We start from the raw sequence: 72,089 nt of genomic DNA on the forward strand, positions 1-72,089 counted from the left end.
ATCGACATATAACCATAATTCTAAATTCAATATTTCCATACCAACAATTTACAGAATCTAATTTCTCATGTACACCCTTCATTAATTACAACATCATCACATCACTCCCATAGCATTACAATCATTATATCACAATTATCATTATTCAATCTCAATTTCAACAATAAGTGCCATTCACCAACAATAATATTCAAAACCTAATATCATCATCATTATTTATCACCACTCATCACAATTATATTCAACATCACTATTCATCATATATTCCTCATAATTCATATATCACACATTCAAAGACTCCATATCATTCTCTTCATCATCAAATATAAATTCACTTATAACTAATCATGCACCAATATCATTCAAACCTATCTTAGAGTCAACTAGCCTAAGTGTCTAGAAACATTACATATTACATAAATAAAACTGAAACCATACCTTGATCGATTTTCAATATACACCAAGCACTGAGACGAAGCCACTAAGCTCGATCTAAAAGCCTCAAACTAACTCCAACAAACACCAAAACTTAATCTAACATCATACAACATACCAACATCAAACATAGGGTTCACAAAAATAACTAAACACAAGAGTTTAGTGAGACCTTACCTTACCCACAAGATTAGGTAAAACCCAACAATATTCCCATGCTAGATCAATGATAGCAATGGCTGTGGTTAGGAAAGGTCGTCCAAGGATGACACAGTCATCCTCATGCTCTCCTATGTCTAAGACTATGAAGTTTGCAGGGATGTAGTGGTTTTCAACTTTAACTAAGACATCCTCCACTAAGCCATATGGCTTCTTCATAGTCTTGTCTGCCATCTCTAAAGAGATGTGTGCAGCTTGTACCTTAAGGATTCCCGACTTCTCTATTACAGAGAGTGGCATGAGGTTAATACTTGACTCTAGGTCACACAGAGCCTTCTTAAAGGTTATAGTGACTTTGGTGTAAGGAATCAGAAAGCATCCAGGATCTAAAAGCTTTTGAGGTAGCTCTTGCTGAACCAAAGCATGGAGTTCTTTGGTAAGTAGTGGAGGTTCTTCCTCCAGAGGCTTTGTACCAAATAGTTTGGCATTCAACTTCATTAGAGTTTCTAGGAAATGAGCAACTTGCTATTCTCTAGTGTCTTCATCCTCATCTGAGGATGGGTAGTCATCAGAACTCTTACACTGCAGGAGTGCACTCAAAGGAACCTCGATTGTCTTTATGGTTTCCTTTAGTTCTGGGATAGAGGGTTCTTGAGTGGGCTTTAGGCACTCAAAGGGTGTGCTAGCATTCAACGGCAGCTTTGTTAGCTTATTGGGCATTGAACGCCCTAGCTATCCACCCTGACTGGCGTTAAACGCCAGTCTCTCTAGCATTTTGGATGTTGAATACCCAGCAGGGATGTCCTTGCTGGCGTTCAACGCCAGCTTCCCTGGGCTGGTAGGCGTTGAACGCCCAGTGAGTGGTTCCTCACTGGCGTTCAGTGCTAGAATGGCTGCCTGGTTGGGCGTTGAACGCCTAGTAAGGGGTTCCTCACTGGTGTTCAGTGCTAGAAAGCCTACCTATTTGGGCATTGAATGCCCAGCCAATGCTCCTTGGCTGGTGTTCAACGCCAGCTTTTCTGCCAGGATGGGCGTTGAACGCCCAGTGAGGGATTCCTCACTGGCGTTTAACACCAGGCTTGCTGCCATTATGGGCGTTGAACACCCAGTGAAGGCTTCTTCAATGGCGTTTAATGCCTTCCCATTCTCCTCTAATTCGGCCTTAACCTCCATGGTTATGGCCTTGCACTCTTCTCTAGAATTAACCTCAGTATTACAGGGGAGAGTGTCAGGAGGGATTTTAGGGATCCTCTTACTCAGTTGACCAACTTGTACCTCTAAATTTCTAATGGAGGACCTTGTTTCATTAATGAAACTATCAGTGGTCTTTGTGAGGCTGGAGACTAGAGTGGCTAAGTTAGAAAGGCTCTGTTTAGAGGTCTCCATATTCCCTTGAGAAGATGGCAATGGTGGTCTGTTATTGAACCTATTCTGGTTCCTACCACCTTGATTGTTATAGAAACCTTGCTGAGGTTTCTGTTGATCTTTCCATGAGAGGTTAGGATGATTCCTCCATGAAGAGTTGTAAGTGTTTCCATAAGGTTCTCCCATGTAATTTACCTCCTCCATGGTGGGTTGATCAGGATCATAAGCTTCTTCTTCAAGAGAAGCTTCCTGATTACTGCCAGCTGCAGTTTGCATCCCAATCAGATGTTGAGAGATCATGTTGTCCTGTTGGGTCGAGATCTTATTCTGAGCCAGAATGGCATTCAGAGTCTCAACTTCATGAACTCCTTTCTTCTGAGAGGTTCCATGGTTTACAGAATTACTCTCAGAAGTGTACATAAACTGGTTGTTAGCAACCATTTCAATGAGTTCTCTTGCTTCTGTAGGTATTTTCTTCAAGTAGAGGGATCTACCTACAGATCTGTCCAACAAAATTTTGAACATTTCAGACAAACCATCATAGAACACACCTATAATGGACCATTTTGAGAGCATGTCAGGAGGACATCTCCAAATCAGTTGCATGTATCTTTTCCAAGCTTCATAGAGGGATTCACCTTCTCTTTGTCTGAAGGTTTAAACTTCCACTCTAATCTTGCTCATCTTTTGAGGAGGAAACAACTTAGCCAGAAAAGTATTAACAAGCTTTTCCCAAAAGTCAAGACTCTCTCTAGGTTGGGCATCCAACCAGAACTTAGCTCTGTCTCTTAAGGCAAAGGGAAAGAGCATCAGTTTGTAGATTTTAGGATTAACTCCATTAGTCTTTACAGTATCACAGATCTGTAAGAATTCTGCTAATAACTGATGTGGATCATCCAATGGAAGTCTATGGAATTTGCAGTTCTACTGTAGAAGAGAGACTAACTGAGGCTTAAGCTCAAAATTGTTAGTTCCAATGGTAGGTACAACAATACTTCTTCCATAAAAGTCAGAGGTAGGCATGGAGTAATCACCAAGGACCTTTCTAGGCTCCTCTTGAGGTTCGGCCATGTCCTATGTTTCTTGTTCAAAACTTTCTGAAAGTTCTCTTCCAGAGTGTTGTGCTTTAACTTATTGTAAACGCCTACTTAGAGTTCTTTCAGGTTCAGGGTTAAGATGAAAGAGAGGTTCTTTCTCTTTGTTCTTGGTCATAAACAAGAAGAAAAGAAAAAAGAAGAAAAGAAGAAGACTCTCTATACCAATAGGCAAGAAGCTCCTCCTTAGAGTCAAAATAGAAGAAAGAAGAAGAAGAAGAAAGAAGAGAAGTAAAAGAAGTAAAAGAAGTAAAAGAAGAATGCTTTGAAAATAGTGGATAGAGTAAAATAAAAGAAGATAGAAGATGAGAGAGGGTGAAGAGAGTTGAATAATATAGATGTGAGAAGAAGGGCCGTATAAATAAAATAAGTAAGTAAGAATTAAAATATTTTTTATTTTTATTTTATTTATTTAATTATTTTTGAAAATCAGTTAATTAATTTAAAAGGAATTTAAAATTTAAATGTTAAATTTTCGAAATAGAGGAGGGAAGAGAAGAAGAAGTTTTCGAAAATTAAGAGAGATGAGAGTTAGTTAGGTAGTTTTGAAAAAGAAGAGAGAGAAGAAGGAGATATTTTTTTTCGAAAATTGAGGAAGAGATGAGTTAGTTAGGAAGTTTTGAAAAAGAAGAGAGAGAAGATAAGATATTAATTAAGAAAAGATTTTTAATTTAAAAATAAAATAGAAGATAACATAAGAAAAGATTTGAAATTAAAATTTGAAACTAGAAAAAGATAAGATTTTAAAAATTAAAATTTGAAAAAGATAACATAAGATTTTTGAATTTTGAAAAAGATATGATAAGATTTTGAAAAAGATAAGATTTTTGAAAAAGATATGATTTTTATTTTTGAAAATTTTGATTTTTGAAAACTTGACAACTAAGATAAGATAAGATAAAATTTTAAAATTGAAATCTAAATTTTTTTTGAAAAATTTCGAAAATTATGCTTAAAATTAGTTAGAAAAGATATTTTTTATTTTTTGAATTTTATGATGAAAGAGAAAAATACAAAAAAGACACAAGACTTAAAATTTTTAGATCTATCACCCTTGTTTTTGGAAAATTTTTGGAGGGAAACACCAAGGGACACCAAACTTAAAAATTTTAAGATCAAAATACATACAAGACTCAAGAATACTTTCAATACTAACTAAGAACACTTGGAACAAAATTTAAAGGCTCAAAGAACACAAGAACATAAAACGAACACCCAACTTAAAATTTTTAGAGAGTTACAAGGAAATTTCGAAAAACATAAAGAAAAATAACAAGAAAACACCAAACTTAAAGACTTGACACAAAATTTAACTAAAGAAAATATTTTTAAAAACTTTTTTAGAAAATAGGACTCAAAGAAAACGCAAGACACAACAAGAACATCAACACTGTGACTCAAACAAAGAAAAAGACAAATATTTCTTGTAAAAGGTTTAGGAGGAAGAAAACAGAAGAATTAAAAGATTCAAACCAAGAACATAGATTAAACAAAGAGAAGAAAAATATTTTTGAAAAAGTTTTTAGAATTTTTTTCGAAAATTTTGAAGAAGAAAACAAAAATAAAAGGCTCAATTAAAATAATGTAAAATAAACTACCTGATCGAGGGAGCAAGACAATCTGTCGGTTTTTCCAAACTCGAATATTCCTCGGCAACGTCGCCAAAAACTTAGTGCGCGTGTACGCAAACCCCACACTCTTCGTACAGCAGCAGTACCAGTAAGTGCACTGGGCCGTCCAAGTAATACCTGAGCGAGTCAGGGTCTATCCCACGTGGATTATGGTTTGAAGCAAGCAATAGTTATCTTGCAGGTCTTAGTCAGGCGGAATCAGAAGGTTGTTGGAATAGTTGTCAAATTTGCATTAAAAGGAGTATTGGAATAGAAATCAGTAAAATGGTTATAATTAAGGATAGAGTTGAGATTTGAAGTTGCTTTGCCTTTCTGAATTAACTCTGGTACTACTGTCTTCTTTGCTTATGAATGATCTTCTTCTATGGCAGGCTGTAAGTAATCAAAGCCATTGCCCATGGTCATTGATCTCCTCTGCTACAGAATAAACGCCATTGCCCATAATCATTCAATTTGACGAAGGGTGAAGCTCTAGCAAGTCATTCTCTTGGCGATCCTACTCAAAATGCCACAGACAAGGTCGAATCTTCCGGATCAGAGAACGCTGCTTCTTTGGATTCTAGCCTATACCACAGAGACCCTAATCTCCTCAGAAATCAGCTGAAACTGGTGTCTTGAGAAGTCCCCAACGAAGTCGTGGATTAACCGTCTGAGAGATGTATAAGCATAGCTATTGGCTCGTGCTTTCTTTCCATGTATTCACACGAACCCAAGTAGACGCGGGTGTTTGTCAGGCATGTTCATCTTAATGTGATGAATATAGCTAATTTGTCAGATCATCCTATTCACCACGATGAAGATCCGATATACATCTTAGAAATAAATCAAACACTGATCGAAGAAGAAACAATAATACTTTTATTAATTCATAGGAATCAGCAGGGCTCCTCCCTTTAACCTAGGAGATTTAAAAACTCATACTGAAGGTAAAAATGTGTATATCGTAAAAAGGAATTGAAGAAAGTGATTTCCGGTTCGAATTACATAAACATAATCCCTTAAATACTAAACAGATGACTAGTAAGGGTAAAATATTGTATTTAGTGCTAAAATCCACTTCTAGGGCCTACTTGGTGAGTGTTTGGGTTGAGCTTTGATGAGATCCGTATGCTATGAGGTCTCTTGGGTGTGGAATGCCAGCTAGGGAGTCCTCTTTGGGCATTTGTATATTGGTCTCTGCTCTTTGGGCGTAGGACGCCTGGAAGGGGGCAGGAAGCTGGCGTTGGACGCTAGTTTTGGGCCTTCTAATCCGAAGCAAAGTATAAACTATTATATATTTTTGGAAAGCTCTGGAATCCAGCTTTCGATAGCCATTGAGAGCGCTCCATTTGGACTTCTGTAGTTCCAGAAAAGCTTTTTCAAATGCAGGCAGGTCAGATTTGGACACCATATGCAGTGCTTTCTCTGTCTCTGAATCAGACTTCTTCTCCAGCTCCTCAATTTTAGCCAGAAATTACCTGAAATTGTCCATAAATACAAAAACTCATAGTAGAATCTTAAAATGTAATTTTAACACTAAAATCTATAAAAACTTAATAAAAGCTAAATAAAAACTACTAAAAACTATATGAAAGCGATGCCAAAAGCATATAAAATATCCGCTCATCAACAGAACAACAAAGTTCCAATCTGTATAACTTCCAAGCTACAATTTCTATTCACCTAAAATAAATTGAAAATTTTTTGTATGCGAGTCTAGTTGGATTTTCCAAAATTTGAGGGCAATCAGATCAATGGTGTGAGCTGTGTAATTTTAGAAGGAACCAGGTATGCTAGTACATAAACTAGAGTTTTGTATAGTTTGGCATTTTTGTGAACCTCTAAACTAATCACATGTTGATCTCATTTGAATGAAACTAGTTAAAATGGAAGTTGGGCATCCCTAATTATTAGCCAGCAAGTTTCAGGCTTTAAGCATCGTTGGTTGATTTTATATAAAATTTTGAAGGAGATGTAATTTTTTGGTTCCTTGATTCTCTTCTTTATGTAGGATGGTAGCTTGCCAAATTCATATAAAATCACATAAAAGTCAGAATGAGTTGGGACAAAAATCAATATAAATTTCGTCCTCTCTAGTATAGCTACACAAAAGATTGGAATCAAAAGAGCTCTTTACAAATTTTGAAAAATTTTGTAAAAATACAATTGTGATAGAATTTATAAATAAAAGTCTGATTTGGGATTATTAATTACATTTATAGCATTAACCTAAATTTTGAATAACTTGAAATGTCTTGAGAAGTATTTGATTTTCAATCTAAAAGTACGAGGAGATATAACATTTGAAGTCCAATCGTTGTAGCTAAAGAATAATTTGGGATTGTTGGTACAATTAGAGAAGTAAGGACTTAGTTATGGATGTTGTGTGTCTATGGAATTTTACGAGATTTACTTATACATAATATCCCTAAAAGAGGATTTTAATTAGTTATTGTTTTGTCGTTAAGATGATTCTGTAGTTATACTCTCGTAGCCCAATGTAGGGGTGTACATGGGCCGGGCCACACCGGGTTTTGCCTGACCCAGACCCGGCCCGAAATATAGACTGGGCCTAATTTTTAGACCCTAACCCGACCCTAGACCCGATGAAACCTATGCATCTTCGGGCCGGGTGAAAATCGGGTAAAAAACCGGGTGAAAACCGGGTCTTTAGCATATAAAATTCAGCCAACCATTATCTAAAATTAAAACATAACCACAATCAATACTAATATTGTCTCATAACACTAAATAGTTAAGTCACAAACAAATAACACAAAACATTACACACAAGTCTTGTTCTTCCTAAACATAGAACTTCTTTGTAACACAACATTAACCACAGAAGAATAGTCATCCATCAATTGCTATTAATGTTGTCAACTTGTTCCTTGTGATGTGGATGCATTAGTAAAACCTACAAAATACAAAATACAAAATATATAAAATTATTCATTTTTATATAAGAGATTATTAATTCAAATAATTAAGTCACAATAAAAAAAAATTATAAATGTACCTTCAACAATCTTCTGACTACTATCAAATTGATCAAACTCTTGATCTCCAACTTCTTGTTTCGAAGGGCACAACCAACTTTGAGTGCATATCAAAGCTTCGGCCATTAATGGTGACAAAGAGCTGCGGAAGACATCAAGCACACGTCCACCAGTGCTAAAGCATGATTCAGAAGCAACGGTTGAGACCGGAATACCTAAGACGTCACGTGCTAAGAGAGAAAGAACTCTGTATTTTGAAGCATTCACTTTCCACCAAGCCAATATATCAAAATTCTCATCTTCTACAGTATCTTTGGCCAGATATCTCTCCACATCTGACTTGCTATCTGCATTAGCCTTCTCTCTTTTTTGCTTTTTCCACATATTCACTCTATTTTCAGAAACTCCCTTAGCACCAGTTGAGACTTTAGTATTATCATCCAAGACATCTCTAGATGAACTTCCACCATCCTCCCTTCCTTTATCATCTACAACCTCCTTTTCATAAAACTTATATAAAGTCTCTAATGTTAATTTAACAAAACCAGTCATATTAGTAGACACTTCCTTGTCATAAACATCCTCCAAACACCAACAGAGATAATCTAATTTATAACGAGGATCCAATACAACAGCAACAAGTAACAACGGATTAAATTTGTCAACAGGTCCCCAATATTTATGATATTTAGTCTTCATAGAACATGCCATAGACCCTAATAATTCAGAATGACTTTGGCTCCAAGATGTTAATTGAGAAGCAATAGATGCAATTTCATGAAAACATTTGTTTGATGTAACATGCAAAGAAGAAGAGAAACTCAAAGTTATTTCATAAAAGATTCTCAAAAACTCAATGAATAATCTAGCATGTTGCCAATCAAGTGTTGTAGGTGGACCAACTTTCCTTTTTCCCCCACTATCCTCTCCAAACCATCTAAGAAAATCAGGTTCTTGATCAAAAAGTCTATCAAAAGCTTTTTCAAATTTCTCAGCATGTTCCAACATTAGATAGGTAGAATTCCACCTAGTTGGAACATCCAAGCATACAAGACTTTTAGATTCAATCAACTCAGCCTCAATGCAGTCTTTAAATTTTTTAGTCCGTTGAGGAGAGGACCTAACATACCTGACAGCATTTCTAATGCTTTCAATTGAAGTTTGTTTCTCCTTAATTCCTTCATTCACTATCAAATTCAGAACATGAGCGCAACATCTCACATGCATATACTTTCCTCCACACACCAACCCACCTCTTGCACCTAATTTCCTTTGAAGGTAAGTGATAGCTTGGTGGACGAAATTGTGATCACATCAATGTAGTATTCTTTGTGGTTGTATGGAATCATTATTATGGCACTTATGTGTGGACACAACTCTGTTCAACTAACCAGCAAGTGTACTGGGTCGTCCAAGTAATACCTTACGTGAGTAAGGGTCGATCCCACAGAGATTGTTGGTATGAAGCAAGCTATGGTCATCTTGAAAATCCCAGTCAGGAGGATAAAATTATGGAATTTAGAAAATCAAATATGATTAATAAAAATAAACAGAAAATAAAATAGGATAGAGATACTTATGTAAATTAATAGTGGGAATTTCAGATAAGTGTATGGAGATGCTGTGCTCCTCTTGAATCTCTACTTTCCTATTACATTCATCCAATCCTTCTTACTCCTTTCCATGGTAAGCTGTATGTAGGGCATCACCGTTGTCAGTGGCTACATCCCATCCTCTCAGTGAAAACGTTCCTATGCTCTGTCACAGCACGGCTAATCAGCTGTTGGTTCTCGATCATGTTGGAATAGGATCCATTGATCCTTTTGCGCTTGTCATCACGCCCAGCAATCGCGAGTTTGAAGCTCGTCACAGTCATTCAATCCCAGAATCCTACTCGGAATACCACAGACAAGGTTTAGACTTTCCGGATCCTCATGAATGCCGCCATCTATCTAGCTTATACCACGAAGATTCTGTTGGGGAATCTAAGAGATATGCGCCCGGCCTAGAGTAGAACGGAAGTGGTTGTCAATCACGCGCGTTCATAGGTGAGAATGATGATGAGTGTCACGGATCATCACATTCATCAAAGTTAAGTGTAACGTATATCTTGGAATAAGAATAAAAGAGAATTGAATAGAAAGTAAGAGTAATTGTATTGAAACTTGAGGTACAACAGAGCTCCACACCCTTAATCTATGGTGTGCAGAAACTCCACCGTTGAAAATACATAAGTGAAAGGTTCAGGCATGGCCGAATGGCCAGCCCCCAAAACATGATCACCAGATTCAAAATACAATCCAGGATGCAATTATGATAGTAAAAAGTTCTATTTATAATAAACTAGCTCCTAGGGTTTACATGAGTAAGTAATTGATGCATAAATCCACTTCCGGGGCCCACTTGGTGTATGTTTGGGCTGAGCTTGATCTATCCACGAGCTGAGACTTTTATTGGAGTTGAACTCCAAGTTATGACGTGTTTTGGGCGTTCAACTCCGGATCATGACGTTTTTCTGGCGTTTAACTCCAGACAGCAGCATGTACTTGGCGTTCAACACCAAGTTACATCGTCAAATTCCGAATAAAGTATGGATTATTATATATTGCTGGAAAGCTCTGGATGTCTACTTTTCAACACCGTTGAGAGCGCGCCATTTGAAGTTCTGTAGCTCCAGAAAATCCATTTTGAGTGCAGGGAGGTCAGATTCCAACAGCATCAGCAGTCCTTTTTGTCAGCCTTTTTCAGAGTTTTGCTCAAGTCCCTCAATTTCAGCCAGAAATTACCTGAAATCATAGAAAAACACACAAACTCTTAGTAAAGTCCAGAAATGTGAATTTAACATAAAAACTAATGAAAACATCCCTAAAAGTAGCTTGAACTTACTAAAAACTACCTAAAAACAATGCCAAAAAGCGTATAAATTATCCGCTCATCACAACACCAAACTTAAATTGTTGCTTGTCCCCAAGCAACTGAAAATAAAATAGGATAAAAAGAAGAGAATATACTATAAATTCCAGAATATCAATGAATATTAATTATAATTAGATGAGCGGGACTTGTAGCTTTTTGCTTCTGAACAGTTTTGGCATCTCACTTTTTCCTTTGAAGTTTTGAATGATTGGCTTCTCTAGGAACTTAGAATTTCGGATAGTGTTATTGACTTTCCTAGTTAAGCATGTTGATTCTTGAACACAGCTACTTATGAGTCTTGTCCGTGGCCCTAAGCACTTTGTTTTCCAGTATTACCACCGGATACATAAATGTCACAGACACATAACTGGGTGAACCTTTTCAGATTGTGACTCAGCTTTGCTAGAGTCCCCAGTTAGAGGTGTCCAGAGCTCTTAAGCACACTCTTTTTGCTTTGGATCACGACTTTAACCACTCAGTCTCAAGTTTTTCACTTGGACCTTCATGACACAAGCACATGGTTAGGGACAGCTTGATTTAGCCGCTTAGGCCTGGATTTAATTTCCTTGGGCCCTCCTATCCATTGATGCTCAAAGCCTTGGATCCTTTTTACCCTTGCCTTTTGTTTTTAAGGGCTATTGGCTTTTTCTGCTTGCTTTTTCTTTTTCTTTCTATTTTTTTCGCCACTTTTTTTCTTTTTTTTTTCGCAAGCTTCTTCTTTTTCACTGCTTTTTCTTGCTTCAAGAATCAATTTCATGATTTTTCAGATCATCAATAACATTTCTCTTTGTTCATCATTCTTTCAAGAGCCAACAATTTTAACATTCATAAACAACAAGATCAAAAATATGCACTGTTCAAGCATTCATTCAGAAAACAAAAGTATTGTCACCACATTAATATAATTAAACTAAATTCAAGGATAAATTCGAAATTCATGTACTTCTTGTTCTTTTGAATTAAAACATTTTTCTTTTAAGAGAGGTGAAGGATTCATGGAATTATTCATAATCTTTAAGGCATAGTTACTACATACTAATGATCATGAAGTAGAGACACAAGTATAGATAAACATATAACATAAAAAAAATGAAAAGCAGAAGAAAAATTTAAGAACAAGGAATGAGTCCCCCTTAGTGAGGGTGGCGCCTTCTTGAAGGACCATTGATGTCCTTGAGCTCTACTATGTCTCTGAATTGTTGTAATTTAGTTTCTCTTAGTTTCCTTTTTAGAGTCCTTTCAGGTTCAGGATCAAATTTAACAAGAGTGCCTTTATCCTTGTTCCTGCTCATATGAAAGAGAAGAAAACAATAAAAGAAAGAGGAATCCTCTATGTCACAGTATAGAGATTCCTTTATGTTAGTAGAAAAAGAAAGGGGGGGGGGAAGAATGAAGAAAAAATGAATAGTCTGTATAAAGAGTAAGGATAGGAGATGTGAAGAGAAGTGTTAGTAATTAAATAATTAAAATAGAAGAAGAAAAGAGAAAGAGAATTTCAAAAATAATTTTGAAAAAGGGGTTAGTATTTTCGAAAATTAAAGATAAAATATAATTAAAATTAAAACATGAAACAATTAGTTAATTAAAAAGAATTTTTGAAAAAGGGGTGAGATATTTTCGAAAATTAGAGAGGGAAAAGTAGTTAGGTGGTTTTGAAAAAGATAAGAAACAAACAAAAAGTTAGTTAGTTGATTGAAAAAGATTTGAAATCAAAATTGAAAAGATAAGAAGGTAAGAGGTTTAGATAAGATATTTTGAAATCAAATTTTGAAAAAGATAAAATTTTTTTAAAAAAAATATGATAAAAAGATAAGATAAAAAATTTTAATAAAAAGATATTTTGAAAAAGATTTAATTTTTAAAATGACTTAACTAACAAGAAACTACAAGATAAGATTCTAGAAACTAAAGATTGAACCTTTCTTAACAAGAAAGTAACAAACTTCAAATTTTTGAATCAATCACATTAATTGTTAGCATATTTTTGAAAAAATGATAGAAAGAAAAAAAAAGATTTTGAAAATATTTTGAAAAATAATTTTGAAATTTTTGAGAAATATAAAAAAATGAGAAAGATATGATTTTTGAAAAAGATTTTGAAAAGATAAGATTTTTAAAATTGAAAATTTGACTTGACTTGTAAGAAACAACTAATTTTGAAAATTTTTGACTAAGTCAACTCAAATTTTCGAAAATTATGAGAAAAATAAGGAAAAGATATATTTTTGATTTTTGAATTTTTTAATTATGAGAGAGAAAAACACAAAAATGACCCAAAACATGAAAATTTTGGTTCAAAACACAAGATGCATGCAAGAACACTATGAATGTCAAGATGAACACCAAGAACACTTTGAAGATCATGATGAACATCAAAAACATAATTTTGAAAAATTTTTGATGCAAAGAAAACATGCAAGACACCAAACTTAGAAATCTTTAATGCATGGACTCTAACAAACGAAAAATGCATATGAAAAACAACAAACAACACAAAACAAGAAATCATCAAGATCAAACAAGAAGACTTGTCAAGAACAACTTGAAGATCATGAAGAACACTATGAATGCATGGAATTTTGAAAAATGCAAGAAAATTTTTTTAAAGCATGCAATTGACACCAAACTTAAAAATTGACTCAAGACTCAAACAAGAAACACAAAATATTTTTGGTTTTTTATGATTTTATGATTTTTTAGTATTTTTATTATTTTTTTTCGAAAATTATATTAAAAAAACGAAAATAATAAAAAAATATTTTTGAAAGATTTTAGAAAACTTTTTGAAAAGAAAATTACCTAATCTGAGCAACAAGATGAACCGTCAGTTGTCCATACTCGAACAATCCCCGGCAACGGCGCCAAAAACTTGGTGGACGAAATTGTGATCACATCAATGTAGTATTCTTTGTTGTTGTATGGAATCATTATTATGGCACTTATGTGTGGACACAACTCCGTTCAACTAACCAGCAAGTGTACTGGGTCGTCCAAGTAATACCTTACGTGAGTAAGGGTCGATCCCACAGAGATTGTTGGTATGAAGCAAGCTATGGTCATCTTGAAAATCCCAGTCAGGAGGATAAAATTATGGAATTTAGAAAATCAAATATGATTAATAAAAATAAACAGAAAACAAAATAGGATAGATATACTTATGTAAATTAATAGTGGGAATTTCAGATAAGTGTATGGAGATGCTGTGCTCCTCTTGAATCTCTACTTTCCTATTACATTCATCCAATCCTTCTTACTCCTTTCCATGGTAAGCTGTATGTAGGGCATCACCGTTGTCAGTGGCTACATCCCATCCTCTCAGTGAAAACGTTCCTATGCTCTGTCACAGCACGGCTAATCAGCTGTTGGTTCTCGATCATGTTAGAATATGATCCATTGATCCTTTTACGCTTGTCATCACGCCCAGCAATCGCAAGTTTGAAGCTCGTCACAGTCATTCAATCCCAGAATCCTACTCGGAATACCACAGACAAGGTTTAGACTTTCCGGATCCTCATGAATGCCGCCATCTATCTAGCTTATACCACGAAGATTCTGTTGGGGAATCTAAGAGATATGCGCTCGGCGTAGAGTGAAACGGAAGTGGTTGTCAATCACGCGCGTTCATAGGTGAGAATGATGATGAGTGTCACGGATCATCACATTCATCAAAGTTAAGTGTAACGTATATCTTGGAATAAGAATAAAAGAGAATTGAATAGAAAGTAAGAGTAATTGTATTGAAACTTGAGGTACAGCAGAGCTCCACACCCTTAATCTATGGTGTGCAGAAACTCCACCGTTGAAAATACATAAGTGAAAGGTTCAGGCATGGCCGAATGGCCAGCCCCCAAAACGTGATCACCAGATTCAAAATACAATCCAGGATGCAATTATGATAGTAAAAAGTTCTATTTATAATAAACTAGCTCCTAGGGTTTACATGAGTAAGTAATTGATGCATAAATCCACTTCCGGGGCCCACTTGGTGTATGTTTGGACTGAGCTTGATCTATCCACGAGCTGAGGCTTTTATTGGAGTTGAACTCCAAGTTATGACGTGTTTTGGGCGTTCAACTCCGGATCATGACGTTTTTCTGGCGTTTAACTCCAGACAGCAGCATGTACTTGGCGTTCAACGCCAAGTTACGTCGTCAAATTCCGAATAAAGTATGGACTATTATATATTGCTGGAAAGCTCTGGATGTCTATTTTCCAACGCCATTGAGAGTGCGCCATTTGGAATTCTGTAGCTCTAGAAAATCCATTTTGAGTGTAGGGAGGTCAGATTCCAACAGCATCAGCAGTCCTTTTTGTCAGCCTTTTTCAGAGTTTTGCTCAAGTCCCTTAATTTCAGCCAGAAATTACCTGAAATCACAGAAAAACACACAAACTCATAGTAAAGTCCAGAAATGTGAATTTAATATAAAAACTAATGAAAACATCCCTAAAAGTAGCTTGAACTTACTAAAAACTACCTAAAAACAATGCCAAAAAGCATATAAATTATCCGCTCATCATAGCTCCATCATTCGAAGTTGCATTATCCACTGTGATTGTGAAGACTTTTTCAATTCCCCACTCTCTCAAGCATTTCTCAATTTCTCTTCCTGCTGTATCACCCTTGTGGTTCTCAATCTGGCAAAAATTTATAATTCTCTTTTGCAACTTCCATTCTTCATCAACGAAATGTGCAGTCAAGCTCATATAACTATAATTCTGATTTGATGTCCAACAATCTGTTGTCAAGCAAACCCGAGCACATGACTTTGCCAACCATTCTTTCAGCTTTTTCTTCTCATCTAAATAAAGTTGAAAGCAATCTCTTGAGACCGTCACCCTAGATGGGACTGTAAATCTTGGCTCAAATCGATTTAACATTTTGCGAAACCCAATCCCCTCAACAACTTTAAACGGTATTTCATCAAGGACAACGAACTCAGCTACAGACTTCTTACAATCTTCCAAGCTATAACTCTTAAAAGCTTTGCATAGTTCCTCTTCTTCATCAATTTTAGGCATATAACCATGAAGTGTCCCTTGCTTCCCCACTTTAGTAAATATCCACTTATGAGCACTCTTCAAGTGCTTATTTAGAGAATTCGTGCCATGTTTAGTAGGGTGACAACTGTATTTTTTCTGGCAATGATGACATTTAGCCTGATGCTGTCCCTTTGTCTCAGTCAACGGAAGTACAGTGAAATGCTGCCAAACATATGATTTTTTCCCCTTACGCACAACTTCTAGATCTTTGTTTTCTTCATCTACTTGTGGTGCATTACTAGCAGGAGTAGGAGCACCAGGATTTTCAGCTTCAATAGTAGAAGTAGGAATAACAACATTTTCAGCTTCAGTTTCTATTGTTTTGTCCTCTTCGATGGTTGGTGGAGGAACACAATTGTCTCCTCCTCCCATTGTTTGTACCTTAAGGTAAAAAATCATATGCATCTTCATTAGAGGTTAATAGTAACTTGACATATTCAATTAAATTCATATATAAAAGTTTTGAAAACAAGACAAATACACATAGTGAACACATAATTTTTCAGTCAACCAATACATTATTTGTTTGTATCCAATAACAGGAAGAATAAAACACTAATAATAGGAAGAAAAAAAAACACTAACAGAAATTATTAAAAGGGATGATTAATTTTAGTCCTTTTGAAATTTTGAATAGAATTGATTTGGTTCGATTCAGAAACTCCATCTATTCAAGTTGAATTGATTCATATTTTAGAAGTCAAATATAACCTGATATGGAAAACCTCTATATTTACATGACTAAAGTTGAAACAATGTCAAAATCAACTCAGTTCCAAATATGGTCAATTTACTGCTTTTGGTCCACTGAGTTGAATTCCATAGTTCAATTTACTATGTATGCCATCTTCATAGAGATTATTTCTTCTAAAATTCATATATTGCTGAAACTACTCTTGCTCTTGCTTAGTCCAATTTAAATTCTAAACTCTGATTAATTCACTCTCACTTATTTGCATCTACTTGCTTGCCTTCAACTGTCGTTGCTATCAAGTTATATTCTAGTATGATGTTGAATTGCCAAGTTATTTGTGAATTGTAAATTATTATAACCAAGTTCCTAATCCAAATCAATACACAAAATCAGAACAAAACACTAATAAGAAGAACAAAACACTAACATGAAGTCAGGAATTATATTAACCAAATTCCTAATCTAAATCAATACACAAAATCAGAACAAAACACTAATAAGAACTAAGAAGAACAAAACACTAATAGGAAGTTAAGTAATCAGTAAAAAATTAGTAAAAAAACACTAACAGAAATTATTATAACCAAGTTTCTAATCCAAATCAATACACAAAATCAAAACAAAACACTAATAAGAAGAACAAAACACTAACAGGAACTCAGGAATTATATTAACCAAATTCCTAATCTAAATCAATACACAAAATCAGAATAAAACACTAATAAGAACTAAGAAGAACAAAACACTAATAGGAAGTTAAGTAATCAGTAAAAAATTAGTAAAAAACACTAACAGAAATTATTATAACCAAGTTCCTAATCCAAATCAATACACAAAATTAAAACAAAACACTAATAAGAAGAACAAAACACTAACAGGAACTCAGGAATTATATTAACCAAACTCCTAATCTAAATCAATACACAAAATCAGAACAAAACACTAATAAGAACTAAGAAGAACAAAACACTAATAGGAAGTCAAGTAATCAGTAAAAAATTAGTAAAAAAACACTAACAGAAATTATATTAACCAAATTCCTAATCCAAATCAATACAAAAAATCAGAACAAAACACTAATAAGAAGAACAAAACACTAACAGAAACTCAGGAATTATATTAACCAAATCCCTAATCCAAATCAATACACAAAATCAGAACAAAACACTAATAGGAAGAACAAAACACTAATAGGAAGTCAAGTAATCAGTAAAAAATTAGTAAACACAGAACAACTAATAACAGAATCACTATTCACTAAACACATCAGTAATCAACAACAATTCAGAACAAAAATCAGCTAAATACACATTAACACCCACACTTAATCAGAGTTCTAATAATGAAAATCAACACCCACATCCTAAATTCACAAATTCTGTTTCAAAGACCCTAATTCTTAATCAGAATATTAATGAAATAATAAAATTAATTAATAAAATTAATTACTTACCTGAGAAAAAGACCTGAGAAGAAGACGGGAGAAGAGAGCGGAGCAGAAGGAGCAGGACTAGCAGAGCAGAGCAACAACGGGGCAGTATTAGAGAAGAACTTCACATCACCGAGAAGCAGGGCAGCACCGTAGGTCGTCACCGTCGTCAGTCGAACGAAGACCTTCGCCGGTAACTGGGGTGGAACAAGGAAGGTTGAGAAGAGACGAGAACGAGAGGAGTGGGCGACTGCCTGGTGCGTGGCTGCGTGCTGCGAGACTAGGAATGGCCCATGTAGAGAGAAGATGAGGTCAGGGGTCACCAGATCAGCTTGTGCCGTGGGGAGTGGAGACTGCCGGTGCCGGAGTGGGGAGTGGGGACTGGGAACTGGGGGTGTGGGAGTGAGCCTCAGTCGCTGAGCTCTGAGGGAGGCAGTGAATGGAAAATAGAATGGAGTGACTGAAATCTGAATGTGCCCTAGCCCCCTATCCCTAATTTCAAATCTGTAATGTGTGTGTTTTGTATTATTGTATATATGGCCGGGCCACCGGGCCGGGTCCGGGTGACCTGAGCCATGGCCCGGTCCCGGCTTCATATCCTTTCTTGGTTTCATTGTTTTTCCCCGGGTCCTCCCCGAGTCACTTCGGGTCAGACCCTTTGCCATCCAAAATCCTTCGGGCCCGGGCCGGGTCTTCGGGCCAGACCGGGCCGTGTACACCCCTAGCCCAATGTATTGTCTTAAACTAGGACTTTGTATGAACACACTTCTGAGGTATATGCCCATTGGAGTCAGCATAAAAAAATAAAAATATAATATTATGAGTTCCGACAAAACTACATTCCACTAGTTCTGTGTATGTGACCTTCGAGTATTGCCATGGAAAGAGAACAGGACCAGTCCCCTACGTTGGAACATCAAAGAACTTCACAATGGATGACGCTGATAACTGCAACAAAAATGGGTGCCAAGTAAAACCACCAGAGCAAACTAAGAAACTTGAAGCAGTCTCCAACATAGAAATCATACCAGCCCTTAGCATTGGTGTACGGAATTGCAATCACACCTTTGCAACTCTGCACAACTAACCAACAAGTGCACTGGGTTGTCCAGTAATAATTCCTTACGCGAGTAAGGGTCGATCCCATGGAGATCGCCGGCTTGAAGCAAGCTATGGTTATCCTGTAACTCTTAGTTAGGAGATTAGTGATAAAAATGATTTCGTTTGTAAAATGTAAAAGATCATAAAATGAATGATACTTGTTATCCAGTAATGGAGAACAGGTTGAGGTTTCGGAGATGCTCTGTCGTCTGAATCTCTACTTTCCTACTGTCTTCTTCTCCAAACACACGTTCATAAATTTGAGAATGATGATGAGTGTCTGATGAGCGGATAATTTATACGCTTTTTGGCATTGTTTTTAGGTAGTTTTTAGTATGATCTAGTTACTTTTAGGGATGTTTTTATTAGTTTTTATGCTAAATTCACATTTCTAGAATTTACTATAAGTTTTTGTGTTTTTCTGTGATTTCAGGTATTTTCTGGCTAAAATTGAGGGACCTGAGCAAAACTCTGATAGGAGGCTGACAAAGGACTGCTGATGCTGTTGGAATCTAACCTCCCTGCTTTCGAAATGGATTTTTTGGAGCTACAGAACTTCAAATGGCGTGCTCTCAATGGCGTTGGAAAGCAGACAGCCAGAGCTTTCCAGAAATATATAATAGTTCATACTTTATTCGAGATTTGATGACGTAAACTAGTGCTCAACGCCAGTTCCATGCTGCATTCTGGAGTCAAACGCTAGAAACACGTCACGAACCAGAGTTGAACGCCCAAAACACGTGACAACTTGGCGTTCAACTCCAAGAGAAGCCTCCGCTCGTGGATAGATCAAGCTCAGCCCAAACATACACCAAGTGGGCCCCGGAAGTGGATTTATGCATCAATTACTTACTTCTGTAAACCCTAGTAGCTAGTCTGTATAAATAGGACTTTTTACTATCATATTAGACATCCTGGATTGTATTTTTGAACCTGTGATCACGTTTTGGGGGCTGGCCTCTCGGCCATGCCTGGATCTTCATCACTTATGTAGTTTCAACGGTGGAGTTTCAACACACCATAGTTTAAGGGTGTGGAGCTCTGCTGTACCTCGAGTTTTAATGCAAGTACTTCTATTTTTTATTCAATTCGACTTATTCTTGTTCTAAGATATTCGTTGCACTTCAACTTGATGAATGTGATGATCCGTGACATTCATCATCATTCTCACCTTTGAACGCGCGTGACTGACAACCACTTCCGTTCTACCTTAGACCGGGCGCATATCTCTTGGATTCCTTAATCAGAATCTTCGTGGTATAAGCTAGAATTGATGGCGGCATTCAAGAGAATTCGGAAAGTCTAAACCTTGTCTGTGGTATTCCAGTAGGATTCGAGGATTGAATGACTGTGACGAGCTTCAAACTCCTGAAGGCTGGGCGTTAGTGACAGACGCAAAAGAATCACTGGATTCTATTCCAACCTGATTGAGAATCGAAAGATGATTAGCCATGCTGTGACAGAGCATTTGGAACATTTTCACTGAGAGGATAGACGGTAGCCATTGACAACGGTGATCCCCCTACATACAGCTTGTCATAGAAAGGAATAAGAAGGATTGGATGAAAGCAGTAGGAAAGCAGAGATTCAGAAAGAACAAGCACCTCCACACGTTTATCTGAAATTCCCACTATTAATTTACATAAGTATCTCTATCTTTACTTTATGTTTTATTTATGTTTATCTATCCATTAATATTGTAGCCCATATGAGTCAACTTAACTGAGATCTACAAGATGACCATAGCTTGCTTCATACCAACAATCTCCGTGGGATTGACCCTTACTCACGTAAGGTATTACTTAGATGACCCAGTGCACTTGCTAGTTAGTAGTGCGGAGTTGTGACAAAGTGTGATTCACGTTTGAGAGTGTTACCAAGTTTTTGGTGCCATTGTTGATGATCACAATTTCGTCCACCAAGTTTTTGGCGCCATTGCCGGGGATTGTTCGAGTATGGACAACTGACGGTTCATCTTGTTGCTCAGATTAGGTAATTTTCTTTTTATTTTATTTTATTTTCGAAAAATTTTTTTTTTTCAAAAATTTATTACCTATTTTCGAAAATTTTCAGAGTTTTCAAGAATGAATTCTAGAATTTCATATAACATGTTTTAGCTTGGTTGGCTATTAAGCCATAGCTAATTCACAGGATTTTGATTGAGGACTATGAATTCATTACTTCCTTTTTCCAAAATATGTTTTCAAAAAATTTATTAAGAAAATCCAAAAAAATCATAAAATCATAAAAACCAAAAATATTTTGTGTTTCTTGTTTGAGTCTTGAGTCAAGTTTTAAGTTTGGTGTCAATTGCATGTTTTAAAAATATATTTCTTGCAATTTTCGAAAATTCATGCATTCATAGTGTTCTTCATGATCTTCTAGTTGTTCTTGGTAAGTCTTCTTGTTTGATCTTTAAATTTTCTTATTTTGTGTTGTTTATTGTTTTTCATGTGCATTTTTGCATTCATAGTGTCTAAGAATTAAAGATTTCTAAGTTTGGTGTCTTGCATGTTTTCTTTGCATCAAAAAAATTTTCAAAAATATGTTCTTGATGTTCATCATGATCTTCAAAGTGTTCTTGGTGTTCATCTTGACATTCATAGTGTTCTTGCATGCATCATGTGTTTTGATTCATAATTTTCATGTTGTGAGTCATTTTAGTTGTTTTTCTCTTTCATCATTAAAAATTCAAAAAATAAAAAATATCTTTTCCTTAATTTGCCCATAATTTTCGAAAATTTGAGTTGAATTAGTAAAAAAATTTTAAAATTAGTTGTTTCTTGTAAGTCAAGTCAAATTTTCAATTTTAAAAATCTTATCTTTTCAAAACTTTTTCAAAAATCAAATCTTTTTCATTTTTTTACTATTTTTCGAAATTTTTTTAATTGAATTTTAAAAATCTTTTTCTTATCTTTATTTAAAAAAAATTGAAGCTTTACTAACAATTAATGTGATGGATTCAAAAATTTGAAGTTTGTTACTTTCTTATTAAGAAAGGTTTAATTTTTAAATTCTAGAATCTTATCTTTTAGTTTCTTGTTAGTCAAGTAATTAATTTTAATTTTAAAAATCAAATCTTTTTCAAAATATCTTTTTCAACTAACTATTTAACTTTTTGTTTGTTTCTTATCTTTTTCAAAACCACCTAACAACTTTTCTCTCTCTAATTTTCGAAAATACCTCCATCTTTTTCAAAATTTCTTATTATTTAATTAATTATTTTAAATTTTAATTTTAATTTCATTTCTTATCTTTATTTTCGAAAATCATTTAACTCCTTTTCAAAATTTAATTTCGAAAAAATTCTTCCTCTCTCATCTTTTCCTATTTATTTATTTATTTACTAACACTTCTCTTCACCTCTCTTCATCTCAAATCACTACCCCTATCATCACCCTTCTGTTTGGATTCTCCTTTCTTTATTCCCTTTCTTCTTCTACTAACAATAAGGAACCTCTTTACTGTGACATAGAGGATTCCTCTTCTCTTCTTTTCTTGTTCTCTTCTCTTTCATATGAGCAGGAACAAGGAAAAAGGCATTTTTATTGAAGCTGATCCTGAACCTGAAAGGACTCTGAAGAGGAAACTAAGAGAAGCTAAATTACAACAATCCAGAGGCAACCTTTCTGAAATTTTCGAACAAGAGAAGGAGATGGCAGCTGAACCCAACAACAATAATGCAAGGAGGATGCTTGGTGATTTTACTAAACCCACGTCCAAGTTTGATGGAAGAAGCATCTCAATTCCTGCCATTGGAGCAAACAATTTTGAGCTGAAACCTCAATTAGTTGCTCTAATACAACAGAACTGCAAGTTTCATGGACTTCCATCTGAAGATTCTTACCAATTTTTAACTGAGTTCTTGCAGATTTGTGATACTGTTAAGACGAATGGAGTAGATCCTAAAGTCTACAGGCTCATGCTTTTCCCTTTTGCTGTAAGAGACAGAGCTAGAACATGGTTGGACTCACAACGTAAAGATAGCCTGGACTCCTGGGATAAGCTGGTCACGGCCTTCTTGGATAAATTTTTTCCTCCTCAAAAGCTGAGCAAGCTTAGAGTGGATGTTCAGACCTTCAAGCAAAAAGATGGTGAATCCCTCTATGAAGCTTGGGAAAGATACAAGCAGATGACCAAAAAGTGTCCTTCTGACATGTTTTCAGAATGGACCATATTAGATATATTCTATTATGGTCTATCAGAGTTTTCCAAAATGTCGTTGGACCATTCTGCAGGTGGATCCATTCACCTAAAGAAAACGCCTGCAGAAGCTCAAGAACTTATTGACATGGTTGCAAATAACCAATTCATGTACACTTCTGAGAGGAATTCCGTGAATAATGGGATGCCTCAAAGGAAGGGAGTTCTTGAAATTGATGCTCTGAATGCCATATTGGCTCAGAACAAAGTGTTGACTCAGCAAGTCAACATGATTTCTCAAAGTCTGAATGGATGGCAAAATGCATCCAACAGTACTAAAGAGGCATCTTTTGAAGAAGAAGCTTATGATCCTGAAAACCCTGCAATGGCAGAGGTAAATTACATGGGTGAACCTTATGGATACACCTATAATTCATCATGGAGAAATCATCCGAATTTCTCATGGAAGGATCAACAAAAGCCTTAACAAGGCTTTAATAATGGTGGAAGAAATAGGCTCAGCAATATCAAGCCTTATCCATCTTCTTCTCAGCAACAGACAGAGAATTATGAACAGAATACCTCTAACTTAGCAAACTTAGTCTCTGATTTGTCTAAAGCCACTTTAAGTTTCATGAATGAAACAAGGTCCTCCATCAGAAATCTGGAGGCACAAGTGGGCCAGCTGAGTAAGAAAGTAACTGAAACTCCTCTTAGTACTCTCCCAAGCAATACATAAGAGAATCCAAAGAGAGAGTGCAAGGCCATTGATATAGTCAATATGGCCGAATGCAGAGAGGGAGGAAAGGACGAAAATCCTAGTGAGGAAGACCTCCTAGGACGTCCTCTGAGCAAGAAGGAGTCCCCTATTGAGGATTTAAAGGAATCTGAGGCTCATATAGAGACCATAGAGATTCCATTAAACCTCCTTCTTCCATTCATGAGCTCTGAAGACTATTCGTCCTCTGAAGAGGATGAAGATGTAACTGGAGAGCAAGTTGCTCAATATTTAGGAGCTATCATGAAGCTGAATGCCAAGTTATTTGGTAATGAGACTTGGGAAGGTGAACCTCCCTTGCTCATTAGTGAATTAGATACATGGATTCAGCAAACTTTACCTTAAAAGAGACAAGATCCTGGTAAATTCTTAATACCCTGTACCATAGGCACCATGACCTTTAACAAGGCTCTGTGTGACCTGGGGTCAAGCATAAATCTTATGCCACTCTCTGTAATGGAGAAGCTAGGGATCATTGAGGTATAGCCTGCCATATTCTCATTACAAATGGCAGACAAGTCAGTAAGAAAAGCTTATGGATTAGTAGAGGACGTGTTAGTAAAGGTTGAGGGCCTTTGCATCCCTACTGATTTCATAATCTTAGACACTAGGAAGGAGGAGGATGAATGCATCATCCTGGGAAAACCTTTCCTAGCCACAGCAGGAGCTGTGATAGATGTTAACAGAGGAGAATTAGTCCTTCAATTGAATGGGGACTACCTTGTGCTTAAGACCCAAGGGTGTTCTTCTGTATACATGGAGAGGAAGCATGAAAAGCTTCTCTCAATATAGAGTCAAACAAAGCCTCCATAATCAAACTTTAAGTTTGGTGTTGAGAAGTCCCCACATTCAAACTCTAAGTTTGGCGTTGGGAGGCCCTCATCATGCTCTGAACATCTGTAAGGCTCCATGAGAGCCCACTGTCAAGCTAGTGACACTAAAAGAGCGCTTATTGGGAGACAACCCAATTTTTTATTTATCTAATTTTATTTTTATTTTATTGTTATTTTGTGTTTTATTAGGTTCATGATCACATGGAGTCACAAAAAAAATACTAAAATTAAAAACAGAATAAAAAACAGCAATAGAAAAATCACACCCTAGAGGAAGGACTTACTGGCGTTTAAACGCCAGTATGGAGCATCTGGTTGGCGTTGAACGCCAGAACAGAGCATAGATCTGGCGTTGAACGCTAGAAACAAGCATGAAACTGGTGTTCAACGCCAGAAACACTACAACAAATTCGGGCTGAGGCAACCCTTTAAAAACGTTGCTTATAATAAGAGAAAGTGTTGCCTTTGATAAAAGGCAACACTTTCCGACAAAAGGCAACGCTTTTTGGGGGGTTGGCTATACGGCCGTTACCTTTGGTCTAAGGCAACACTTTTGTATATTAAAGGGAACCCTTTTTTTGGCAACCTTCAAAAAATGTTGCCTTTTCTGCAAATAAAGCAACTCCGCGAAAGGGTTGCCTTAGAGCACCCAAACACAACGCTTTATATGAAACGCTATAGCAACACTTTTTACGAGTTGTATTTTCTAATATATAAAGCAACACTTGTCCATAGTTTTGTAAGTTGCTTTTTCATATACCTAAAGCAACACTTGTACAAGTTTTTTTAAGTTGCCTTTTCCTCTACCTAAAGCAACACTTATCCAGGTTTTTTTAAGTTGCATTTTCATATACCTAAAGCAACACTTGTCCAGGTTTTTTTAAGTTGCATTTTCATATACCTAAAGCAACACTTGTCCAGGTTTTTTTAAGTTGCCTTTTTTATAGACCTAATGCAACACTTATGTAGGTTTATTTACAGTTGTCTTTTTTTAATACATAAAGCAACACCTTATTGAATTTTTCTTAGATTCTCTTTTTTAATTTCTAAAATAATATTTTTTTATCTTTGTTATATTTATATGACATTTGAAGAATATATAACACCCGCATTTGAATAAGATAATAATATATATTGCATATATATATATAGAAAGGTCTTCTAAGTACCAATTAACATATATATATACTTGCTAATAAGTTACCAAGTCAAATAAATAATAAACCTAAGTAAGCAAAATACATGTTTTTCTGCTAATGAACTTAAACAAAAAAGAAACTAAGTTGTCCACTTAAAACCAAAAAGACTTTGTGCTTCACCATTGTGGCAAGAATTGTTTTTATGTCTTCAGAAAACTTCCTCCAACAATAAGAAAGCTGTAGTCAAATTTAAATGAACAAAAAAATTATAGTCAAAACATCAGCTATACAATAATATGTATACTCAAGTGGTACAACAATTTAGCATACATATACCTAATCATGATTTGGTATATGAGTCGATGGAGGAGAATGCCGAGGAACTAAATTTGGATCTTGTGCACTATTTGCAGACGATTGCTTAGATCGCAAAAGAGAAAGCGCTTCATCAACATTCATACCAGGAGAAGTTTGTTGCAACATAAGTTTCACAATATCTTCCAATCCTTGCAGTCGTTGCTTATGGTCGTCTAATTCAGTTTTTAAAGCTGTTACCTTCTCTTCACTTTGTTTTTTGATTTCATTTATTTCTTTATTTTTCTTAAGAGAAGTTTTTGTAACAGTTCTTCCATAACATCAAACTCTTCCTGAATTCTCTTTACCAAAAACTTTTTGAAATGCATTAGTAGGAGTTTTTCCAGATTCTTGGAGATCATCAAGTTCATCCTATACACACAAATATATGATATGTCTATTTTTAGTGATAAAAATTCAATGAAAGAATCCAAAAACCTATTGATAACTAATAGGGACAGCAATCCAAAATAGCCATAAAAGAGCCATAAAACAGCAATCCTTGATAGCCATAAAACATGGTTGTAAATTGTCATAGAACAGCAATTAAATCAGCCATAAAACAGCCATGAAATAACCATAAAATAGCAGTCCATGATAGCCATAAAACATGGATAAAATAGCCATAAGTAGATACTAAAACAACAACCACGATAGCCATAAAACAGACATAAAATAGCCACAGAACAGCAGCTAAATCAGCCATGAAACAGCCCATGAAACAGCCACAAAATAGATACCACAAAACATAGAAAGCAGCAAGTCAGCAACCATGACAACCACAAAATAGCCATAAAGTAGATACTAAAACAACAACCATGATAGCCATAAAACAGTCATAAAATAGCTGCCATGACAGCCATAAAATATGCATAAAATAGCCATAAAAAAGCAACTAAATCAGCCATGAAACAGTCCATGAAACAGCCATGAAACAGCCACAAAATAGATACCATAACAATAATCACGATAGCCATAAAACAGCAAAAAAACTAGCATCCATGACAGTCATAAAACAACAACTAAAACAAGAAAATTATAGAGGAACTTACAATAACAGCTTGTGTTTCTACATCAAGTGTTTTCCCTTTTAGTCCATTCCGAGTTGCAACAAACATTTCAGCTTGATTTGGTTCCTCTTTGTTCTCTTTTTTCTCACGCTACAGATCAAGATAACAATTACAAAGTTATAACATACTTAAATTAGGGAGAAGTAACAAGTAGAAAATTTTAACTTAAATGTGACCTTACCAAATCAACACGCACTCTTGCAAAATTGATTGGGCCCATTTTATGCCTCCATTGTTGCTTCTTGCGATTTTCAGAATTTATAACACACATGGCCTGTGTTTAAAATAAACAATGATGAAAAAAATATAAAAATTGAAAGAATTATACTTGATCATATCAAATAGTAATAATTGAAATCCTCTAGCTCACTTTGACAGTTGGAATACTCCAATATGCAATTAGCTTCCGAAATTGTATTTCTGGAATTTCCAAAGGACGATTCACCAACATATCCTCAATATTTCCAGAATATGGTTCAAAATGCTTCTTTTTTATTCTTGTTTTGTAACGCTTCCATGCTCCTTGAACACCAGTCATCACCCATAACTTTGAAGATTTTGGAAGAATGAACTTTGACTACAAACACATCAATTTCATCATATCATATGCATAAAAAGATTATTAACATATGGCATAAACATAAAGATAAATGGAGCTTACATTAATATACTTTCAAATGCGCTTTTTGATTTGCTTAGGCACAGCTTTCCAATTAGTGTACATCAAGGTAATAAAATCACTATTCCTTCCCATTGTTCCAATAAAATTAGTTAAATCCTTCACTCTTTGAGCTGTTGGCCCCACGGCTGCTCCCTGATCAAAAGTCACTTCCTCCCTTTCTTCCCAAGTTCTTGCATAAATCTTTAGGCATCTTGTTTTTCCACGAGTCTTTTTAACCTTTGAAGTATCTAAATTAAAAATTGAGAAATAGTACAAATTAAAACCAAAGACAGCCGTGAATGGTATGAAAAGGACAACCCCATGCTCATAGATAAAAAGAAAATGTAAAACAAATAGCAACAAAGTAAATTACATCACCTTCTACATGAGCCTCTTCCATAACTTGATCCCCTTCTACATCAAAATTGTCACTTTCATGTTCACCAATATAATCTTTCTCAGAGGGGATATGAACATTTTCTCCATTATTCGGGGATGGCCTAGATCTAGCATCCTCAGTAGTTGGAACTTCATTATGTTCCTCTTCTCTTTCCACATGAATTCCTTGGTCACCCAAAAAAGCATCAAGAGTCATGGCTGGACGCTTTAAGTTATTTTTTAAGTTTGTCAAGTTAGCTGGTTCTTTTTCAGTAGCTCCAGCATCCTCACCAATTGACTCAAAGTCATCTTCCTCTTCTCTTTCCACTTCTACTCCTTCTGTATGCAAAAAGGCATCAAGAGCCATTGCTGGACACTTTGCCTTGCTCTTCATCTTCTTAGGAATTGGTTGTTCTTCTAGTTGAACATTATTCCTCACTTGGTTATGGGAAGACCTCAAAGACCGGTTCATAACATTGTCTACAAGTGTTTTATTTCTCCCTTCCATTGAATTCTCCCTACTATATTTGTCTCCAATATCTGAAATTTTTCTCCTAGGCTGTTGTGTTATTTTGGCTTGATTACTTTCTTTATCACCTTTGGTTATAAAATTCCGAACTAGTTTCGCAGCAGAAGATACTTCCGTCATTTCAAATTCCTTAACTTTTGCATGAGCTTGATACTTTTTTACCAGTCTTTTCCTCTTTGAAGTTGCTCCGTTTTCCATTAAGTTGCTGTATAAAAATATTAAAACGGCCATAAAATACCATTGCATATGCATCTAATAAGGGGAAGAGGTAAACCATATCAAACAATTACCAAATTCTATATCACAATATTTAGCAAAAGAGGAAAAATGCAGAAAAATTCAACATGCAGAAAAATGCAGAAAAATATGTCCCACACATACTCATAAGGCAGAAAAATACAGAAAAATTCAAAATACAGAAAAATTCAAAATGCAGAATATTCTAAGAAGCAACAATCAGAACATAAAAGAGGGAAAACAAGTTGAAAACTGCTAACATAAAGCGATAAATCTGACTTATATACCATAAAAGAGGGAAACAAGTCACTCAAAAAGTCTTCAGAATCATATTCTTCACTCAAAAGGCAGAAAAATACAGAAAAATTCAAAATGCAGAAAAATATGTCCCATACAAACTCATAATCAAGATGCAGAAAAAATCAGAAAATTCTAAGAAGCAACAATCAGAACATAAAAGAGGGAAAACAAGTTGAAAACTGCTAACGTAAAGCGATAAATCTGACTTATATACCATAAAAGAGGGAAACAAGTCGCTCAAAAGTCTTCGGAATCATATTCTTCATCCGATCCTGTGTTATACTCTTGGGAAAAATAGACTTCTTTTGCAACATCGACCAGAACTTCATTCAAATCATTCCTTACCAAGTCTACTTCACCATCATCATTAGGTATAGAAGGAACCGTCGAATTATCAAATGGCTCATTTTCATAAGTATCTTCAACATCAATGGCAACTTGATCACTTATGCTAAATAGGTCCCTTGGAACAGTCTTCATTACATAATGTTTATTTTTATCAAATGCATCTTGCACATAGAAGCATTGGTGCACTTGACATGCCAATACAAAAGGCTCTTCCTGATAGCACTTTTTGTTAAAATGCACATATGTCGAGCCATAAGCATCCTCCCTAGCCTCATACCAATCACATTTGAACAATGTAACCTTAAAATTTCCATAGTAGTCCAACTCAATGATATCATTCACTCTACCATAATAAGAAACATTTTCATGAATTGGATTTGCATCCTTTGTGCTTGCAAAGCTTGTCGTTAATGCTACTAAAGTAACACCACTATTTTGTGTCTTGCGTCTTACCTCACGTTGCCTAGTGTGAAATCTATAACCGTTGATAAAATAACCAGAATATCTTTTTGCACATTGGGTTGGTCCTCTAGATAGCTCTTTTATCCAATTTGGAACATCATGCCGTAAAGCACGTGTTTTAAACCATGTAGGAAAGTTTTTGCTATGGTTTTTAGCTCTCATCCATCGTGTTCCTTGTTGATAAGTCTCATGCTCACTAAAACTCAAAAATATAATATTTGTAAGTATAAAACAGACCTATCAATTTCTAATTAAAATACCAAAATATAGTAGAATTAGTATGATTTACCTAACATAGTCGTCTATTTTGTGACAATTCAATAATATGTAGCTATGAACTTGCTCTCGAGACTTGTCGTCAAGGAGAAAAGGTTCACCTTTCTTTGCACCCAAAGGAACACCTCTTTTTGGAAATAGATTCGAAAATGCATCTGTAGTTTCCATCATAGAATTATTAGGTTCATCATTATTTCTGGGTTGTCTATTCAATTTTGTTTGGACACCAGAATGTAAGTAACGCGAGCAAAATGTCAAACATTCTTCAACCAAATATGCCTCTGCAATAGATCCTTCAGGACGACTTCTGTTTCGAACATAGGACTTCAAAGTACACATGTATCTTTCGGGAGGATACATCCACCGAAATTGAACTGGACCTCCCAATCTCACTTCATTAGCCAAATGAATAGGCAAATGAATCATTATATCGAAGAAAGAAGGAGGAAAGATCCTCTCTAATTGGCATAATGTTGTGACAATATCCTCTTCTAATTGATCTATCTCTTGTAATGTGATAGACTTTTGACACAATTGACGGAAAAATGAGCCAAGTCGAATCAAAGGAACTGCAACTTGATCTGGAAGTATTCCTTTAATAGGAATTTGTAACAAATAGTGAAGAATGAAATGAGCATCATGAGTCTTATAACCAGATATTCTTCTCTCCAAAAGGTTCACACACCGAGAAATATTTGAAGCAGAGCCATCTGGCAACTTTGCTGTCTTCAAGACGTCACAAAAAATCGACTTTTCAGCATTGGTCATTGAGTAGCATGCCTTTGCCAGCTTAACCTTTTTCCTACCATTTGTTTTCTTGGGGTGAAGGTTCTTTCGAATGCCCATTTCTTGCAAGTCATATCGAGCATTTGTGTGATCTTTTGTCTTGCCAGAAATATCCAAGAGAGTTCCAAGAATACTATCAACTATGTTCTTTTCTATGTGCATCACATCTAAATTGTGTCGTGATGTGTTATACTGCCAATAAGGTAAATCAAAGAATATTGACCTCTTCTTCCATGGACCATCTTTCTTTGGTTTTAGCTTCCCAAACAAATTATCCACATACTCCAACTGACTTAAAGCTTCAGTACCCGACAATAATGGTGGAGCTTGCCTATGTTCTACTTTTCCATTGAAAGATCTCTTGTTAGCTCTCCATGGATGATCCTCAGGCAAAAAGGCACGATGACCCATGTAGCATGTTTTGCGACTATATTTAAGATAGTTAGAACAAGTCCCATGGTTACAACAAGGACAAGCTAGCTTCCCTTTTGTACTCCAACCAGATAGCATTGCATAAGCCGGAAAATCACTTATTGTCCACATGAGAGCTGCATACATTTGGAAGGTTTCATTTTTTGATGCATCATATGTTTCCACCCCGACCTCCCACAACTCCTTCAACTCCTCGATTAAAGGTTGCAAGTAAATGTCTATATCATTTCCTGGTGACTTTGGTCCAGGGATTAGCAACGACAACATAAAGTATTCCTGTTTCATAGACATCCATGGCGGCAAATTATAAGCCATTAAAACAACAGGCCACGTGCTATGAGATATGCTCATGGTTCGATATGGATTGAATCCGTCACTTGACAAGCCAAGTCTCACATTACGGGTATCGAGAGCAAAATTTGTATGACGATTGTCAAACTCCTTCCATGACTGGCCGTCAGCGGGATGCCTTAACTTGTCATCTTTTCTGCGTTCTTCGTCATGCCACCTCATGCTTTTAGCTGTTGCTGAGCACATGAATAGTCTTTGAAGCCTGGGAATTAGGGGAAAGTGTCGCAATGTCTTCACAGGAATATTGTGAGATTTTCTTGAAGGCAAAACATCAGCTTCAACTACAGGATGTACAATCCAACGAGAAGCGCCACATTCATGACAAGATGTGTCCTTCTCGTACTCTTTCCAATATAGCATGCAATCGTTCGGGCATGCGTCAATCTTCTTATAGTCAAGACCTAAGTCTCTCACCATAGTCTTGGCTTTATTGAAAGAAGTTGGAATATTTAAGTTAGGAACAGCCTCTTTTAGCAACTCCAAGAGAGAAGTAAAAGAGGCATTACTCCACCCATGTTGACACTTTAACAAGTATAAGGGGATGGTGAAAGACAACGTAGAAAATCCCTTGCAATCGGGATACAGTTCTTTGCTAGCCTCTTCAACCAAATCATAGAATTTCTTTGCATCTTCATTCATACCTTCTTTTATCCCTTCAGCTTGTGCCACATCCCTAAATCTATCATTCAACAAGGCGTCCATGTCGTCATACGAGTTAGTCTCACTATGACTATCAATCTCACTATCACTATCGCTATCAACATCCATGCCGACTACGCTTTTCCCATGATGAATCCATCTCGTATATCCATTAACGAATCCAAAGGCAATCAAATGGATATAAATTGTTTGTCGTTTATGCCACAAGAAATTACAACACTTTGCACAAGGGCATAAGATTTCCTCTCCTTGCGGGCTTCCGATAGAGTAAGCAAAGTCTAAGAAGTCATTGACACCGTTACTAAACTCAACTTTATCTCTCGGTAAACTCATCCAATCTTTTTCTAAGTCTTGGGAAAACCTAATTATTAATATATTGTTATTACTATTTAACCAAGCATGCAAATAATAATGTTCATGCATATTGGGTACATAAATCCATCAAAAAGGCACACAACAATATTATTATTAAAATTAAGAAACAATTATATTGCTTATCTAAAAGTGGACTAAATATCAAAAGACATTCAACATGAAAAACAAAAAACTGCACAAAGGTCATAATATACATATGAAAACCTACAAGTATATGCAAGAGAAAAAAAACTTACGGAGTCATGGCTCAACAAATTGCAATCTTCAAGTTCTAGAATGTCCACCAATGTTCCTTAAAGTCCTTTGAAGCAATCTTTCTCTATAACAGAGTAAAGTATCAAATTTACAGTATTCTTTATAAACAATTTAACTCAATCAAAGTGGCAAATAGAACAATCAATTGAAAAATAATAATCGATTCTATATGAACTAGTTAACTCAGCTAATTACGAAAATTAATCTTTTTTTTTGTGAAGACATAAATTTCTAAGCAAAAGTAAGTACTTACAGGGCTTTGACCACTGAAAAAAGAGTGACATAAGTCGTTCTATTGACTATAAAAAAGTTTATTTCAAAAGGAACACCATGAATATAGATAGAAAAAACTTGCAGGCTCGTAGAAATATTAGTTCGAAAAGGCAAGATGCAGGTTAAAAGGAACACCATGATAAATTGCAGGCTCGCAGAAAAACTGCAGGTTCGCAGAAATATTATGTAGAAAAGGAACACCATGAATAGAGATGATAAAAAGGCAATATGTTTTAACTTTCAGCATCATAAAAAAATATTATTATTCAGTGTTTTCTCCTTTCTCAATTTAAGGTGGAGGAAAACAATCAAATTCATAGAGACTAAGAGCAACTTTGCTTAATAATGCATCACTAAATGCTACTATAAAGTATTGACAAGCTAAAGTGCATGAATTCAATTCTTATTGAAAACCCTGGCATGGATTAAGCAGATAACAACAACCAAAAAAATAGCTAGATGTCCAGGGCCAAGAAGAAAAATGTTTACCTGATGAGTTCACATATAGCTTTGGCAACTGGAATTCCAAGAACTGGTCCAGCTCTTCAATTGGGAGTTTACTACAAGAATTAATGTAAAATCAGCATCAACATGTGTTTAAATATAATTTGTATATTAATTTTTAAATGTTAAGAAAAAGTGGTCAATTAAAATAACATATATATACAAGTACACTAAACATTTAGAGATCAGATGGGTCAATATTAGGAAGCATGAAGACAATTTAGATGCCAAATGTTTGCAAAAAACCATAGAATATTATAATGAACAATGCATATTTAGCATAATAGAGGTAGTGAATTCCTACTGCAAGATGGTTTTCTGAGCATTCAGTGCATATGATTGGAGTTTAGATGAGATGAAGTCTCATTTCCTTTAGTAAGATAAAGGTTTAAAAGTAGCACAGATGGCATGAGGGATATTTTGAAAATTATTACAGATTTTTCTATGATACTTTTTATTTTGATTCCCTGCTAATTGCTAAATAACACCTCCAAACATAAGTTTTCAAAATAGTTAAAATATTTCTGGTGATAAATATGTAAAACCTATATGTATTTTCACTTAAAAAAGAAAAAAACACATTCATGGCATGTATTTTCAATTTTACCAACAAAAAGTCTTCTCCTTAGTATTTGAATTTGTGCTTTGCAATTCATATAGCAATTCACTCAGCACCGGGATTTGAAATTGCGTTGGAAACACAGGACCAAAGCAAAACTTTAAAACATGATAGCACTCAAGTGTGAAGAAAATAGAAACATGCTGATAAACATTTAGGTAAGAAATTCTACTTCGAAACAACATTGATTTAGATTTTTTCCCTGATTATATAAGGTGGGAGGAGGGGGAAAAAACACAAGTTGAAGCTCAACGGAATTCCTAACAATAATAAAGGATGAAGATAGCATAGATGAATGAAGCAAACAGAGCATATATAATATATATAAATTGATAAATGTTGTTTTTCAAGCACTTTCTCAGGAACCAAACAACATGAAGGTAAGAAAATGAACCTCATGAATGTGGATTTCTTAGGATCAGAGGCACAGCCAAGAAATAGCAAGATGTCCAGGGCCAAGAAGGAAAATGTTTACCTGATGGGTTCACATATAGCTTTGGCAACTGGAATTCCAAGAACTGGTGCAGCTCTTGAACTGGGGGTTTACTGCAAGAATCAATGTAAAATCAGCATCAACATGAAATCCATGATATCACAGCTTTATGTATTACTAAAATTCAGTACATTCAGAACATTCCCATAGCGAAAATTTAGATTCAATGCATTCAAAAATTCTATTTTCATAGTAAAATTCAGAACATTCCCAATCTTCATTCAAAATCAAAGTATTCAGAAAATCCAATTCATAGTAAATCAGAAAATCCAATTCATAGTAAATCAGAAAATCAGAAGCTTCTTACCAAGCAATACGCAAAGGAGGCGGAAGGGGATTATCGCTGCATGTAGTGTTGTCTGAGCTTGCGAAGAGGAGGAGGCGAGACAGGGGAAGAGGAGGAAGAAGGAGAGGGGTTTCTCAAACGTGACTGCGACGCGGAGCTGAGACAAGAGGAGGAGAGCAACTCGCCGACGCCTGTGGAGGAGAGCAACTCGCCGACGCCTGTGGAGGAGAGCACCGCGCCGTCGCCGACAGAGACCTGCTCTCGTACGCGAACGAGACCTGCTGCCGTTCGTGTCGTGCCGTCTGGGTCGAGACCTACTGCCGTTCGTGTCGCGCCGTCTGGGTCGAGACCTGCTGCCCTTCGTGTCGCGCCGTGAGTTAGGGCTTTTCCCTTTTCTTCGAATGGTGGGTGGCTGTGAGGAACTAAGCACTGGAAATATGACTTCTCTAGTAGCTTTTCTTTTTTTTACTAAGTTATTTGATTGGGAAATAATTATTTGGAGGGAATATGATTAAAAGTTTCCCTCTAAAATTTTTAGCTATGAATGATTTTAGGCAACTTTTTATAAAAGTTATTTATTCAATTTTTTTATAACCCTTATAAAATGTTGTATTTTTATTTAAAAATGTTGTCTTTAATGTTTTATATTGTAATATTTTTTAAGTGTTGCTTTAGATATCAAAGACAACTCTTTTTATGGGTGGCCAAAAATTTTGTTATCTTTGCCTTACTCAAAGGCAACTCGTTAAAAATGTTGTCTTTGCCTATCTAAAGCAACTTTTGTTAAATGTTGCTTCGAATAAGGGTTACCTTAGGCCAAAAATGTTGTAGTGAAACATGCTACACATGGGCGTTGAACGCCCAAAACAAGCATCAATCTGGCGTCTAAACGCTAGAATTGCATGCAAAGGCGTTTTACACGCCTAATTGGTGCAGGAATGTAAATCCTTGACACCTCAAGATCTGTGGACCTCACAGGATCCCCACCTACCTCACCCTCTCTCTCTCTCTCTCTCCATTCACGGTCATCCCTTCTGTTTTCCATTCACCACTCACATCCATCCACTTACCTTCAAAATTCATAATCTCTTTCCTGCCCATATAGCCGAATACACACATCCCTCCATCTCCTCCATATCCTCTGTTTCTTCTTCTATTCTTTCTTCTTTTGCTCGAGGACGAGCAACATTCTAAGTTTGGTGTAGTAAAAGCATAGTTTTTTTTGTTTTTCCATAACCATTGATGGCACCTAAAGCCAGAGAAACCTCTAGAAAGAGGAAAGGGAAGACAAAAGCTTCCATCTCAAGGGTCTATAGCTCAGTAATAGAGCATTTGACTACACATCAAGAGAGCCTACTCATGGACCTCATCAAGAAATCCCTGAGACGCCTCAAGGGATAAATTGTCCTCCACACAATTATTGAGAGCAACTAAGGATATGAGCACCAAAATCACTAGGGATCAAGCAATAGAGGCAAGGAAGAGATATAGAGGAGCTCAAAAAGCACCATTGGTCCTTCAAGAAGGCGCCACCCTCACTAAGGTGGACTCATTCCTTAACTTCCTTACTCTTATTTCTCTGTTTTTTGATTTTTATGCTATATGTTCATTTATGTTTTGTGTCTCTACTTCATGATCATTAGTATTTGGTAACTATGTCTTAAGGCTATGAATAATTCCATGAATCCTTCACCTCTCTTAAATGAAAAATGTTTTTAATTCAAAAGAACAAGAAGTACATGAGTTTCGAATTTGTCCTTGAATCTAGTTTAATTATATTGATGTGGTGACAATACTTTTTATTTTCTGAATAAATGCTTGAACAGTGCATATTTTTGATCTTGTTATTTATGAATGTTAAAATTGTTGGCTCTTGAAAGAATGATGAACAAGAGAAATATTATTGATGATCTGAAAAATCATGAAATTGATTCTTGAAGCAAGAAAAAGCAGTGAAAAAGCAAAGGCTTGCGAAAAAAAAGAAAGAAAGAAAATGGCGAGAAAAAAAATATAGAAAGAAAAAGAAAAACCAAGCAGAAAAAGCCAACAGCCCTTAAAACCAAAAGGCAAGGGTAAAAAGGATCCAAGGCTTTGAGCATCAATGGATAGGAGGGCCCAAGGAAATAAAATCCAGGCCTAAGCGGCTAAATCAAGCTGTCCCTAACCATGTGCTTGTGGCATGCAGGTCCAAGTGAAAAGCTTGAGACTGAGTGGTTAAAGTCGTGATCCAAAGCAAAAAAAGTGTGCTTAAGAGCTCTGGACACCTCTAATTGGGGACTTTAGCAAAGCTGAGTCACAATCTGAAAAGGTTCACCCAGTTATGTGTCTGTGGCATTTATGTATCCGGTGGTAATACTGGAAAACAAAGTGCTTAGGGCCACGGCCAAGACTCATAAAAGTAGCTGTGTTCAAGAATCAACATACTTAACTAAGAGAATCAATTAACACTATCTGAACTCTAAGTTCCAAGAGAAGCCAATCATTCTAAACTTCAAAGGAAAAAGTGAGATGCCAAAACTGTTCAGAAACAAAAAGCTACAAGTCCCGTTCATCTAATTAGAATTAATATTCATTGATATTTTGGAATTTATAGTATATTCTTTTCTTTTTATCCTATTTGATTTTCAGTTGCTTGGGGACAAGCAACAATTTAAGTTTGGTGTTGTGATGAGCGGATAATTTATACGCTTTTTGGCATTGTTTTTAGGTAGTTTTTAGTATGATCTAGTTACTTTTAGGGATGTTTTTATTAGTTTTTATGATAAATTCATATTTCTGGACTTTACTATGAGTTTGTGTGTTTTTCTGTGATTTCAGGTATTTTCTGGCTGAAATTGAGGGACCTGAGCAAAACTCTAATAGGAGGCTGACAAAGGACTGCTGATGCTGTTGGAATCTGACCTCCGTGCACTCAAAATGAATTTTCTGGAGCTACAGAACTTTAAATGGCGCGTTCAACAGCGTTGGAAAGTAGACATCCAGAGCTTTCCAGCAATATATAATCGTTCATGCTTTATTCGAGATTTGATGACGTAAACTGGCGCTCAACGCCAGTTTCATGTTGCATTCTAGAGTCAAACGCCAGAAACACGTCACGAACCAGAGTTGAACGCCCAAAACACGTTACAACTTGGCGTTCAACTCCAAGAGAAGCCTCCGCTCGTGGATAGATCAAGCTCAGTCCAAAGCACCGGAAGTGGATTTATGCATAAATTACTTACTTCTGTAAACTCTAGTAGCTAGTCTAGTATAAATAGGACTTTTTACTATCATATTAGACATCTTGGATTGTATTTTTGATCCTGTCATCACGTTTTGGGGGCTGGCGTCTCGGCCATGCCTGGATCTTCAATACTTATGTATTTTCAACGGTGGAGTTTCTACACACCATAGATTAAGGGTGTGGAGCTCTGCTGTACCTCGAGTTTTAATGCAAGTACTTCTATTTTTTATTCAATTCGACTTATTCTTGTTCTAAGATATTCATTGCACTTCAACTTAATGAATGTGATGATCCGTGACATTCATCATCATTCTCACCTATGAACGCGCGTGACTGACAACCACTTCCGTTCTACCTTAGACCGGGCGCATATCTCTTGGATTCCTTAATCAGAATCTTCATGGTATAAGCTAGAATTGATGGCGGCATTCAAGAGAATCCGGAAAGTCTAAACCTTGTCTGTGGTATTCTGAGTAGGATTCGAGGATTGAATGACTGTGAGGAGCTTCAAACTCCTGAAGGCTGGGCGTTAGTGACAGACGCAAAAGAAACACTGGATTCTATTCCAACCTGATTGAGAACCGACAGATGATTAGCCATGCTGTGACAGAGCATTTGGAACATTTTCACTAAGAGGATGGACGGTAGCCATTGACAACGGTGATCCCCCTACATACAGTTTGTCATGGAAAGGAGTAAGAAGGATTGGATGAAAGCAGTAGGAAAGCAGAGATTCAGAAGGAACAAGCACCTCCATACGTTTATCTGAAATTCCCACTATTAATTTACATAAGTATCTCTATCTTTACTTTATGTTTTATTTATGTTTATCTATCCATTAATATTGTAGCCCATATGAGTCAACTTAACTAAGATCTACAAGATGACCATAGCTTGCTTCATACCAACAATCTCCGTGGGATTGACCCTTACTCACGTAAGGTATTACTTGGACGACCCAGTGTACTTGCTGGTTAGTTGTGCGGAGTTGTGACAAAGTGTGATTCACGTTTGAGAGTGCTACCAAGTTTTTGGCGCCATTGTTGATGATCACAATTTCGTTCACCAGTGTCACGGATCATCATATTCATTATATTGAAGTACAAGTGGGTATCTTAGAACAGAATAAAGCGTGATCGAATAGAAAACAATAGTAATTGCATTAATCCATTGAGACACAATAGAGTTCCTCACCCCCACCTATGGGGTTTAAAGACTTATGCCGTAGAAGATAGAATATGAGATGTAAAATGTCATGCGTTCGAATGAATCTCTAAAAGTAGTTTTTATACTAGACTAGTAACTTAGGTTTACAGAAAATGAGTAACTATGTGTAGATAGTACAAAAATCCACTTTTGGGGCCCACTTGGTGAGTGTATGGGCTGATCTTTCAATCCTCCACGTGCATGTGCCTCAGATTGGAGTTAAACTCCACCCTGGGTGCCAAAATGGGCGTTTAACGTGAAGAAGTGTGCTCGTTCTGGCATTTTACGCCAGAAAAGGGTCTTTGGCTGGAATTTAACGCCAGTTTGGTATGGGCTATTATACATTGCTGAAAAGCTCAAGATGTTAGCTTTTCAGCCCAATTGAGAACGCGCCAATTGGACTTCTGTAGCTCCAGAAAAACAAATTTAAGTGAAGGGAGGTCAGAATCCAACAGCATTTGCAGTGGTTTCTTAGCCTCTGAATCAGATTTTTGCTCAGGTCCCTCAATTTCAGCCAGAAAATACCTGAAATTACAGAAAAACACACAAACTCATAGTAAAGTCCAGAAATATGATTTTTGCATAAAAACTAATAAAAATATAATAAAAAGTAACTAAAACATACTAAAAACTACCTAAAAACAGTGCCAAAAAGCGTATAAATTATCCGCCCATCACAACACCAAACTTAAATTGTTGCTTGTCCCCAAGCAACCAAAAACAAAATAAGATAAAAAGAAGAGAAAATACAATAAATTTAAAAAATATTAATGAAGATTAATTTTAATTAGATGAGCGGGACTATTAGCTTTTTGCCTCTGAATAGTTTTGGCATCTCTATATCGATTGGAGTTCAGAATTGTTGGCCTCTTTAGGAACTCAAAAATACAGATAATGTTATTGATTTTTATATTTAAGTTCTTTTTTATTCTTGAACACAGCTACTTTATAAGTCTTGGCCGTGACCCTTAGCATTTTGTTTTCTAGTATTACCACCGGATACATAAATGCCATGGACACATAACTGGGTGAACCTTTTCAGATTGTGACTCAGCTTTGCTAGAGTCCCCAGTTAGAGGTGCCCAGAGTTCTTAAGCACACTCTTTTACTTTGGATCATGACTTTAACCACTCAGTCCCAAGCTTTTCACTTGGACCTTCATGACACAAGCACAAGGTTAGGGACAGCTTTATTTAGCCACTTAGGCCAGGATTTTATTCCTTTGAGCCCTCTTATCCATTGATGCTCAAAGCCTTGGATCCATTTTACCCTTGCCTTTTGGTTTAAAGAGCTATTGGCTTTTTCTGCTTGCTTTTTCTTTTTCTTTCTCTTTTTTTCTTTATTTTTTGCAATTTTTTTTCGCAAGCTTTTGCTTTTCACTGCTTTTTCTTGCTTCAAGAATTAGTTTTATGATTTTTCAGATCACCAATAACATGTATCCTTTTTCATTATTCTTTTAAGAGTCAACTTTTCTTAATTTCCATTTTAAACATGTACTGTTTAAGCATACATTCAGAAAGCAATAAGTATTGCCACCACATCAGAATAATTAAACTAATTTCAAGATAAATTTTGAAATTTATGCACTTCTTGTTCTTTTGCAAATAAAAACATTTTTCATTTAAGAAAGGTGAGAGATTCATAGAATCATTCATAGCTTTAAGACATAGACTCTAAACACTAATGATCATGTAATAAAGACAAGACTTAGACAAAAAATAAACATAAAAACAAACAAATAACAATAAAAGCAAGAAAATTAAGGAGCGGGTCCACCTTAGTGACGGGGCTACTTCTTCCTCTTGATGGTCCAATGAAGTGCTTGAGCTCCTCTAGTTTGCTCCATCCTCTTTCTTAGTAATGGACTTTGGTGATGAATTTCTCCATCTCCCTAGGTTTGGAGACCGAAGCAATTGCCTTCTCTTTCCTCTTTCTAGAGGATTCTCTGACTTTGGGTGCCATAAGTGGTAATGGAAAGAAAAAAGCAGAACTTTTTCACACCAAACTTAAAAGCTTTGCTCGTCCTCGAGCAAAATAAGATAGAAGGGAGTAGAAGAAGAATGAGGTAATTAATTTTGAAAAACTTGTTAATGTTAAAAAAAATTAAAAGGATTTGAAAAGAATTTGAGAAGATATGTAAGTTTGGAAAAAGATATGGACAAGAACTAAAAAGAATTAAAAAAGAATTAAAAAGAATTGAAAGGATTATTAGTTTTTGAAAATAGAAATTGAAAGATGAACATTTGAAATATTTTTTATGCAAAAAAAATTATGAATTAAAACATGAAAAGTTGAAAAAAAATCGAATTGGAAACAAAATTACATCCCCTTTGCTGTTCTGGCGTTAAACACCCAGAAGGATAGCCATTCTGGCATTTAACGCCCATCTGGCAGCCAATTTGGGCGTTTAATGCCCATCCTGCTGGCTGGCGTTAAACGCTAGAATTTCTTTGTTACTGGGCTTTTTTTTTCTGAACGCCCAAGATGCTGCTATTTCTGGCGTTAAACACCCAGAATGCTGCCCATTCTGGCGTTTAACGCCCAGAACGATACCTTCTCTAGCGTAAAACACCCAGAATGATAGCCATTCTCGCGTTTAGCGCACAGTTTGCCACCTTTAATGGCGTTTAAATGCCAGTAAGCATCTTTTCCATTGGCTTCTTTGTTTTCTGTTCTGGACTCTTTTGTTACTCTGTAAACCTCTGCAATTGACCATAAACTTTAAAATTAAATTATATTAAACTTGTATAATTATTATTTGAATAACAAAACCTTTGCTAATGGCTGGGTTGCCTCCCAAGAAGTGCTTCTTTACTGTCTTTAGCTGGACTTTACTGAGCTTTAATCTAGTCTCAGTCTTGAGCATTCTTCCTCAACATTGCCTTCAAGATAATGCTTGACTCTCTGTCCATTAACAATGAACTTATTGTCAGAGTCAATATTCTGAAGCTCTACATATCCATATGGTGACACATTTGTAATCACATATGGTCCCTTCCACTGGGATTTTAATTTCCCAGGGAATAATCTGAGCTTAGAGTTAAACAGCAAAACCTTCTGTCCTGGCTCAAAGACTCTAGATGATAGCTTTCTGTCATGCCACCTTTTTGCTTTCTCCTTGTAATTTTTAGCATTTTCAAAAGCATTGAGTCTGAACTCCTCCAGCTCATTCAACTGGAGTAATCTTTTCTCTCTAGCTACCTTAGCATAAAGGTTTAGGAACCTGGTTGCCCAGTAGGCCTTGTGTTTCAGTTCCACTGGTAGATGACAGGCTTTTCCATACACAAGCTGGTATGGAAAGGTCCCTATAGGAGTCTTGAATGCGGTTCTGTATGCCCACAGAGCATCATCCAGACTTCTTGCCCAATCCCTTCTATGGGTACTTACAGTCCGTTCCAGGATTCATTTTAGTTCTCTATTTGAGACTTCAGCCTGTCCATTTGTCTGTGGATGATATAGAGTTGCCATTTTGTGGTTAATTCCATATCGGATCAGAGTATAATCAAGCTGTTTATTGTAGAAATGAGTGCCTTCATCACTGATCAGTACCCTAGGGACACCGAACTTGCTGAAGATATGCTTTTAGAAGAACTTCATCAATGTCTTAGTATCATTAGTGGGTGTTGCAATTGCTTCTACCCATTTGGATACATAGTCTACTGCCACCAGAATATAAGTGTTTGAATATGATGGTGGGAAAGGCCCCATGAAGTCAATACCCCATACATCAAACAACTCAATCTCTAAGATCCCTTGCTGAGGCATGGCATAACCGTGAGGCAAATTACCAGCTCTCTGGCAACTGTCACTGTTACGTACAAACTCACAGGAGTCTCTATAGAGAGCAGGCCAGTAGAAGCCACATTAGAGAACCTTTGTGGCTGTTTGCTCACTGATGAGCGGATAATTTATACACTTTTTGGCATTGTTTTTAGGTAGTTTTTAGTAGGTTCTAGCCACTTTTTAGTATGTTTTTACTAGTTTTCATGCAAAATTCATATTTTTGGACTTTATTATGAGTTTATGTGTTTTTTTGTGATTTCAGGTATTTTCTGGCTGAAATTGAGGGAGCTGAGCAAAAATCTGATTCAGGCTGAAAAAGGACTGCTGATGTTGTTGGATTCTGATCTCCCTGCACTCCAAATGAATTTTTTGGAGCTAGAAGAGTCTAATTGGCGCACTCTCAATCACGTTAGAAAGTAGACATCCAGGGCTTTCCAGAAATATATAATAGTCTATACTTTGCTCGAAGATAAATGACATAAACTGGCATTTAACGCCAGTTCCATGTTTCATTCTGGCGTTAAACGCCAGAAACAAGTTACAAATTGGAGTTAAACGCCCAAAACAGGTTACAACCTGATGTTTAACTCCAGAAACAGTCTAGGCATGTGAAAAGCTTAAGTCTCAGTCCCAGCACACACCAAGTCAGACCCAAAAGTGGATTTCTACACTATCTATCTCAGTTTACTCATTTTCTGTAAACCTAGGTTACTAGTTTAGTATTTAAACAACTTTTAGAGATTTATTTTGGATCTCATGACATTTTTAGATCTGAACTTTGTACTCTTTGATGGCATGAGTCTCTAAACTCCATTATTGGGGGTTGAGGAGCTCTGCAGCGTCTCGATGAATTAATGTAATTATTTCTGTTTTCTATTCAAACACGCTTGTTTCTATCTAAGATGTTCATTCGCACTTCAATATGATGAATGTGATGATCAATGACACTCATCACTGTTCTCAATCTATGAACGTGTGCCTGACAACCACCTCCGTTCTACCTTCGATTGAATAAGTATCTCTTGAATTCCTTAATCAGAATCTTCGTGGTATAAGCTAGAACCCATTGGCAGCATTCTTGAGAATCCGGAAAGTCTAAACCTTGTCTGTGGTATTCCAAGTAGGATTCAGGGATTGAATGACTATGATGAGCTTCAAACTCACAAGGGTTGGGCATAGTGACAGACACAAAAGGATCAATGGATCCTATTCCAGCATGAGTGAGAACAGACCGATGATTAGCCGTGTGGTGACAGCGCACCTGGACCATTTTCACTGAGAGGACGGATGGTAACCATTGACAACGGTGATCCACTAACACACAACTTGCCATAGGAGGAAGCTTCCGTGCGTGAAGAAGAAGATAGGGGGAAAGCAGAGATTCATAAGATAAAGCATCTCCAAAATCCAACATATTCTCCATTACTGCATAATAAGTATTATTTAATCCATGCTCTCTTGTTCATTTGCAAGTCAACTGATAATTATAATTGATATCCTGACTAAGAGTTACAAGATAACCATAGCTTGATTCAAGCCAACAATCTCTATGGGATCGACCCTTACTCACGTAAGGTATTACTTGGACGACCTAGTGCACTTGCTGGTTAGTGGTACGAATTGTGAAAAGTGTGATTTACAATTTTGTGCACGGAATTGTCACTTTATGGTGACTGAAGGAATTATCCTTGGGCACAGAATTTTGAATAAGGGAATAGAGGTGGATCAAGCTAAGGTGGAGGTAATTGAAAAATTACCACCACCTGCCAATGTTAAGGAAATCAGAAGCTTTCTGGGGCATGCAAAGGATTTTTCAAAAATTGCAAAACCTCTGAGTAATCTGCTAGCTACTGACACACCATTTATCTTTGATAAGGAGTGTCTGTAGGCGTTTGAGACTCTGAAAGCTAAGCTGGTCACAACACCAGTCATCTCTGCACCAGACTGGACATTACCATTTGAATTAATGTGTGATGCCAGTGATCATGCCATTGGTGCAGTGCTAGGACAGAGGCATGACAAGCTTCTGCACGTCATTTATTATGCCAACTGTGTTCTAAATGATGTGCAGAAGAACTACACAACCACAGAAAAGGAATTGCTTGCAGTGGTTAATTCCATTGACAAGTTCAGATCCTATTTAGTAGGATCAAAAGTGATTGTGTATACTGACCATGCTGCTCTTAAATATCTACTCACAAAGCAGGATTCAAAACCCACGCTTATAAGATGGGTGTTGCTTCTGCAAGAGTTTGATATAGAAATAAGAGACAGAAAAGGGACAGAGAACCAAGTAGTAGATCACCTGTCCCAAATAGAACCAGTAGAAGGGACATCCCTCCCTCTTACTGAGATCTATGAAACCTTTCTGGATGAGTAACTTTTTGCCATTTAGGAAGCACCATGGTCTCATCGAAAGTGAGACTAGATTAAAGCTCAGTAATAGTCCAGCTAAAGACGATAAAGAAGCGCTTATTAGGAGGCAACCCAATTTTATCTATCTATGTTAAAATTCCATTGTTATTTTGTGTTTTCTTTAGGTTGATGATCATGTGAAGTCACAAAAATAACTACAAAAATTAAAGCAAAATCAAAAACAGCATTAAAAACAGAACACTCTGGAGGATAAGCTTACTGGCGTTTAAACGCCAGTAAAAAGCATCAGACTGGCGTTTAACGCCAGAAAGGAGCATCAAGCTGGCGTTAAACGCCAGAAACAGGCTACAAGTTGGCGTTTAACACCAGAAACAAGCAGCAGTCTGGCGTTAAACGCCAGGATTGCACTAAGAGGGCATTTTACACGCCTAAATGATGCAAGAATGAGAAATCCTTGACACCTCAGGATCTGTGGACCCCATAGGATCCCCACCTACCTCACCATTCAAATTTAAACCATTTCCCTCCCAAACCCACCCATTCACACACCTCCATCTCCTCCACTTCTCCTTTTACTCCCTTCTTTCTTCTTTTGCTCGAGGACGAGCAAACCTTTTAAGTTTGGTGTGGAAAAAGCGTTGCTTTTTATTTTTTCATAACCATTTATGGCACCTAAGGCCGGAGAAACCTCTAGAAAGAGGAAAGGAAAGGCAGTTGCTTCCACATCTGAGTTATGAGAGATGGAGAGGTTCATCTCAAGGGTCCATAGTTCAGTGGTAGAGCATTTGATTGCAGATCAAAGAGCCTTGAGGGAAGAGCAACAAAGGCAAGAAAGAGACATAGAGGAGCACCATTAGATCTTCAAGAGGAAGAACAAGCCGCCATCACTAAGGTGGACTCATTCCTTAACTTCCTTGTTCTTATTTTTTTTTGTTTTTTTTCGATTTTCATACTTTATGTTTGTCTATGTTTTGTGTCTTTACTACATGATCATTATTGTCTAGTGTCTATATCTTAAAGCTATGAATAACTCCATGAATCCTTCACCTCTCTTAAATGAAAAATGTTCTAAAAACAAAAGAATAAGAAGTACATGAGTATCAAATTCATCCTTGAAATTAGTTTAATTATATTGATGTTGTGACAACACTTTTTGTTTTCTGAATGAATGCTTGAATAGTGCATATTTTTTATATTTAATTTTATGAATGTTAAAATTGTTGGCTCTTGAAAGAATGATGAACAAGAGAAATGTTATTGATAATCTGAAAAATAAAAAAATTGATTCTTGAAGCAAGAAAAAGCAGTAAATAACAAAAGCTTGCGAAAAAAATGGCGAAAAAAATATATATATAAAAATAAAAAAGAAAAATAAAAAGAAAGTAGAAAAAGCCAATAGCCCTTAAAACCAAAAGGCAAGGGTAAAAAAAGGATCCAAGGCTTTGAACATCAATGGATAGGAGGGCCCAAGGAAATAAATCCAGGCCTAAGCGGCTAAATCAAGCTGTCCCTAACCATGTGCTTGTGGCATGCAGGTCCAAGTGAAAAGCTTGAGACTGAGTGGTTAAAGTCATGATCCAAAGCAAAAGAGTGTGCTTAAGAACTCTGGACACCTCTAATTGGGGACTTTAGCAAAGCTAAGTCACAATCTGAAAAGGTTCACCCAGTTATGTGTTTGTGACATTTATGTATCCGGTGGTAATACTGGAAAACAAAGTACTTTGGGCCACGGCCAAGACTCATAAAGTAGCTGTGTTCAAGAATCAACATACTAAACTAGGAGAGTTAATAACACTATCTGAATTCTGAGTTCCTATAGATGCCAATCATTCTAAACTTCAAAGGATAAAGTGAGATGCCAAAACTGTTCAGAAGCAAAAAGCTACTAGTCCCGCTCATCTAATTAGAACTAAGCTTCATTGATATTTTGGAATTTATAGTATATTCTCTTCTTTTTATCCTATTTGATTTTCAGTTGCATGGGGACAAGCAGCAATTTAAGTTTGGTATTGTGATGAGCGGATAATTTATACACTTTTTGGCATTATTTTTAGGTAGTTTTTAGTAGGTTCTAGCCACTTTTTAGTATGTTTTTATTAGTTTTCATGCAAAATTCATATTTCTGGACTTTACTATGAGTTTGTGTGTTTTTCTGTGATTTCAGGTATTTTCTGGCTGAAATTGAGGGAGCTGAGCAAAAATCTGATTCAGGCTGAAAAAGGACTGCTGATGCTGTTGGATTCTAACCTCCATGCACTCGAAATAGATTTTTTGGAGCTACAAAAGTCCAATTTATGCGCTCTCAATTGCATTGGAAAGTAGACATCCAGGGCTTTCCAGCAACGTATAATAGTTTATTCTTTGCTTGAAGATAAATGACGTAAACTGGCATTTAACGCCAGTTCCATGTTCCATTCTGGCGTTAAACGCCAGAAACTGGTTGCAAATTGGAGTTAAATGCCCAAAATAGGGTACAACTTGACGTTTAACTCCAGAAACAGCCCAGGCACGTGAAAAGCTCAAGTCTCAGTCCCAGCACACACCAAGTGAGCTCCAGAAGTAGATTTCTGCACTATCTATCTCAGTTTACTCATTTTCTATAAACCTAGGTTACTAGTTTAGTATTTAAACAAATTTTAGAGATTTATTTTGGATCTCATGACATTTTTAGATCTGAACTTTGTACTCTTTGATGGCATGAGTCTCTAAACTCCATTGTTGGGGGGTGAGGAGCTCTACAGCGTCTCGATGAATTAATGTAATTATTTCTATTTTCTATTCAAACACGCTTGTTTCTATCTAAGATGTTCATTCGCACTTCAATATGATGAATGTGATGATCAGTGACACTCATCACTGTTCTCAATCTATGAACGCGTGTCTGACAACCACCTCCGTTCTACCTTCGATTGAATGAGTATCTCTTGGATTCCTTAATCAGAATCTTCGTGGTATAAGCTAGAACCCATTGGCAGCATTCTTGAGAATCCGGAAAGTCTAAACCTTGTCTGTGGTATTCCAAGTAGGATTCAGGGATTGAATGACTGTGATGAGCTTCAAACTCACAAGGGTTGGGCGTAGTGACAGACGCAAAAGGATCAATGGATCTTATTCCAGCATGAGTGAGAACCGACAGATGATTAGCCGTGTGGTGACAGCTCACCTGGACCATTTTCACTGAGAGGACGGATGGTAGCCATTGACAACGGTGATCCACCAACACACTGCTTGCCATAGGAAGAACCTTGCGTGCGTGAAGAATAAGACAGGAGAAAAGCAGAGATTCAGAAGACAAAGCATCTCCGAAACTCCAACATATTCTCCATTACTGCATAATAAGTATTATTTAATCCATGCTCTCTTGTTCATTTGCAAGTCAACTGATAATTATAATTGATATCATGACTAAGAGTTACAAGATAACCATAGCTTGCTTCAAGCTAACAATCTTTGTAGGATCAACCCTTACTCACGTAAGGTATTACTTGGACGACCAGTGCACTTGCTGGTTAGTGGTACAAATTGTGAAAAGTGTGATTTACAATTTCGTGCACCACTCACCTCCAAAATGCCCTGTATATTATGATCCATGACAATGCCATAGGATCTTCTATGCGTCTCTTCTAGGCACACATCTACGGATTATTCCGTTTGCACATCTCTTAAAGAGATATGGTTCATCCCACAAGTAGTACTTTGCATCAGAAACCAATTTTTTTGTTTGCTGCCTACTGTACTCTTTGGGTATGAATCTCACAGCTTTATAGTTTGCAATGTCTGCAAACCATGGTACTTCCTGAATGGCAAAGAGTTGCTCATCTGGAAAGGTTTCAGAGATCTCAGTAGGAGGAAGGGACGCTCCTACTACTGGTTCTATCCGGGACAGGTGATCAGCTACCTGGTTCTCTGTCCCTTTTCGGTCTCTTATTTCTATATCAAACTCTTGCAGAAGCAACACCCATCTTATGAGTCTGTGTTTTGAATCTTGCTTTGTGAGGAGATATTTTAGAGCAGCATGGTCAGTGTACACAATCACTTTTGATCTTACTAAATAAGATCTGAACTTGTCAATGGCATAAACCACTGTAAGCAACTCTTTTTTTGTGGTTGTGTAATTCTTCTGCGCATCATTTAAAACACGGCTAGCATAATAAATGACATGCAGAAGCTTGTTGTACCTCTGTCCCAATACTGCACCAATGACATCGTCACTGGCATCACACATTAGTTCGAATGGTAATGTCCAATCTGGTGTTGAAATGACTGGTGCTATGACCAGCTTAGCTTTTAGAGTCTCAAAGGCCTGTAGACATTCTTTGTCAAAGATAAATGCTGTAGCAGCAGCTAGCAGATTGCTCAGGGGTTTTGCAATTTTTGAAAAATCCTTTATAAACCTCTTATAGAATCCTGCATGCCCCAGAAAGCTTCAGATTGCCTTAACATTGGCAGGTGGTGGTAATTTTTAAATTACCTCTACCTTAGCTTGATCCACCTCTATTCCCTTGTTCAAAATTCTGTGCCCAAGAACAATTCCTTAATTCACCATAAAGTGACATTTCTCCCAGTTTAAAACCAGGTTAGTCTCATGGCATCTTTTCAGAACAAGTGCTAGATGGTCAAGACAGGAGCTGAATGAGTCTCCAAATACTGAGAAGTCATCCATGAAGACTGATGAGCGGATAATTTATACGCTTTTTGGCATTGTTTTTAGGTAGTTTTTAGTAAGTTCAAGCTACTTTTAGGGATGTTTTCATTAGTTTTTATGTTAAATTCACATTTCTGGACTTTACTATGAGTTTGTGTGTTTTTCTGTGATTTCAGGTAATTTCTGGCTGAAATTGAGGGACTTGAGCAAAACTCTGAAGAAGGCTGACAAAAGGACTGCTGATGCTGTTGGAATCTGACCTCCCTGCACTCGAAATGGATCTTTTGAAGCTACAGAACTCCAATTGGCGCGCTCTCAACGGCGTTGGAAAGTAGACATCCAGGGCTTTCCAGCAATATATAATAGTCCATACTTTATTCGGAAATTGATGACGTAACTTGGCGTTGAACGCCAAGTACATGCTGCTGTCTGGAGTTAAACGCCAGAAAAACGTCATGATCCGGAGTTGAACCCCCAAAACACGTCATAACTCGGAGTTCAACTCCAAGAGAAGCCTCAGCACGTGGATTGATCAAGCTCAGCCCAAGCATACACCAAGTGGGCCCCGGAAGTGGATTTATGCATCAATTACTTACTCATGTAAACCCTAGGAGCTAGTTTATTATAAATAGGATGATTTACTAATGTATTAGACATCTTTGGTCTCAGTTTTGTTTTATTCTTCATCCTAAGAGGCTATTGATCATATTTTAGGGGGCTGGCCATTCGGCCATGCCTGAACCTTTTACTTATGTATTTTCAACGGTGGAGTTTCTGCACACCATAGATTAAGGGTGTGGAGCTCTGCTGTACCTCAAGTATTAATGCAATTCTATTTTCTTTTATTCAAATCTCTCTTATTCTTATTCCAAGATATTCATTCGCACCCAAGAACATGATGAATGTGATGATTAAATAACCCTCATTATCATTCCCACTTATGAACGCACGTGACTGACAACCACTTCCGTTCTACATGCAACAGAGCTTGAATGTGTATCTCTTAGATTCCCCAACAGAATCTTCGTGGTATAAGCTAGATAGATGGCAGCATTTATGAGGATCCGAAAAGTCTCACCTTGTCTGTGGTATTCCGAGTAGGATCCTGGGAATCCGGAAAGTCTCACCTTGTCTGTGGTATTCCGAGTAGGATTCCGGTAATGAATGACTGTGACGTGCTTCAGACTTGCAAGTGCTGGGCGTGATGACAAACGCAAAAGAATCAAGGGATTCTATTCCAGTAGACGAGGGAACCAACCAGTGATTAGCCGTGTTGTGACAGAGTGCGTGAGCGTAGTTTTCACTGCGAGGATGGGATGTAGCCATCAACCATGGGTGATGCCTCCAGACGATTAGCCATGCGAGTGACAGCCGCAGAGGACCATTTTCCCGAGAGGATTGAAAGTAGCCACCGCTGATGGTGAACCCCTATACACAGCTTGCCATGGAAAGGAGTAAGAAGGATTGCGTTGAAGCAATAGGAGAGCAGGCGTCCTTGGGCCATACAGCATCTCCATGCGCTTATCTGAAATTCCCACCAATGAGGCTGCATAAGTATCCCTTTTATTATTTCTTTTCTTTTTATTATTTGATTTTCTAAATTCCATAATTTTATCTGCCTGACTGAGATTTACAAGGTGACCATAGCTTGCTTCATACCAACAATCTCTGTGGGATCGACCCTTACTCACGTAAGGTTTATTACTTGGACGACCCAGTACACTTGCTGGTTAGTTGAACGGAGTTGTGAATTCAACCAGTGCCATAATGAAGCTTTCATCTCAAAATAGTTAGAACATGGATCACAATTTCGTCCACCAAGTTTTTGGCGCCGTTGCCGGGGATTGTTCGAGTATGGACAACTGACGGTTCATCTTGTTGCTCAGATTAGGTAATTTTCATTTCAAAATCTTTTTCAAAATTTTTCTTTTATTTTTCGTTTTTCTAAACTTTATTTTCGAAAAATAATAATAAAAATACAAAAAAATCATAAAATCATAAAAACAAAAAATATTTTGTGTTTCTTGTTTAAGTCTTGAGTCAATTTTTAAGTTTGGTGTCAATTGCATGCTTAAAAAAAAAATTTTTTTTTGCATTTTTCGAAAATTCTATGCATTCATAGTGTTCTTCATGATCTTCAAGTTGTTCTTGATAAGTCTTCTTGTTTGATCTTGATGTTTTCTTATTTTGTGTTGTTTGTTGTTTTTCATATGCATTTTTCGTTTGTTAGAGTCCATGCATTAAAGATTTCTAAGTTTGGTGTCTTGCATGTTTTCTTTGCATCAAAAATTTTTCAAAAATATGTTCTTGATGTTCATCATGATCTTCAAAGTGTTCTTGGTGTTCATCTTGACATTCATAGCATTCTTGCATGCATTCATGGTTTTGATCTAAAAATTTCATGCATTGAGTATTTTTGTTGTTTTTTTTTCTCTCATAATTAAAAATCCAAAAATCAAAAATATATCTTTTCCTTATTTCCCCCCAAATTTTTGAAATTTTGGGTTGACTTGGTCAGAAATTTTCAAAATTAGTTGTTTCTTACAAGTCAAGTCAAAATTTCAATTTTAAAAATCTTATCTTTTCAAAATCTTTTTCAAAATCATATCTTTTCCAATTTTTTATTATTTTCGAAAATTTCAAAAAAATATTTTTCAAATTATTTTCAAAATCTTTTTCTTATTTTTACATCTAATTTTCAAAAATTCACTAATAATTAATGTGATTGGTTCAAAAATTTGAAGTTTGTTACTTTCTTGTTAAGAAAGGTTCAATCTTTAAGTTCTAGAATCTTATCTTGTAGTTTCTTGTTAGTGAAGTAAATAATTTTAAAATTTTTTTTGAATTAAATCTTTTTATCTTTTATTTTATCTTTTTCAAAAATTTTATCTTTTTCAAAATTTGATTTCAAAATATCTTATCTAACTTAATATCTTCTTATCTTTTTCAATTTTGATTTCAAATCTTTTTCAATCAACTAACTAACTTTTTTGTTTGTTCCTTATCTTTTTCAAAACCACCTAACTACTTCTCCCTCTTCTATTTTCGAAAATATCTCTCTCTTTTTCAAAAATTATTTTTAATTAACTAATTGTTTCATGTTTTAATTTTAATTACAATTTATCTCTAATTTTCGAAAATTACTAACCCCTTTTCAAAATCATTTTCGAAATTCTCTTTCTCTTTTCTTCTTCTATTTAATTATTTAATTACTAACACTTCTCTTCACCTCTCTTCATCTAAAATCCGAACCTCCTTCTTCATTCTTCTACCCCTTTCTTTTTCTACTAACATAAAGGAATCTCTATACTGTGACATAGAGGATTCCTCTTTCTTTTCTTGTTTTCTTCTCTTTCATATGAGCAGGAACAGGGATAAAGGCACTCTTGTTGAAATTGATCCAGAACCTTAAAGGACTCTGAAGAGAAAATTAAGAGAAGCTAAATTACAACAATCCAGAAGCAACCTTTTAGAAATTTTCGAACAAGAGAAGGAGATGGCAGCCGAAAATAATAATAATAATGCAAGGAGAATGCTTGGTGACTTCACAAAGCCAACGTCCAAGTTTGATGGAAGAAGCATCTCCATTCCTGCCATTGGAGCCAACAACTTTGAGCTTAAGCCTCAACTAGTTGCATTAATGCAACAAAACTGCAAGTTTTATGGACTTCCATCTGAAGATCCCTATCAGTTCTTAACTGAGTTCTTGCAGATCTGTGAGACTGTAAAGACGAATGGAGTTGATCCTGAAGTCTACAGACTCATGCTTTTCCCTTTTGCTGTAAGAGACAGAGCTAGAATATGGTTGGATTCATAACCTAAGGATAGCCTGGACTCATGGGATAAGCTGGTCACTGCCTTCTTGGATAAATTCTTTCCTCCTCAAAAGTTAAGCAAGCTGAGAGTGGATGTTCAAACCTTCAAACAAAAAGATGGTGAATCCCTCTATGAAGCTTGGGAAAGATATAAGCAGCTGACCAAAAGATGTCCATCTGACATGTTTTCAGAATGGACCATATTAGATATATTCTATTATGGTCTCTCTGAATTTTCGAAAATGTCATTGGACCATTCTGCAGGTGGATCTATTCACCTGAAGAAAATACATGAAGAGGCTCAAGAACTCATTGACATGGTTGCAAACAACCAATTCATGTACACTTCTGAGAGGAATTCCATGAACAATGGGATATCTCAGAAGAAAGGAGTTCTTGAAATTGATACTCTGAATGCCATATTGGCTCAGAACAAAGTGTTGACTCAACAGGTCAACATGATCTCTCAAAATCTGAATGGATTGCAACATGCATCCAACAGTACTAGAGAGGCAGCTTCTGAAGAAGCTTATTGGTGCGCGAAATTGTGAACAATACTTTTCACAACTCTCATAATCCCTGGTCATGAACTCCAAAAACTTGGTGGTTCAATTCCATGGCATTACACAACTTCGCACAACTAACCAGCAAGTGCACTGGGTCGTCCAAGTAATACCTTACGTGAGTAAGGGTCGATCCCACGGAGATTGTTAGCATTGAAGCAAGCTATGGTCATCTTGTAAATCTTAGTCAGGTAAACTCAAATGTATATGATGATGAATGAAAATAATATAAAGATAAAGATAGTGATACTTATGTATATCATTGGTGTAAGAGCTTCAGACAAGTGTATGAAGATGCCTTCCCTTCCGTCTCTCTGCTTTCCTACTGCCTTCATCCAATCCTTCTTACTCCTTTCCATGGCAAGCTCGTGTAGGGTTTCACTGTTGTCAGCAGCTACCTCCCATCCTCGCAGTGAAAGCTAATGCACGCACTCCGTCACAGTACTGCCAATCACCGGTTTGGTTCCCTCCCCTACCGGAATAGAATCCCTCTTTTGCGTCTGTCACTAACGCCCAGTAGGTTACAGGTTTGAAGCACGTCACAGTCATTCAGTCATTGAATCCTACTCAGAATACCACAGACAAGGTTAGACCTTCCGGATTCTCTTGAATGCTGCCATCAAGTCCTGCCTATACCACGAAGACTCTGATCTCACGGAATGGTTGGCTCGTTTGTCAGGCGAGCACTCGGTTGTCAGGCGATCAACCATGCATCGTGCAATCGGGAATCCAAGAGATATTCACTAAGCCTCAGATGCTTGTAGAACAAGAATGGTTGTCAGTCACCTTGTTCATGAGTGAGAATGGTGATGGGCGTCAATCATCACCTTCATCATGTTGAAGAACAAGTGATATCTTGGACAAAGAACAAGCGGAATTGAATGGAAGAACAATAGTAATTGCATTAATACTCGAGGTACAGCAGAGCTCCACACCTTAATCTATGGTGTGTAGAAACTCCACCGTTGAAAATACATAAGAACAAGGTCTAGGCATGGCCGAATGGCCAGCCTCCCAAAGAGGGTTCAATCATCAAAACATGATCAAAAGCTCTCAATACAATAGTAAAAGGTCCTACTTATAGATAACTAGTAGCCTAAGGTGTACAAAGATGAGTAAATGACATAAAAATCCACTTCCGGGCCCACTTGGTGTGTGCTTGGGCTGAGCAATGAAGCATTTTCGTGTAGAGACTCTCCTTGGAGTTAAACGCCAGCTATAGTGCCAGTTTGGGCGTTTAACTCCCAATTAGGTGCCAGTTCCGGCGTTTAACGCTGGAATTTCTTGAGGTGACTTTGAACGCCGGTTTGGGCCATCAAATCTTGGGCAAAGTATGGACTATTATATATTGCTGGAAAGCCCAGGATGTCTACTTTCCAACGCCGTTGAGAGCGCGCCAATTGGGCTTCTGTAGCTCCAGAAAATCCACTTCGAGTGCAGGGAGGTCAGAATCCAACAGCATCTGCAGTCCTTTTGAGTCTCTGGATCAGATTTTTGCTCAGATCCCTCAATTTCAGCCAGAAAATACCTGAAATCACAGAAAAACACACAAACTCATAGTAAAGTCCAGAAAAGTGAATTTTAACTAAAAACTAATAAAAATATACTAAAAACTAACTAAATCATACTAAAAACATACTAAAAACAATGCCAAAAAGCATACAAATTATCCGCTCATCACTTATGATCCTGAGAACCCTGCCATGGCAGAGGTTAATTACATGGGTGAACCTTATGGAAACACCTATAACTCATCATGGAGAAATCATCCAAATTTCTCATGGAAGGATCAACAAAAACCTCAACAAGGTTTTAACAATGGTGGACGTAATAGGATGGGCAATAGCAAGCCATATCCATCATCTTCTCAGCAACAGACAGAGAATTCTGAACAAAATACTTCTAATTTAGCCAATATAGTCTCTGATCTGTCAAAGGCCACTTTCAGTTTCATGAGTGAAACAAGATCCTCCATTAGAAATCTGGAGGCACAAGTGGGCCAGCTGAGTAAGAAAGTCATTGAAACTCCTCCCAGTATTCTCCCAAGCAATACAGAAGAGAATCCAAAAGGAGAGTGCAAAGCCATTGACATAGTCAAAGTGGCTGAATGCACAAGGGAGGAGGAGGACAAAAATCCTAGTGAGGAAGACCTCCTGGGACGTCCCTCAAGCAAGAAGGAGTTTCCTATTAAGGATCCAAAGGAATCTGAGGCTCATACAGAGACCATAGAGATTCCATTAAATCTCCTTCTGCCATTCATGAGCTCTGAAGACTATTCATCCTCTGAAGAGGATGAAGATGTAACTGGAGAGCGAGTTGCTCAATATTTAGGAGCTATCATGAAGCTGAATGCCAAGTTATTTGGTAATGAGACTTGGGAAAGTGAACCTCCCTTGCTCATTAATGAACTGGATACTTGGATTCAGAAAATTCTACCTCAAAAGAAACAAGATCCTGGCAAGTTCTCAATACCTTGTACCATAGGCACCATGATCTTTGAAAAAGCTCTGTGTGACCTGGGGTCAGGGATAAATCTAATGCCACTCTCTGTAATGGAGAAGCTGGGGATCATTGAGGTACAACCTGCCTTGTTCTCATTACAACTGGCAGACAAGTCATTGAGACAAGCTTATGGAATAGTAGAGGACGTGTTAGTAAAGGTTGAAGGCCTTTACATCCCTGCTGATTTCATAATCTTAGACACTAGGAAGGAAGAGGATGATTGCATCATCCTTGGAAGACCTTTCCTAGCCACAGCAGGAGCTGTGATAGATGTCAACAGAGGTGAACTAGTCCTTCAATTGAATGGGGACTACCTTGTGTTTAAGGCACATGGCCACCCCTCTGTGACAAAAGAGAGTAAGCATGAAGAGCTTCTCTCAGTTCAGAGTCAAGAAGAGCCCCCACAGTCAAACTCAAAGTTTGGTGTTGTGAGGCCACAACCAAACTCTAAGTTTGGTGTTAAGATCCCATATCCAAACTCTAAGTTTGGTGTTGGGACCACACTAAAATTGACCTGATCACCTTGTGGCTCCATGAGAGCCACTGTCAAGCTATTGACATTAAAGAAGCGCTTGTTGGGAGGCAACCCAATTTTATTTATCTAATTTTTATTTTATTTTGTTTTATTGTCATTTTGTGTTTTATTAGGTACATGATCATGAGGAGTCATGAAAAAAATCAAAAAAATTAAAAACAGAGTAAGAAAACAGAAGAAAAAAAATTTTCACCCTGGAGGACGCACAGGCTGGCGTTCAACGCCAGTAAGATGCATCTGGCTGGCGTTCAACGCCAGAACAGAGCACCATTCTGGCGCTGAACGCCAGAAACAAGCAACATCCTGGCGTTGAACGCCAGGAATGTGCCTAGAGGAGAAAAGCTGGCGCTGAACGCCAGTAACAAGCATGAAACTGGCGTTCAACGCCAGAAACATGCATTACATGGGCGTTGAACGCCCAAAACATGCACCAATGGACGTTTGAACGCCAGAATGATGCATGAAGGCATTTTACATGCCTATATGGTGAAGGAATGGTATTTGTTTTCACCTCAGGATCTGTGGACCCCACAGGATCCCCACCTAACATATTCCTACCTTACCTTTTAACCCTAATCACACTCTCCTAATCCAAATCTACTCTTCCCCATGTCACATTTCCCAACACCTCTCACCAATCACCTCAACTCCTCTTCCCAATTACCCCATTCACCATTCACATCAACCCACTCTTCCCCATAAACCCCACTTACCTTCATAAAATTCAAATTCAATTTCCCACCCATTCCCACCCAAATTGGCCGAACAACCACCCTCCCCTCTCCCTATAAATACCCTTCCCTTCTACTTCATTTTCACACAACACAACCCCTTCTTCTCCCACATAGCCGAACCTCCTTCTCTCCCTCTCTCCCATATTTTCTTCTTCTTCTTCTACTCTTCTTTTCTTTTTTTGCTCGAGGACGAGCAACATTTTAAGTTTGGTGTGGTAAAAAGCATAAGCTTTTTGTTTTTCCATTACCAATGGCACCTAAGGCCGGAGTATCCTCTAGAAAAGGGAAAGGGAAGACAAAAGCTTCCACCTCTGAGTCATGGGAGATAGAAAGATTCATCTCCAAGAGCCATCAAGACCACTTCTATGATGTTGTGGCAAAGAAGAAGGTGATCCCTGAGGTCCCTTTCAAGCTCAAGAAGAATGAGTATCCGGAGATCCGACATGAAGTTCAAAGAAGAGGTTGGGAAGTCTTAACCAACCCCATGCAACAAGTCGGAATCTTAATAGTGCAAGAGTTCTATGCCAATGCATGGATCACTAGGAACCATGACCAAGGTATGAACCCAAGTCCAAAGAATTATCTAACAATGGTTAGGGGGAAATACTTGGATTTCAGTCCGGAAAATGTAAGGTTGGCATTCCACTTGCCTATGATGCAAGGTGATGAACGCCCCTACACTAGAAGGGTCAACTTTAATCAAAGGTTGGACCAAGTCCTTATGGACATATGTGTGGAAGGAGCTCAATGGAGAATAGACTCCAAAGGCAAGCCAGTCCAACTAAGAAGACTGGACCTCAAGCCTATAGCTAGAGGATGGTTGGAGTTCATTCAACGCTCCATCATTCCTACTAGCAACCGATCTGAAGTTACTGTGGATCGGGCCATCATGATTCATAGCATCATGATTGGAGAGGAAGTAGAAGTTCATGAGGTCATCTCCAATGAAATCTACAAAATAGCCGACAAGCCCTCACCTATGGCACGACTAGCTTTCCCTCACCTTATTTGCCATCTATGTTACTCAGCTGGAGTTATCATAGAAGGAGATGTCTCCATTGAAGAAGACAAGCCCATCACCAAGAAAAGGATGGAGCAAGCAAGAGAAGCCTCTCACGGCCCTCAAGAAGTGCATGAGGAAGCTCACCATCAAGAATCCCTGAGATGCCTCAAGGGATGCACTTTCCTCCAAATAACTATTGGGAGCAACTCAACACCTCCTTAGAAGATTTAAGCCACAATGTGGAGCAATTAAGGGTGGAACACCATGAGCACTCCATCATTCTCCAAGAAATAAGAGAAGATCAAAGAGCAATGAGGGAGGAGCAACAAAGGCAAGGAAGGGACATAGAAGAGCTAAAGAACATCATTGGTCCTTCAAGAAGAAGACGCCACTAGAGGTGGATTCATTCCTTGTTCTTATTTCTTTCTGTTTTCGGTTTTTAGTATTGTGTTTATCTATGTTTTGTGTCTTTATTTCATGATCACTAGTATGTAACCATGCCTTAAAGCTATGAATAAAATCCGTTACTCCTTCACCTTTCTTAAAAGAAAAATGTTTTAATTCAGAAGAACAAGAAGTACATAAATTTCGAAAATAGCTCTTGAATTTAGTTTAATTATATTGATGTGGTGACAATACTTTTTGTTTTCTGAATGAATGCTTGAACAGTGCATATGTCTTTTGATCTTGTTGTTTATGAATGTTAAAATTGTTGGCTCTTGAAAGAATGATGAACAAAAGAGAAATGTTATTGAGGATCTGAAAAATCATGAAATTGATTCTTGAAGCATGAAAAAGCAGTGAAAAAGAAGAAGCTTGTAAAAAAAAAAAGAAGGAGCAGTAGAAAAAGCCAATAGCCCTTAAAACCAAAAGGCAAGGGTAAAAAGGATCCAAGGCTTTGAGCATCAATGGATAGGAGGGCCCAAGGAAATTAAATCCAGGCCTAAGCGGCTAAATCAAGCTGTCCCTAACCATGTGCTTGTGTCATGAAGGTCCAAGTGAAAAGCTTGAGACTGAGTGGTTAAAGTCGTGATCCAAAGCAAAAGAGTGTGCTTAAGAGCTCTGGACACCACTAACTGGGGACTCTAGCAAAGCTGAGTCACAATCTGAAAAGGTTCACCCAGTCATGTGTTTGTGGCATTTATGTATCCGGTGGTAATACTGGAAAACAAAGTGCTTAGGGCCACAGCCAAGACTCATAAGTAGCTGTGTTCAAGAATCAACATGCTTAACTAGGAAAGTCAATAACACTATCCAAAATTCTAAGTTCCTAGAGAAGCCAATCATTCTAAACTTCAAAGGAAAAAGTGAGATGCCAAAACTGTTCAGAAGCAAAAAGCTACAAGTCCCGCTCATCTAATTAGAATTAATATTTCATTGATATTTTGAAATTTATAGTATATTCTCTTCTTTTTATCCTAATTGATTTTCAGTTGCTTGGGGACAAGCAACAATTTAAGTTTGGTGTTGTGATGAGCGGATAATTTATACGCTTTTTGGCATTGTTTTTAGGTAGTTTTTAGTAAGTTCAAGCTACTTTTAGGGATGTTTTCATTAGTTTTTATGTTAAATTCACATTTATGGACTTTACTATGAGTTTGTATGTTTTTCTGTGATGTCAGGTAATTTCTGGCTGAAATTGAGGGACTTGAGCAAAACTCTGAAGAAGGCTGACAAAAGGACTGCTGATGCTGTTGGAATCTGACCTCTCTGCACTGGAAATGGATTCTTTGGAGCTACAGAACTCCAATTGGCGCGATCTCAACGGCGTTGGAAAGTAGACATCCAGGGCTTTCCAGCAATATATAATATTCCATACTTTATTCGGAAATTGATGACGTAACTTGGCGTTGAACGCCAAGTACATGCTGCTGTCTGGAGTTAAACGCCAAAAAAACGTCATGATCCGGAGTTGAACCCCCAAAACACGTCATAACTCGGAGTTCAACTCCAAGAGAAGCCTCAGCTCGTGGATTGATCAAGCTCAGCCCAAGCATACACCAAGTGGGCCCCGGAAGTGGATTTATGCATCAATTACTTACTCATGTAAACCCTAGGAGCTAGTTTATTATAAATAGGATGATTTACTAATGTATTAGACATCTTTGGTCTCAGTTTTGTTTTATTCTTCATCCTAAGAGGCTATTGATCACATTTTAGGGGGCTGGCCATTCGGCCATGCCTGAACCTTTTACTTATGTATTTTCAACGGTGGAGTTTCTGCACACCATAGATTAAGGGTGTGGAGCTCTGCTGTACCTCAAGTATTAATGCAATTCTATTTTCTTTTATTCAAATCTCTCTTATTCTTATTCCAAGATATTCATTCGCACCCAAGAACATGATGAATGTGATGATTAAATAACCCTCATTATCATTCCCACTTATGAACGCACGTGATTGACAACCACTTCCGTTCTACATGCAACAGAGCTTGAATGTGTATCTCTTAGATTCCCCAACAGAATCTTCGTGGTATAAGCTAGATAGATGGTGGAATTTATGAGGATCCGGAAAGTCTCACCTTGTCTGTGGTATTCCGAGTAGGATCCTGGGAATCCGGAAAGTCTCACCTTGTCTGTGGTATTCCGAGTAGGATTCCGGTAATGAATGACTGTGACGTGCTTCAGACTTGCAAGTGCTGGGCGTGATGACAAACGCAAAAGAATCAAGGGATTCTATTCCAGTAGGCGCGGGAACCAACCAGTGATTAGCCGTGCTGTGACAGAGTGCGTGAGCGTAGTTTTCACTGCGAGGATGGGATGTAGCCATCAACCATGGGTGATGCCTCCAGACGATTAGCCATGCGAGTGACAGCCGCAGAGGACCATTTTCCCGAGAGGATTGAAAGTAGCCACCGCTGATGGTGAACCCCTATACACAGCTTGCCATGGAAAGGAGTAAGAAGGATTGCGTTGAAGCAATAGGAGAGCAGGCGTCCTTGGGCCATACAGCATCTCCATGCGCTTATCTGAAATTCCCACCAATGAGGCTGCATAAGTATCCCTTTTATTATTTCTTTTCTTTTTATTATTTGATTTTCTAAATTCCATAATTTTATCTGCCTGACTGAGATTTACAAGGTGACCATAACTTGCTTCATACCAACAATCTCTGTGGGATCGACCCTTACTCACGTAAGGTTTATTACTTGGACGACCCAATACACTTGCTGGTTAGTTGAACGGAGTTGTGAATTTAACCAGTGCCATAATGAAGCTTTCATCTCAAAATAGTTAGAACATGGATCACAATTTTGTCCACCAAAGACTTCCAGAAATTTCTCTACCATATCAGAGAAGATAGAGAGCATGCACCTCTGAAAGGTTGCAGGTGCATTGCACAGACCAAATGGCATCCTTCTGTAGGCAAATACTCCAGATGGACATGTGAATGCTATTTTCTCTTGGTCCTGAGGATCTACTGTAATTTGGTTGTAGCCTGAATAGCCATCCAAAAAGCAGTAGTATTCATGAGCTACTAGTCTCTCTAGCATCTGGTCTATGAATGGTAAAGGAAAATGATCCTTTCTGGTGGCTGTATTGAGCCTTCTGTAGTCAATACGCTACCCTGTAACTGTTCTTGTGGGAACCAGTTCATTCCTTTCATTATGAACCACTGTCATACCTCTCTTCTGGGGGATAACTTGTACATGGCTTACCCAGGAGCTATCAGAAATAGGATAAATAATCCCGGCCTCCAGTAACTTAGTGACCTCTTTCTGCACCACCTCCTTTATGGCTGGATTCAGCCGCCTCTGTGATTGAACCACTGGCTTAGCATCATCCTACAATAGGATCTTGTGCATGCATCTGGCTGGGCTAATGCCCTTGAGATCGCTTATGGACCACCCAAGAGCTGTCTTGTGTGTCCTCAGCACCTGAATTAGTGCTTTCTCTTCCTGTGGCTCTAAAGCAGAGCTTATGATCACATGAAAAGTGTCATCTTCTCCCAGAAATCTATATTTCAGGGATGGTGGTAGTGGTTTGAGCTCGAGTTTAGGAGGCTTTTCCTCTTCCTGAGGAGTTTTTGGAGGCTTTTCTGTTTTCTCTGGTTCCTCCAGATCAGGCTGGACATCTTTAAAGATGTCCTCTAGCTCTGATTCGAGACTCTCAGTCATCTTGACCTCCTCTACCAGGGAGTCAATAACATCAATGCTCATGCAGTCTTTTGAGGTGTCTGGATGCTGCATAGCTTTGACAGCATTCAACTTAAACTCATCCTCATTGACTCTTAGGGTCACCACCCCTTTTTGGACATCAATGAGGGTTCGTCCAGTTGCCAGGAAAGGTCTTCCTAGAATGAGATTTGCACTCTTGTGCTCCTCTATTTTCAGCACCACAAAGTCAGTGGGAAAGGCAAATGGCCCAACCTTGACAATCATGTCCTCAATTACGCCTGATGGAATTTTAATGGAGCCATCAGCAAGTTGGAGGCATATCCGGATTGGTTTAACTTCATCAGTCAAACCAAGCTTTTTGATAGTGGATGCGGGTATCAGGTTGATACTTGCCCCCAGATCACATAGAGCTGTCTTGGTACAAGCATCCGCTAATGTGCATGGTATCATAAAGCTTCTGGTATCTCTAAGCTTCTCTGGTAAGCTTTTCAGAATGACTACACTGCATTTTTTAGTGAGGAAAACTTTTTCAGTTTCTCTCCAATCCTTCTTATGACTTAAGATCACTTTCATGAACTTAGCATAAGAGGATATTTGCTCAAGTGCCTCTGCAAACGAAATCTTTATTTCAAGGGTCCTGAGATAGTCTATAAAGCGGGCAAATTGTTTATCCTGTTCTGCTTGACGGAGTTTCTGAGGATAAGGCATCTTGGCTTTATATTCTTCAACCTTAGTTGCTGTAGGTTTATTTTCTACAGAAGTGGTTGGAGAAGCCTGCTTAAGGCGGTTATTATCAGCACTTACAGGTGTTTGATCCCTCATTGGCGTTTGAACGCCAAAATTGGGTACTGTATGGGCGTTTAATGCCAGATTGCCACCCTTTTCTGGCGTTTGGACGCTAGAATTGGCCATCTACTGGGCGTTCAGCACCAACTTCTCACCCTTTTCTGGAGTTTGAACGCCATAATGATTCCTCTCTGGGCTCTTATTGTCCTCAGAGGGATTTTGGAAAGTGGTTTAGTCATCCTCTGTCAGTTGTTCCTTTCTTGGCTTTCTGCTGCTTTGAGTTGAGACATTCAATATCTTTCCACTCCTTAAATGAACAGCTTGACACTCTTCTGTTATCTATTTAGATAACTATTGTCTTGTCTGATCCAATTGTGCTTCCATATTCTTGTTAGCATTTTTAGTGTCTTGTAGCATCTCTTTAAATTCTGCTAATTGTTTTGTTATGAAAAGTAATTGCTGATTGAGTTCAGCAACTTGTTCTAGAGGACTAAGTTCAGTGGATACTGCTTTAGCCTTTTCTTTCATGGAGGACTCACTACTTAAGTACAGATGCTGATTTCTAGCAACTGTATCAATGAGCTCTTGAGCCTTTTCAATTGTCTTTTTCATGTGTATAGATCCACCAGCTGAATGGTCTAGAGATATCTGGGCATTTTCTGTAAGCCTGTAGTAGAAGATGTCTAACTGCACCCATTTTGAAAACATTTCAGAGGGGGCATTTCCTTAGCATCACTCTGTACCTCTCCCAGGCATTATAAAGAGATTCATTATCCTCTTGTTTAAATCCTTATGTCATCCTTTTTGGAGGAAAATATTGATTTAGAAATTTGTCTGACAACTATTTCCATGTACTTATGCTGGCTTTGGGTTGGTTGTTTAACCATCTCTTAGCTTGGTCTTTTACAGCAAATGAAAATATCAATAATATGTAGACATCCTGATCCACTTCCTTATCACATACTGTGTCAGCAATTTGTAAGAATTGTGCTAGAAACTCAGCAGGTTCTTCTTGTGGAAGACTGGAATACTGGCAATTTTGCTACCCCATAATAATGAGCTGAGGATTTAACTCAAAATTGCTGGCTCTGATGGAGTATATATAGATACTTCTCCCATATGAAGCAGTAGTGGGGTTAGCATATGACCCTAGAGTCCTTCTGGACAGTTTATTTCCTCTTTGATCCATGATGGAGAAAGGGAGATAATGTGGATTGTAAATAAACAATTTTCTCTTTTTTTTTTGGAAAATTGAAATTTAAAGAAAATAAAAATAAAATAAAATAAATGAAAAATTGAATATAAGTTCAAAAATTAGAAGAAAAATAAGTAAAAGAAAATTGAAAACTAAAATAATTAATTAGTTAAAAAGATTTGAAAAATTGTGGATGAGGATTTTCGAAAAATGAAGAGAGAGAAAGTGGTTAGGAAGTTTTGAAAATATATATGATTTTAAAATTTTAAAGATTGCAACTTTCTTAACAAGAAAATACCAAACTTGAAATTTTTCAATCAAACTAATAAAATTGGACAAGTAATTCAAAAATTAAAAAAAAAAAGAAAAAGGATTTTGAAAAAATTTTATAAAAGATTTTCAAAAAATATAAAAAGAAAATTGAAAAAGAATTTGTTTTGAAATAGATTTAAAAAGATAAATTTTTAAAATTGAAATTTTGACTTGACTAACAAGAAACTACCAAATTTTAAAAATTTTGACTAAGTCAACCTAAGGAATTCGAAAATGATGAGTAAATAAAGGAAAAGATATTTTTTGAATTTAATGAGGAAAGAGAAAAATAATAAAATGACACCAAACATAGAATTTTTAGATCAAAACAAAGAAAACAAACAAGAAAATTTTGAATGTCCAGATAAACATCAAGAACACTTTGAAAATCAAGATGAACACCAAGAACAAATTTTGAAAATTTTCAAGGAAATAAGGACACAAAAAACACCAAACTTAAAAAATTTTTATACTATGGACACTAATAATTCGAAAATGTATAATATAAATAACAAAAGACACCAAACAAGAAAATTTAAAGATCAAATAAAGAAATTTATCAAGAACAACTTGAAGATCAAGAAAGAATTAAGAACATGTAATTAAAAATATGAAGAAAAATAAAAACATGCAATTCGAAAAATTGAAGGAAAATAAAAATATTGCAATTGACACCAAACTTAAAACATGAAACTAAACTCAAACAGAAGACTCAATTATTAGTTTATTGGTTTTTATCTATTTATTAAAAATTTTCGAAAAAATCTAGAAAAAGAAAACAAGAATTTTAAAATTTTAACAAAAACAATAATAAAAGACTCAAAGAAAATTAAAGATTACTAAAGAAAAATAGGATTTTTGACAAGAAGATAAAATACTCAAATTTAGTGACTTTAAACCAAAAAAAGATAAATTTTTCCTAATCTAAGCAACAAGATGAACCGTTAGTTGTCCAAACTCGATCAATTCCCAGCAACGGCGCCAAAAACATGGTGCACGGAATTGCAATCACACCTTTGCAACTCCGCACAACTAACCAGCAAGTGCAATGGGTCGTCCAAGCAATAATTCCATACGTGAGTAAGGGTCGATCCCACGGAGATTGCCAGCTTGAAGCAAGCTATGGTTATCCTGTAACTCTTAATCAGGAGATCAGCGATAAAAATGATTTTGTTTGTAAAAAGTAAAAGAGCATGAAATGAATGATACTTGTTATTCAGTAATGGAGAACAGGTTGAGGTTCCGGAGATGCTTTGTCGTCTGAATCTCTGCTTTCCTACTGTCTTCTTCTCCAAACACGCATGGCTTCTTTTATGGCTGGCTGTATGTTGGTGGATCACTATTGTCAATGGCTACCATCCTTCTTCTTAGTGAAAATGGTTCAGGAACGGATTCTGTACGGCTAATCATCTGTCGAATCACTCGTCTCAGATGAAAAATACCAGGCACAGCTACCGCACGGCTAATCATCTGTCGGTTCTCACTCGTGTCGGAATAAGACCTCTCTGTCTTTTTGCACACTGTCACTGTGCCCAAAATTTGTGAGTTTGAAGCTCGTTTGTTCTAGCCTTCACCACAAAGGTTCTGATCTCATGGGTTTGAGTGCTCTGTTGTCAGGAGATGCAAGTCAAACGCGTGGATTAGAAACCCAAGAGACACGCACTCAAGCTATCACCCAATGACTACGTTGAGCTCACATAGAATGGAAGTGGTTGTCAAGCACGCGTTCATAAATTTGAGAATGATGATGAGTGTCACGGATCATCATATTCTTTATATTGAAGTACGAGTGAGTATCTTAGAATAGAATCAAGCGTGATCGAAAAGAAAACAATAATAATTGCATTAATCCGTTGAGATACAGCAGAGCTCCTCACCCCACCAATGGGGTTTTGAGACTCATGCCGTACAAGATACAATATGAGATGTAAAATGTCATGCATTCGAATGAATCTCTAAAAGTAGTTCTTATACTAGACTAGTAACTTAGGTTTACAAAAAATGAGTAACTAGGTGTAGATAGTGCAGAAATCCACTTTCGGGGCCCACTTGGTGAGTGTTTGGGCTTAGCTTTCAAGCTTCTACGTGTATGTGCCTTAAATTGGAGTTAAATGCCACCCTGGGTGCCAAAATGGGCGTTTAATGCCAAGAAGTGTGCCAGTTTACAGCAGAAAAGGGTCTCTAGCTGGTGTTTAACGCCAGTATCGGTCATCAAATATCAGGCAAAATATGGACTATTAAATATTGCTGGAAAGCCCAAGATGTTAGCTTTCTAGACCTATTGAAAACGCGCCAATTGGACTTCTGTAGCTCCAGAAAAACGCGCTTGAGTGCAGGGAGGTCAGAATCCAATAGCATCTGCAGTCCTTTCTCAGCCTCTGAATCAGATTTTTGCTCAGGTCCCTCAATTTCAGCCAGAAAATACCTGAAATTGTAGAAAAACACACAAACTCATAGTACAGTCCAAAAATGTGATTTTTGCATAAAAACTAATAAAAATATAATAAAAAGTAACTAAAACAAACTAAAACTACCTAAAAACAATACCAAAAAGCGTATAAATTTATCCGTTCATTAAGCATCCCAAACGATAAAGAGAAGAAAATCCACGAAGAGGACACTGATATTGGAAAAAAGATAGACATGTTGTATAAATCAATAAGCACACGAAAGAATGGGACTACTGCTGAACTGAGAACTAGGATGAGGCAAGCAAGGGTATCAGTAACAGGAACAAATAAGCGAAAGGAAAACTCAAAACTTGCACAATAGAAGAGAAAATGGTGTGAAAATGCAGATTGGTGAGATACTGGCACGAAAGGCGTTGAAAAGAATCCCTCAAGAACTGATATCGACAGAGGTTGTTAATCAGCCCTGCCAGAAGTAATGATCATTATTAGTTAGAATTGTCGTGGGCTTAGGAACCCATGGGCATTCCGAGCTCTTAATAAGTTCATAAAAGAAAAAGGACCCAACCTAGTATTCCTCATGGAAACAAGGCACAAGAAAGTTGAATTAATGAGACTAAAGTTAAAGGAGGATTAAATAATATATTTGGAGTGGATTGTGAAAGTGAAGGAAAATAGAGATCAGGGGGCCTAGCTATCTTGTGGGATGAGTCGATCAAAGTTTCAATCAATTCGATATCCATCAACCATATCGATATGGAGGTGACCATTGGAGACACAAACTAGTAGTGGAGAGCTACATGCTTCTATGGATGCCCTGAAGTTGAGAACAAGCAAAAGAGCTAGGACCTCTTAAGCTCACTAGGGTAATCTTGCAACAAGCCTTGGTTTGTATTTGGTGATTTTAACTAAATCCTTGGGCAAATAGAGATGTACGGGGCAATCCAGTACTTAAACACAATGCCAAGGATTTAGCGAAGCTATCCAAACAAATTAGATTCTTGATCTTAGCTTTGTGGGACACTCTTTCACATGGATAAACGGAAAAAGGGTGAGATAATAACATTAAGGAAAGGTTGCATAGAACCCTGGCAACGATATATTAGAGATAAGCCTTTCCCATAATAGTAGTACGATTTTAGTAAATTTAGAGGGAGACAAGGGCGGACAAAGGAAAAGGCGTTACATGTTTAAGTTTGAAGAGATGTGGCTTTGAAATGAAATTTGTGAGAAGATTGTCCAAGAATCATGGAGTCTGAGCAAAGGGGACATTAACAAGAAAACTAAGGGTTGCAGTGGGAAATTAAGCACTTTGGGAAAAGAGACTTTCGGTAATCTTCCAACGAAAATCAGAGAGCTTTAAAACACGCTAAAAGACTTGAATGAAAGTAGCAAAGATGATAACAATATTCTTAGAATTAAAGAAATGGAGAAAATTCTCTATGATGCTCTAAAAGAAGAAGAAATCCACTGGGCACATAGAACCCAAACCAATTGGTTAAAACATGGCGACCAAAATACCAAGTTTTTTCACCAAAAGACATCATAAAGGAAAAGAAGAAACAAGGTTGATACCATACAAGATTATGCGGAAATCATGTATAGGGAGGAAGAACACATTGAAGGAGTGATGGTGCATAATTTTGACACTCTTTTTAGGGCAGAGGTGAAAGAAGGGTTTATGTCGGCTAGGAATTTCCACACAAATAACTCCGTTGCAAGTATAATCCGAACCGACAAACAACCTTCAATCAAACTTTAATTATTTTGTCACAAGTACAAACCCCAATAAAAATAAACCAAAGTATTTAAACCTCGGGTTGTTTCACAAGGAATTGCAATGAAGTGATCAATTATCGGCTATGAAGGAACAAGGGGGTTTGATTTGGTGATTGACAAGAAAAGTAAATAACAAGAAAGTAAATGATAATTAACTAATAAAGGAAAGGAAAAGAACTCTTGGCTAAGGCATAGAAATTGAGATCACCATCCTTGTCTAATAACCATATGTTGACAATTATGAGGGACCAAACCCATCAAGTCTACTTCTATGCTTGAAGTATGTTAAATAGGCTTGATCAACATCAACCCATAAGTCCCAACCTAGCTACTAATTGGCTTAGTAGTAGGCTAGTGTCAATGGTGTCAAATTAACCAACAAGGGTTCCCAAATCACCAATCCAATTAGACTTAATGACTCAAGGTCATCCAATTCCGTTACCCTAGGCCAAAAGTGTAGAAAACTACTCTATAACTAGTGAAAACAGTTTATCAAACACCTAGAGTGCAATAAAAGTAAACATCATAAATTGCAAGAATTAATGAAAACTATAACTAACCCAGGCAAGAAATCAATAATAACAACTAAAGTAAACATCAAAAGACATGAAAACATGAAATTGCATTAAAAGGGAATCAAGATCTACAAGGGGTTCATAAGCTTTAAATCAATCATGTAAAGAAAATAATAAGAGAAACTAAGAAGATTAAGACAATAGAACAATAAAATATAAAGAGAGTTGAACTAAAAAAAAAGAATTAAAACTTGGATTTAAGAAAAATTGACCTAAACTACCTTAAATTATAGAGAGAAGGGAGAGTTTTTCTCTCTAGATTCTAACATAAAACATGATGAAAAACTAAACTATGACTACTTAGTTCATTCCCTTCCAATCCTTGGGTTCAAAAGCATGAGAAATGAGTTGGATTTGGGCCTCCTTGAGCTCAGAAATCTCCTCCAGCGTATTCACTTTAATGAGGTCACGTGACCAGTGTCACGCGTATGCGTGGGTGATGCGTCCGCGTTGCTTGGCAAAATTTCCTCTCACGCGTACGCGTGGATGACATGTGCGCGTGGTCTTGAATCCCTCAGATGCTCATTTCTTCATGAGTTCTCCACTTTGCATGCTTTTTCTTCACTTCTTTCATCCAATTCTCGCCTTATAAGTCCTGAGATCACTCAACAAACATATCAAGGCATCAAATGGAATTAAAGTGAATTAAATTTAACAATTTTAAGGCCTAAAATGCATGTTTTCACTCTTAAGCACAAATTAAGGAGAATTTACAAAACCATGCTATTTTAGTGAATAAATATGAGATAAGTTAATAAAATCCCCTAAATTCAACACAAGATAAACTACAAAATTGGGGTTTATCAAGAGGAAACAGAAAAATTACAAGAGGCATATGAGGTAGTAAGGGGCTAAGTGAGCCAAAAAAATAAAGACTTTCAATAGGAATACTTCACAGTCGAGGAGGTCAGAATAGCCCTCAAGCAACTGCACCTAACCAAAGCCCCCGAACTTGATGGTATGTTGATAAACCCGTTTTTAGGGTTTATCTTGTATAGATTTTGAGGGTTTTATCAATGATCTTTCACACTTATTCATATAAAAATGCATGGTTTTTTGTTCCTCTCCCAATTTTACCTCATGGATAAAAACATGCTTCTTTTTGCATTTAATTAGATATATTTTAATCTTCCTCTATTACCATT

The 72,089-nt window shown here is 37.0% G+C and overlaps 3 protein-coding genes and 1 non-coding gene across 4 annotated transcripts; all 4 read right to left on the reverse strand.

Annotated features, from left to right (window-relative positions):
• Window positions 1–7,787: 7,787 nt before the first annotated feature.
• Window positions 7,788–8,889, reverse strand: LOC130966325 (zinc finger BED domain-containing protein RICESLEEPER 1-like). The gene is made up of 3 exons (XM_057891114.1): window positions 8,792–8,889; window positions 7,878–8,689; window positions 7,788–7,804 (listed from the first exon to the last, which is right to left on the reverse strand). The coding sequence occupies exons 1-3, from the start codon at window positions 8,887–8,889 to the stop codon at window positions 7,788–7,790; spliced, it is 927 nt and encodes a 308-aa protein (XP_057747097.1).
• A 14,007-nt stretch (window positions 8,890–22,896) lies between these two features.
• On the reverse strand, window positions 22,897–23,000 carry LOC130972166 (small nucleolar RNA R71). The gene has a single exon (XR_009083360.1). It is a non-coding gene; the product is annotated as a small nucleolar RNA R71 (small nucleolar RNA).
• A 3,782-nt stretch (window positions 23,001–26,782) lies between these two features.
• On the reverse strand, window positions 26,783–28,925 carry LOC130966326 (uncharacterized). The gene is made up of 6 exons (XM_057891115.1): window positions 28,199–28,925; window positions 27,944–28,068; window positions 27,530–27,736; window positions 27,341–27,433; window positions 27,142–27,249; window positions 26,783–26,893 (listed from the first exon to the last, which is right to left on the reverse strand). Exons 1-6 carry the CDS (start codon window positions 28,923–28,925, stop codon window positions 26,783–26,785), a joined length of 1,371 nt encoding a protein of 456 aa, XP_057747098.1.
• Window positions 28,926–29,501: 576 nt separating this feature from the next.
• On the reverse strand, window positions 29,502–32,687 carry LOC130966327 (uncharacterized). The gene is made up of 2 exons (XM_057891116.1): window positions 30,364–32,687; window positions 29,502–30,270 (listed from the first exon to the last, which is right to left on the reverse strand). Exons 1-2 carry the CDS (start codon window positions 32,685–32,687, stop codon window positions 29,502–29,504), a joined length of 3,093 nt encoding a protein of 1,030 aa, XP_057747099.1.
• Window positions 32,688–72,089: the final 39,402 nt, after the last annotated feature.

The sequence above is a fragment of the Arachis stenosperma genome, chromosome 3, assembly GCF_014773155.1.
Source record: "Arachis stenosperma cultivar V10309 chromosome 3, arast.V10309.gnm1.PFL2, whole genome shotgun sequence".
NCBI lineage: Eukaryota > Viridiplantae > Streptophyta > Magnoliopsida > Fabales > Fabaceae > Arachis > Arachis stenosperma.

What these genes read in the sequence shown, in the direction of transcription:
- LOC130966325 (XM_057891114.1), bottom strand. Translation starts at nt 8,889, where the DNA reads ATGCATGTGAGATGTTGCGCTCATGTTCTGAATTTGATAGTGAATGAA. An exon ending in AGCATTAGAAATGCTGTCAG is followed by an intron (nt 8,690 to 8,791) that starts GTATGTTAGGTC and finishes TGTTCCAACTAG; the next exon opens with GTGGAATTCTACCTATCTAA.
- LOC130966326 (XM_057891115.1), bottom strand. Translation starts at nt 28,925, where the DNA reads ATGGAAAACGGAGCAACTTCAAAGAGGAAAAGACTGGTAAAAAAGTAT. An exon ending in GGAAGAGGCTCATGTAGAAG is followed by an intron (nt 28,069 to 28,198) that starts GTGATGTAATTT and finishes TTTTTAATTTAG; the next exon opens with ATACTTCAAAGGTTAAAAAG. An exon ending in TGGGGCCAACAGCTCAAAGA is followed by an intron (nt 27,737 to 27,943) that starts GTGAAGGATTTA and finishes ATGTGTTTGTAG; the next exon opens with TCAAAGTTCATTCTTCCAAA.
- LOC130966327 (XM_057891116.1), bottom strand. Translation starts at nt 32,687, where the DNA reads ATGGATGTTGATAGCGATAGTGATAGTGAGATTGATAGTCATAGTGAG. An exon ending in AAAATAGACGACTATGTTAG is followed by an intron (nt 30,271 to 30,363) that starts GTAAATCATACT and finishes TTTGAGTTTTAG; the next exon opens with TGAGCATGAGACTTATCAAC.